Source organism: Haliotis rubra, unplaced genomic scaffold, assembly GCF_003918875.1.
Source record: "Haliotis rubra isolate DU_JTF1 unplaced genomic scaffold, ASM391887v1 Scf1348, whole genome shotgun sequence".
Lineage (NCBI taxonomy): Eukaryota > Metazoa > Mollusca > Gastropoda > Lepetellida > Haliotidae > Haliotis > Haliotis rubra.
In genome coordinates this window covers 126,715-198,803 of record NW_025765279.1, presented here as the reverse complement: position 1 = coordinate 198,803, position 72,089 = coordinate 126,715, and the positions used below count along the sequence as shown (strand labels likewise).

Here is a 72,089-nt window from a genome sequence, read left to right as displayed (position 1 = left end):
AGAGGACTAAACAACACATTTTGTTTAGGATATTGACCCGTGAAGATATTGACCCGAGAGAAGTAAACATTACTGAGTGCTAGCACGCTCTCCGAGAAAGCTGTTAGGTAATTTTTTATCATTTCTGTATTCTCGTTTTTCGAAACTGCGAGGTCATCTCAAGATTCAGAAGGTCAGTGCGATACATTAGCAGCACTCTACTCATTGTTTAAATGAGTGGCAATTGAACGTGCGACCTATCATGACCTCAAACAGCATTGGAGTATGGTAAAATGAATGAAGGGGGCGTTATGGTTGCTTAATCAAACCCGTATGAATTTTTATATTGGAAATTTGCCAGAAGTGGTTGGAGGAGCTGGACTACAGGGTGGTTTGGTTGGTATTTGTTTTGTTTGTTTTCATGTCAGTAGGGTAACATAAATAAGTATCCAAGCAGATGTGTGGCTGCATGACGTCATCGGTGTTCCTATTGTCCTTACGTCAACAGTGGGTTGAATAGGTATTGTGCTTAGGTCAACAGTGGGTTGAATAGGTATTGTCCTTAGGTCAACGGTGGGTTGAATAGGTATTGTCCTTATGTCAACAGTGGGTTGAATAGGTATTGTCCTTACGTCAACAATGGGTTGAATAGGTATTGTCCTTAGGTCAACAGTGGGTTCAATAGGTATTGTCCTTAGGTCAACAATGGTTGGGAAACAATACCTCTATTGCCTCTATGTCTACAGTGGTTTGAATAGGTATTGTCCTTATGTCAACAATGGGTGGGACACAGTACCTCTATTGTCTTTATGTCTACAGTGGTTTGAATAGGTATTGTCTTTAGGTCAACAGTGGGTTGAATAGGTATTGTCCTTAGGTCAACAGTGGGTTGAATAGGTATTGTCCTTACGTCAACAGTGGGTTGAATATGTATTGTCTTTAGGTCAACAGTGGGTTGAATAAGTATTGTCTTTAGGTCAACAGTGGGTTGAATAGGTATTGTCCTTATGTCAACAGTGGGTTGAATAGGTATTGTCCTTAGGTCAACAATGAGTGGGACACAGTACCTCTGTTGTCTTTATGTCAACAGTGGATTGAATAGCTATTGTTCTCAGGTCAACAGTAAGATGAATAGGCATTGACCTTAGATCAACCATGGTTCGCTTTGTGTCTACCTGCAGATGTATCCCTGTGCACACCTGTGTCCACAGTGGGTTGAACAGGTACCGTAGACTGCCTTGTACCAATGGTGATTTGAATGGTTATTGTATCCCAACGCACCTGTTTCAATAATGTACTGAAATGAATGCATGTGTTGTGTAGCCTAGACGGTGTCCCCCTGTGACAGATACCTATAGATTCACTGATCAAATACTATCCAGAAGCTATTATACCCAGATCCACTTGTGTCATCATGGCTGTGTCTCCGACGCCGCGATCGGATTGAATGCTCGACAGATGAATGCCTGTTGTAGGCACATAGGCGGATCCCGCTGGGGGTGGGGTGGGGGAAAGTGGTGCGCACCCCTCTTTTGTACTGAAAGGATATTAAATGACCATTGAAACTCTTTTGATCTCAGGTGTAAATGAACTCAACCCTCTCACTTAGCACGTACATTAAAAGTCATCGAATTTAGGATAAATACACGAAGTGAAATATACGTGTTTCACTCCTGGCGCTCCATGAAGTAGTAGTGAAGTACATGTAGCAGGTTTTAGAAATGGTAAACTTAGACCTCTAACCAACACAGTCATGATATTTTGGAGTATGTTGTCAATAACGAACAAGCATGACTCAGCAGAAATCTGACGTTGACCTATTTCATACGGACCTGTCGTATAAAATTATACGAATGCGGATAAATACTGCACGTGGCTACTGCCTTATACAACAGACAAACAGACAGACAGACAGACATACAATGATTTTATTACAGTCTCACTTGTGTACACACAGTTGATTGATACATAAAATTATGATGAAATATAATACACAGAGGCTAAAAGTAAACAACCAATCGTTTAGTGATTTATGAGAGACTAAAAACTAGTAAATACTAGTGTTGGGAATTGGTTGAAATCTCACAATTGATGATTGGTTCAATACCAACTACCAATCATTGAAAAGAAATTGGTTAGCGTCATTTTTAGATTTTCCTATTCAGGTTGTAGTTGCAGATAAGTATAAAGAAAAAAACATTTGGTTCTCTGTTGTGTAACATCCAGTGTAAAATGATTCAGTTCCAGTGTAACATTAACTTCCCAGATTCTTCAACAAATATTCAGTCATGACTTTTCAGAAAGTGAAGTGAGTTTCTTTAGAAATAAACACGTTTTCAGGCCCTGACAACGTCCTAGATATGTTCCATCATCAAGTATTTCAAACTCTATTACACCGGTTCCAAAATCGTTTGTGTTCGATTATGAGAAAATGTGATCGATTGCTTGGTCGTTTGGCCACTGCGACCAATCTTCGATTATTTCAATTAATCGGACCACCACTAGTAAATACATAGATAAATGTAGAAACATAAATATAAGTACATATGTAAACCCGTATAATGATGTTACCAGGCACGAAAGTAAAACAGTATAATAAGGAATATAAATGGTGACGTCGTTTAGATAAGATAAGATTGCAGGTTCTCGCAGAGTGTAAAACAATATTACAATCACTAAAATGTACGTAAAACTTTAGTGAGTGAGTTGGGTTTTACGCCGCTTTTAGCAATATTCCAGAAGTATCACGGCGGGGGACACCAGAAATGGGCTTCACACTTTGCGCTCAGGTGGGGAATCGAACCCGGGCCTTCGGCGTGACGAGCGAACGCTTTAACCACTAGGCTACCCCATCTCCCCACGTAAAATTTCAAAACATCAGTAAGGTTTATAAAAATAGAATATAACTGGGCACTTTTCCTAAAAAGTTGATCTCTCTCCTCTTCGTATATTGCGCATTTGAACAGCGTGTGAAATTCGTCCTCAATTTCATTGTAGTTAAAACGTAGTCTTTCTTCTGCTGGTAAGTTCTCATAGCGGCCTGTCTCAATCCTCAGAGGGGTGACACCAAAACGAAACTTCGTAAACGCGCTTCTGTGTCATAACTGGGACGTGTAAATATGCAGAAATCTTGCTTAAAATGCCTGTAGCCAAACCAGGTATAGTGGATTGAAGGCACAGGATTTACCTTGAATGGTTAACGTTTTCACAGGGGCGTGTCGCGCCTAGCTCTGTCTATCCAACGAAAACACAGTTTCTGGTAAAGTCAAATATGCACACTATCCTAAATGTATTGCACTGTTTTGGTAGCTGTTTAGTTCATTTAGAAAATATATTAAATTATTACCCATACGGGTGAGGAGATCCCGTATAATAACTCTTTGATATTTGCACAGTGTGCAATTTAGTGATTCTCGACGTTGATAGGTTGATCTAAAGCTCGGGACAATGAACATTAATTTCACTCGGGACATATTTCCCGTAATCACTCGTACCTCGTGGGTTATTCTCTAAATATCCTTCAATTGTGAAGATACGTTCTGATCTAAGATTAGGTCAGTTTGAGGAGGACTGTTTCCGAATCTAAAACTGAAAACATGTTTTTGTTGGGTTAAATATTAAAGTAAAAAGCATGATATGAAAAAGAAGTTCTGCCACTCTGATGAAATGTAGATTGAAAATACGGTTTAAATATAGACAAATTCTAAACTTCACATGTTTACTTTTCTCACGCTAAGTTCATAGTCACACATTTTGACCCAAACTCTAACACAAGCTTGCCGAGTTCAATATAGATGTATTGTTACGGCAGGGTAGAGAAAGGTTTTAGATGGTACGATGTACATACAATTTCATGTCTTGTATGAATACACACGTTATGTCAATAGCTTTTATAAATCATGATGATATATTAAAAGGCTAAAATGTCACGTGCGTGCGTGTGTGCGTGCGTGTGTGTTTTGAAAAGATGAGATGAATGCTTGGATAAGAGTAGGTAGAACGTTTGAGAAAAGTAAACATTTTTGGGGTTCAAAGATAGCATAACCGGCTGTTTGAACATCCTCTATGTGGTGAAATCGTGACATGATTTTATGAAATGTCAGTTAAGAAGATATCGCTTAAACTGCGCAACAATTCATTCATTCATTCATTCATTTGCGGGTAAAGTATGCTTTATTTGATGTTCTGGTGTATTTTTTGCGGCAGTCTCGTCTTCACAAATAATATTGTTGTGGTGCGACTTTGAATGAAACTAGATATCTCTTTGCATGCTTTCGTGAGGTGATGTCAGAGTTCAATAACTATTCATCTTTGTGACTGAGCAGAAATCTGATGTTGACCTATCTCATACCCGAGCTTTCCTTTAAACTGATATGCACCATTCCATTCGTCACTAATCGCCTGTTTCCGTAACCTCCAAGAAGCTATTCGGCTTGTCCCGGAATAACACGAGTTGGTCACGAATGAGACTGCACATGGCTACTGCCTGATGTTGTTGTTATTGTTGTGCATATATAATACTAAACATAATTTCATGTCAAGAATATGTCTTTTTATTCAATAAGAAAAAAGAAAAATGGGTAGACATTGCTTTACACTGACCATTTAAGAAGATTCCAATTTTCTAAAGTTACTTTGACCAGGCACACCAAATTGCTATTTGCGTTTCACATACAATCTTGTTTCACTCTTGCTTTTACCATAATGCTTCACAAGATGTTTCGGCACGTAACAATTTGCTAAACTCTGTTTGTCACGGAAGAGCGCAGAATAACGAAACGAATCAGTTTCACGGCTAACACTTTTCCGTTTGGCAACACGAGTTCTAAATTATCTCTCACTGTCAAGTAACCCGTGTCGATTTTATTCTTGAGAAATAGCCACAAAGCAATTAATTTCCCCATAGTTTTTTGTAGAAGTAATGTTCGTGAGTAGATGATCGGGAACTCGTAAGTCATTGTTGTTTACAGCAGAGACCATATAATGGTCTCTGTTTACAGGTGGTTGATTTTCATCGCGCACATGTTTTGCCGATGTGTTGTCGTCGTCCGATTCATTCGCTGTCTAAGGCGCTGTCTGAGATCGTAATTCACTTAGGAGATAAACGTACGGTGTTTGGAAATTAGATGAATGTAAGACCGAAATGATAGTCTCTAAATTTCATTTGAAGCCGAACGCGTAGTTACAAAGATGAAAAGTTTATCTCCATTCTACGTATACCACAACCGATTTATAATCGAACTTCGTCGTTCCGCGGAATACACTGCGTAATCCGGGATGGGACGAGAGGCGAATTGAACTCGATCGTCTATAATGGGAGTGGGAGGTGCCGTTCGTTTGTTTTTTTAACACTGCAACATAAAACATATTATGTCCAAAGAAAACAAACTAATGTTTATTCAATGCAATAAAGTACCACCTAAGAGCTTGTTTTTTATATGCCCACCTTCACACGACCGAATTAGCCTATTGTTTTGTGCGCCGTGGTATTGTACCCAGCTGGCAACACTATAATGGAATCGTCTGACCTACTTATTTTCTTGGAAGCTGACAGTTACGCAACAGTTTGAAATGGCGGACGAGCCGATATTTACATTTTGCGAAAGGTTGAAAAGAAGTGACAGTGGAGAAAGTACTTACCTGACTGTCGAATCTGAACCCTGCAGTATCGAAGAATAGATCCTTTTCTGATCGACCTACAAATCAGTGTTGCAGTGCCAATCACCAAGACTATACGAGCTCGAACGTCTTTTGTACCTCAAAGTATTGCAAATTTAAACAAATGTTGAATGTCCATTTATCATCTTATTCATTTAATTATACTTAAGCACATATTTATCTCTTTTTATGTTTTTAGTAATGTCATATTTTATGTTGTTATTCATTTGAATTTTTGTAAAGCTCTGTGATCCAAAACGAATTCCTTTTACGATAATAAAGTATTGTCTGTCTGTCTCATCAAAGACTGTTGATTTTTATGACGGGCGAGTTTCGATCATGATTTCACGTACGTGGCTCTACCACGACCTGCGAAGAAACAGTGACACTGCTGGCCTAACACAATGATTTGTGTTAATGCAACTAACTTGGGATTCCTTGGAAATTGTCTTCATCATTTGGGACAGGATTGTGGCCAAGCGTTTTTTAAAGTGTACGAACATGGATCACCAGCAGTGACAACTTTGCGGGGAAGCTTGTAGAAAGCAGAATTCTGGTGGTTGACATGTATTTTTTGAACGATGCAATGGGACATGATGGAGTTTGAGTGGCATAAATTTGGTTTTTCAGCTGACCGTTTTCTTGCGAATTTCTGCATAAATATGTCGAAGGTGTGACGCAAAGATACTGGATATCTCATGTTGTGTAAACCATTCTAACCGGAAACAAACATACCGGTTACCAGGTAGGCGAATATGATGGTGAGGTTCCCTAATAATTTTGAAGGAAAAATCATATAATTGTATTTATGAAGTTTTAATAAATGTTTTATTAGCATTTCCATCACGTCTGTTGAGTTGATAAATAAGCCATTATCCATGCTCTCTTCCAGTCGTTCCTTTCTACTTGACCGCCTCCGTGGCGTAGTGTTTAGAGCGTCCGCCCGGAGAGCGGAAGGTCGCGGGTTCGATCCCCGACCGCGTCATACCCAAAGACGTTAAAATATGGTACTTGTTGGTCCCTGCCTGACGCTCGGCATTAATGGGTACAACAAGGGCTGGTCGGCTCGGAGTCAGTATAATGTGTCTGAGTGGGGTATTCATGCTTCACTGCGGCATGGTATCTCAGTGGGCTAGCACTATAACACCAGCTTCAGTCTGGGCTAGTACAAGCAGCCGCACATACACATACACACGCATGCACGTCGTCATATGAGCGAAATATTCTCAAGCACGACGTTAAACCCAATTTCACCTCACCTCACCTTTCTACTTGAAGTAAAGAAATGAGTGTTCATGTAATCTTCATTTCCACAGCACTCAGTGTACATGTCTGGAAATAAAAGTACGGATGATGTTCGTTGTTCTCTAGCTTTTTCAAGGATGAGCCGATGAAACATTGCTGACACAAAATATTGATCAACGCGTTCATCATTTTCCATCATCAAACACTGAGGTTGGATTTAAGATGGGTGATCGATTTCACATCCACATAACAGTCTCTGTTGCACAACTGATGAACTTTGCCATCAAGTTCATCCACCTAAAGAGTTTCCAGAATAGATTCAAACTGTTTACGCAATAGACGTCATCGGGAATAATATATTCTCTGACAGGAACAGAAAAGTCACTCTCTGGTGGTGCAATTTGCTGACTTCTGAGTGCTCTTCTTACCCATCGAATACCACCAAGATGAGCTTGTGCTTCAGTTCTTCGTATTTGCCCTTTCTTAACCTATTGTCCGCTTCTTCCAAACATCTTGTAGCGATATCTGGTAACATTTCCACTTATTCGCTTAAAGGAACACACACAAAACAACAAAAATATAAGTGTGCTATTATTTTTCCTCTCTGTCATACAAGTGTGAGTTACTGTCAAATATTTTATGTTACTGTCAAAGAGGATGTGGGGGTTTTTTGTCTTACAAATGTTAGTTTTTGCCAAACACGTTTTGTTTTTTATCAAGCATGATAGAGGCTCATGCTGTTTATCACTGGATTGTCTGGTCCAGATTCGATTATTTACAGACCGCCGTCATATAGCTGGAATATTGCTGAGTGCGGCGTTAAACTAAACTAAACTAAACTCATTCACTCACCGTCTCACTCACTCACTCACCGTGACCGTGAAACACTATTTGATGGTCAGAGGCGGTGTAGACAGGCAGGCTTGGCTGGCACACAAATTACTCATTGATGACCCATGGAGATATGAACTTTTAATAAGCTGGTGGAGGTCACAAATCGGTCAGTTGCTGGTCACTACCCTCTGGCGATTACGACACGTACAGGGTGTTGACCAAACAAAGTTTTGGTGGCCACACTAATGACCATAATGAATTCATAAAAGTGGCCATCACTGTTTGTCCAATATGTCCGATCACCTATATATGGCCTGTGTCACCACAAGTTCATGGTCGGGGTCACAGCCCATTACTGTTGAGAAGCTCCTATATAAGCAGCACCGTCAACGACGTCAAAATTGGGACACAAGAGGGCTGTCGACACTGACCAGGCAGAGCAGTCCAGAAGAGAAGTTTGAAGAAAACCAAAGGTAACAGCCAACGTAACTCTGGAAATGAAAATTAATCGCTCCTTGCAAACCTTTAGCGTTGTCTTGTACGTTGTTACAAGTAAAGGCGATGCTAAGGTTCTTCAAATGGTGCCGTGACTAGGAACTCCATCGAAAAGGATTCTTGAAGAGGAAACTGCTGATAGGAGGAGACTGGCCCGACCAGAAACGCCAGAATGTTATTACGATCCTACCCGTGAAGGTCCAGGTTAGAATATTGATCTTCAGTAACTCACGCTTTTCGTAAGAGGCGACTAATGGGATCGGATGGTCAGGCTTGCTGACTTGGTTGACACATGTCATCGGTTCCCAACTGCGCAGATCGATGCCCATGCTGTTGATCACAGGATTGTCTGGTCCAGACTCGATTATTTACAGACCGCCACCATATAGCTGGAATATTGCTGAGTGCGGCGTAAAACTAACCTAACTCAATATTACGATCGTCTATAATATCAGTATTTACCTCATGTCTCTATCGACTGCCTCAATGGTGTAGTGGTTAGAGCGTCAGCCCGGAGAGCGGAAGATCGCGGGTTCGATCCCCAGCCGCGTCATACCAAAAGACGTTAAATATGGTACTTGTTGGTCCCTGTTTGGCGCTGGGCATTAATGGGTGAAACAAGGAATGGTCGGCTCGGAGTCAGTATAATGTGTCTTAGTGGGGTATTCATGCTTCACTGCGGCATGGTATCTCAGTGAGCTGACATTATAAAACCAGCTTACGTCTGGGCTAGTACAAGCAGCCACACATACACATACATACGCATGCACGTCTTCATATGAGCGGAATATTGTTAAGTGCGACGTTAAACCCCATTTCACCTCACTTCACCTAATGTCTCTGTCGCAATATTTCAGGTATCCACACAGACGAATGAAACCTTCAGATCGCTACTCTTCGAGACCACTTATCTGCTATCCCTATCACTGTTCCATCTTCGTAAATGGCTTTATTACCCACGTGGTCAACGTATGGGTAGTTGCATATTAATCTCGTACGTCACACGAGTGTCGTATCGCGTTGACCTGTGTCGTAACGACTTGACCTGAAATTCTAACGATTTGATTGGATAACCGATGACCTCTCAATTAGGTCACATTCTGACATAACTATTTTTTCATTCATAACAAACACGTGAATTCATTCATTCTACAACTTAAATGCATTGTGGGAATGTAAACATTGCGAACGTTGCCGTGTCGCTGTTTAATTGTGAGCTGAACTGAGACATTATATCCGTCGAAAAACATAAACGCAATGTTTCCACCAGTGATGTTAGCCGAATGAAGCAACTGGAAACCAAGAAACGAGGTGCAACGGAGTAGTTTACTGTAGGAGGCTGTACGAGGCGATTACAACTGACATGCATCGTGACGTCGGTTACCATGGCAGTGACGTCATTAGTGTGACGTCATGCAAATATTGTACTACAGTACAAAACTCTTCCGCAACCTCTTTATGAAACCGGTTTCGGTTTGAAACCAAAAACATAACAAAAATACGCTATTTTGTCAATTTAAATGCATGTAAGACGTGGGTAATAAATAAAATACCACACTAGGTCTCATTACATACGAATTATACGAAACTCGTGACCTTCCTATGTTATCTGACCTCGCTTTCGCTCGGTCAGATACCATAGGAAGGACACTCGTTTCGTATAATTCGTATGTAATGAGACCTCGTGTAGTATTCTCTATATATCACGCGAGGACGTCACAGAGGGTCATGGAGTCAGGTGACATGGAGTACCGAAATCAAGTCAATGTGACATTCACGCAGGAACAGTTTCTGGGTGCCGTTCCACTAACCGATCTTAGCCCTACGCCAATCGTAAACCCCTAAAATCCCAATCTTAGCGTGACGTTACGATCGGCATACCGTTCCACTAACCAATCTTACCTAAGTCAATCGTAAAGTTAAGATTCAAAGTCTAAGTTGCTCATGACCAACTTAGGATAGCTAAAATCAATCGTAGAGAAACCAAAATGGTGGCTTTCCTATTCTATGTGAAAAATAAGAGTGAGCATTTCACCGTGAGCGTCCCCTAAAGTCCCTCATGAAATGAATTTGTATATTTCTGTGATGTAAACAAACACTGCACTGAAGCCTTACAAATGTCAGGCCAGTCTGACCACTGTCGTCATGGGAACACAACCGAGCGAGTCGGTGTAACACATTTGTACAACAATATTGCAACGTCATGGTTAAGAATAGGGACAGCCGTGAAGTGAACAATGTTCTGAAGCAAAAGGATACAAATATGCTTGATTTCGCTGCGCATATTTGGTGGGGGATTCTAAAGGCAGGCCGCGTGTTATTCAAGACCACTGACAGATTCTACATACGTTATAGCCTCGTCACGCCTTGTATATTCTGATTGACAAGGTTCAGGCACATATTAAAAGCTCTGACACAATTGACATTTTTTAGGTCCAGACTTAAAACCTGTTCTCAGTATATTACTTATAATCTCGGCTGTAAATATTCTCGTGTAAATTATCGGTACACAGCGCTTTGAGCATGCCCAAGGATGTGGAATAGGCGCACTATAAATATGCATGTATTATTATTATTATATTATGCTTGATACCCAGCGTTCTCACGCACTTGCACCTGAAACCAAGGTGCCCACTACCCTACAAGTGAAAACATGCCCACTGAAACAGTCTCATCTAAAGTGGGGTGTTCCATTTGTTCCCGTGGGGGTGTAAGGTATATTATGTCTTGACTTGACATTACTATCGTCTTAGAGAGAGAGAGAGAGAGAGAGAGTTTTCTTTTCTCATGTAAATATTTATTTCAGTGTTAGGAATGCTGCCATACATGGAGTTCATGCAACGTGTTGATTTTGCTTGATATCTGTATATCATATGGCATACTGACCAGGTCTTTTGTCATTTAGGTTATAATTCTTTAGCAAAATGTTTGTCAAACACTTAGTCAAACCTGCCATGACAAACTTCGTAACCGTTTGCTACACTGAGTGTAATATCAATGACTACTTCAACATAACATTTCCTTCTGATTCATACAAATACAGGTAGAAGTCCTGTTGATCTAACAGTTACATGTGCAGACAAATATGGATTCAATAAAGCATGTCCATGATGCTTTACTAAAACCTCTGAGTCCAAGTTTACAGGTATGATTCTTGCTAACCTTGCTAAGATATGTGTAATGGGTCACCAAAACATAATGACTGAAGAACTATAACTTGTTCATGATATCAGTGTTAAAGCATGTCATAATCATAATGTACTTAAAACTTTGAAAAAATAACCCTAACACAGAATGATGCCTTGTTACACACAAATAACAGAAATTGCTTTGCAAATCTCACTGAACAATAATACGAACAGTCTTTGCCCATACACATTCTATTTTTTTAAACAGTGAAATAAGTTTAACAAAACACACCAGGCTCAGTAGCAAGGTTTGTTGAAACAATGTATAAACTGAAAATAGTTCCCCCCCAAAAGTTTTATCACATGTGATAAACTAGGGTTTAGTCCAATAACAGTAAATCAGGGTGTACCTACATTTGTTGCACCAAAAACAACTATCAGAAATATAATCACTCATCTTGTTTCAATCTGAACAATAACAAAGTCTTATAAACGTATTCATCATTCCTTCTGAACAAAGTATGTCCTCAACTCATAAGCAGATAGAAGAGGATGTGCATCAACACTCAAGGAAGCACTAGTGCTTAACTACCAAACTGCTTTAAACAGTTCCTGTTGTAGTGATCTACTACAAATATTACCCACATCATGTCTCAGTCATGGAGGTCACATGACCGCTTATTGTGACCACACCTGCCACATACTGAACATTTTGCTCTCAGCACAACTCTTTTACAACATTCAAAGGATTCAAGCCTGTTCTGTTTCAGAATGATTTGTTTGAGAGCTTCCCTGCCCTTATGAGATGTAGAATGAAAATACCATTTAGTTGTATTGTCATTTAACTTTTCAAATCCCTGTTGGCTGAATGTCACCAAATTACCATGCAATTTAAGCATATCTGTGATGTGATATGCCAAAATATGCATATAAGGTGTCACATCTTTGCTTTGGTAAACAAGTCCAAAAAGTGGCCACCCACCTTTTACATCTCTCATCAAGAGCTAAAATGTCACTGTGTTCAAATCTTTCTTGTTGAAGCTGAAGAAGAATATTTTTCAGTTCACTCCACAACAAAGATATCAACTGTAATTTGGGATGTTGGGGAATGAAATCAGCAAGAATTATGTTATCTGCAATTTTCCTGTGCTCAGGGCCAGTAAAATCTCTAAATGTAAACCTACCAGACTCCCTATCATTTCTGAATTGAAAATCAACTCCCAATCCTTGTACAAAATGTTCAAATTTTGCTACATTACAGCATTTGCCTCTGGTGTAAATACTGGTGCATCTGATAATGTTGTCCTTTAACCTGAGTTCTGATATCAAATGCTGCACCAATTGGTCCGAAATGCGAAGGTACAGGTGTAACGTGTCAGGTACTCTCCTCCAGAGAGGTATAAAATCAAAGAGGGGGGGTGTGGACACAGTTCAAATTTTGTGATTTCTTTCTGGCCAACTCAGTGATCTCCTGTATTGTTCTGGCCCCATGCTTCACATCAGTCACTGACCACTGCAAGGTAGTATCATGTCTGTCTGAAGCTGGACATTTACACCACAGACAACTGTGTTTACATGAACAGGATGCAATTCCAGAGATCATATTGAGAAATTTCAAATCCCCTCCCAGATAAAACCTGACTTGAAAACATATACCATCAAGATAAATATATTCTAAGTCCTTTGCTTCTTCAATAATTTGAAAAAGAGCAGCTGAAACACAATCATAAGTTTCCTTTGCAGAAAATACTGCTAACAAATGGTTCCCCTTTACTGAAGTACACAGCATATCATCCAGTATTGTGAACCCAAAATTGATAAGAGTTCTCCTTCTCCCAAACTGTGTTCCATCACCTGTAAGTTTCACACGAATAAGTTTTGTTTGTAAAATGGTGGTGGTGTCATGCTTCATTTCTAGAATGTGTGAAACACAGTTAATGAGTCTTTCTTTCAAAGACTGCTGAACCCCAAAACTTGGATATGGTGTGTCATGAATTAAAATATTTTCATTGCATTCCTTGATTTTATTAAGTACCTTGTGTGATCTAGGAAGGGAGGGTACTATCATAGATAGTTCATGGTATGCCTTGTTTGAAACACCTTCTGAATCTTTCACGTAAACAACTTTATTCAATTCCACATCAGGAGTAAATGTTTCTTTGACCATGTTCTCCTTCATTGATATCTGGATTTGCCTCCCTTCACTGTCAACAGCTTGAACTGAAGTAGGTTCTAGCTTATATCTGTCCAAAAATGCTAAAGACTGTTTACAGTCTCTTACAATCATATGCTTCCTTTTATACTGTTGGGACCTGGACACCTCCCCACAAGGAAAATGCAATTTCAATGAGCGTCTATTGGACATATCTGAAGGCAAATTTCCTTTTTGCATATTTAACAGTTTTGTGGATAGGAATTGAACCTTTTTTCTTAGATTGATATTTTGTAAAAGTAAGGATTTGGCCTTCCTTACAGAAGATTTGTACTTGTGTAAATATGACACCCTTTTCAACAATTTTGATTTTGATGTTTTTATGTTGTGTTCAGACACAAATACTGTGAAGGAATATTGTTCCTTCTCCCATGTACCTAACAGAGACTTGTACTGCTTCCCACCCTTACTTCTGGTTCTATCATGCCTTGAAACAAGGTGTTTCAAATATGAAGCCAATGTAGATGACATTTTGCCATATTCAACAATGCTGCAGTCAATTTGATTTTGTCTGCATAGAACAGTTATTATTTTGTTGCATATATCTGTGGAAAATGTGTTTTTCTTGGGCGTTAATCTCTTATATTCCCGAAAAAGTGAGAGTTTTGATACACTTATGTTAGTTGCTTTTGACGACAAAGTCATTCCTGATCTCCTAGTCACATTGCTAAGTGGCATGATTGAGCAGTATGCAATACAATAGAACAAAAACAAAATGCTTGGCCAATTCATACCTAAGCTAGGTAATACAGATACATTCCAAGACTATTTAAAACAACTGTTAACTGAAACAATCATCTTTCAATGGCAAGATGAGCCAATTATAGAAATACAAGAATTCAAACTTATTTTGCCAACTTATAGAATTTTGTTCCCCAAATCTGTCTCCTTGACAGCTGGAACATACATTTTGTTACATTACATATGGTCAGTTGCAAGTTTCAAGAAGTCACTGTGAAATGGTGAGTGAAGGGCAGGAAAACTGACATAAAAATGTTTAGTTGTTAAGTATGCACCTAAAGAGACACAGCTCACTTCTGTTTCCCTTTTCCTTCACAAATCTCAGGAAAAACATGAATCCTCTATGAACCAGCTTAAGGTCATTGTTCAAGGTGTACTCCTCACGCATCTTTCGCTCATAGTAGCCAAACAAAACTGTTTCCCTATTGACATAGGCAAAATCATTGGCTTTGTTCACAATTCTGTACCACCAATCGTTTCCAAACAAAATGTCTGGGCCATGGACATCGTTGAACCTGAACTCATGTCTCACATAACTGGACACTGATGACACTTTTTTGAGCAATATCAGTGAGTGAGGTGGTCACATCTGGCGAGGTTATTGGTATCCGTATTACAACACGAGAATCTATCCCTCTGGAAACAGTGAGATTGTCCCTCACGGAGGACAAGACATTGAACAGAAAAACATCCTTTGGGTCATTGCTCATAAGAGATGACCTAGTTACAGTGGCAGATGCCTTCACCCACTGGTCAAACTTACTGGAAAACCCTACATAGTGAACTTTGACCAGATCAGTTCCATCTGCATCTGTTTTAGACTGAACAATAATACGAACAGTCTTTGCCCATACACATTCTATTTTTTTAAACAGTGAAATAAGTTTAACAAAACACACCAGGCTCAGTAGCAAGGTTTGTTGAAACAATGTATAAACTGAAAATAGTTCCCCCCCCAAAAGTTTTATCACATGTGATAAACTAGGGTTTAGTCCAATAACAGTAAATCAGGGTGTACCTACATTTGTTGCACCAAAAAACAACTATCAGAAATATAATCACTCATCTTGTTTCAATCTGAACAATAACAAAGTCTTATAAACGTATTCATCATTCCTTCTGAACAAAGTATGTCCTCAACTCATAAGCAGATAGAAGAGGATGTGCATCAACACTCAAGGAAGCACTAGTGCTTAACTACCAAACTGCTTTAAACAGTTCCTGTTGTAGTGATCTACTACAAATATTACCCACATCATGTCTCAGTCATGGAGGTCACATGACCGCTTATTGTGACCACACCTGCCACATACTGAACATTTTGCTCTCAGCACAACTCTTTTACAACATTCAAAGGATTCAAGCCTGTTCTGTTTCAGAATGATTTGTTTGAGAGCTTCCCTGCCCTTATGAGATGTAGAATGAAAATACCATTTAGTTGTATTGTCATTTAACTTTTCAAATCCCTGTTGGCTGAATGTCACCAAATTACCATGCAATTTAAGCATATCTGTGATGTGATATGCCAAAATATGCATATAAGGTGTCACATCTTTGCTTTGGTAAACAAGTCCAAAAGTGGCCACCCACCTTTTACATCTCTCATCAAGAGCTAAAATGTCACTGTGTTCAAATCTTTCTTGTTGAAGCTGAAGAAGAATATTTTCCAGTTCACTCCACAACAAAGATATCAACTGTAATTTGGGATGTTGGGGAATGAAATCAGCAAGAATTATGTTATCTGCAATTTTCCTGTGCTCAGGGCCAGTAAAATCTCTAAATGTAAACCTACCAGACTCCCTATCATTTCTGAATTGAAAATCAACTCCCAATCCTTGTACAAAATGTTCAAATTTTGCTACATTACAGCATTTGCCTCTGGTGTAAATACTGGTGCATCTGATAATGTTGTCCTTTAACCTGAGTTCTGATATCAAATGCTGCACCAATTGGTCCGAAATGCGAAAGGTACAGGTGTAACGTGTCAGGTACTCTCCTCCAGAGAGGTATAAAATCAAAGAGGGGTGTGGACACAGTTCAAATTTTGTGATTTCTTTCTGGCCAACTCAGTGATCTCCTGTATTGTTCTGGCCCCATGCTTCACATCAGTCACTGACCACTGCAAGGTAGTATCATGTCTGTCTGAAGCTGGACATTTACACCACAGACAACTGTGTTTACATGAACAGGATGCAATTCCAGAGATCATATTGAGAAATTTCAAATCCCCCTCCCAGATAAAACCTGACTTGAAAACATATACCATCAAGATAAATATATTCTAAGTCCTTTGCTTCTTCAATAATTTGAAAAAGAGCAGCTGAAACACAATCATAAGTTTCCTTTGCAGAAAATACTGCTAACAAATGGTTCCCCTTTACTGAAGTACACAGCATATCATCCAGTATTGTGAACCCAAAATTGATAAGAGTTCTCCTTCTCCCAAACTGTGTTCCATCACCTGTAAGTTTCACACGAATAAGTTTTGTTTGTAAAATGGTGGTGGTGTCATGCTTCATTTCTAGAATGTGTGAAACACAGTTAATGAGTCTTTCTTTCAAAGACTGCTGAACCCCAAAACTTGGATATGGTGTGTCATGAATTAAAATATTTTCATTGCATTCCTTGATTTTATTAAGTACCTTGTGTGATCTAGGAAGGGAGGGTACTATCATAGATAGTTCATGGTATGCCTTGTTTGAAACACCTTCTGAATCTTTCACGTAAACAACTTTATTCAATTCCACATCAGGAGTAAATGTTTCTTTGACCATGTTCTCCTTCATTGATATCTGGATTTGCCTCCCTTCACTGTCAACAGCTTGAACTGAAGTAGGTTCTAGCTTATATCTGTCCAAAAATGCTAAAGACTGTTTACAGTCTCTTACAATCATATGCTTCCTTTTATACTGTTGGGACCTGGACACCTCCCCACAAGGAAAATGCAATTTCAATGAGCGTCTATTGGACATATCTGAAGGCAAATTTCCTTTTTGCATATTTAACAGTTTTGTGGATAGGAATTGAACCTTTTTTCTTAGATTGATATTTTGTAAAAGTAAGGATTTGGCCTTCCTTACAGAAGATTTGTACTTGTGTAAATATGACACCCTTTTCAACAATTTTGATTTTGATGTTTTATGTTGTGTTCAGACACAAATACTGTGAAGGAATATTGTTCCTTCTCCCATGTACCTAACAGAGACTTGTACTGCTTCCCACCCTTACTTCTGGTTCTATCATGCCTTGAAACAAGGTGTTTCAAATATGAAGCCAATGTAGATGACATTTTGCCATATTCAACAATGCTGCAGTCAATTTGATTTTGTCTGCATAGAACAGTTATTATTTTTGTTGCATATATCTGTGGAAAATGTGTTTTTCTTGGGCGTTAATCTCTTATATTACCGAAAAGTGAGAGTTTTGATACACTTATGTTAGTTGCTTTTGACGACAAAGTCATTCCTGATCTCCTAGTCACATTGCTAAGTGGCATGATTGAGCAGTATGCAATACAATAGAACAAAACAAAATGCTTGGCCAATTCATACCTAAGCTAGGTAATACAGATACATTCCAAGACTATTTAAAACAACTGTTAACTGAAACAATCATCTTTCAATGGCAAGATGAGCCAATTATAGAAATACAAGAATTCAAACTTATTTTGCCAACTTATAGAATTTTGTTCCCCAAATCTGTCTCCTTGACAGCTGGAACATACATTTTGTTACATTACATATGGTCAGTTGCAAGTTTCAAGAAGTCACTGTGAAATGGTGAGTGAAGGGCAGGAAAACTGACATAAAATGTTTAGTTGTTAAGTATGCACCTTAAGAGACACAGCTCACTTCTGTTTCCCTTTTCCTTCACAAATCTCAGGAAAACATGAATCCTCTATGAACCAGCTTAAGGTCATTGTTCAAGGTGTACTCCTCACGCATCTTTCGCTCATAGTAGCCAAACAAAACTGTTTCCCTATTGACATAGGCAAAATCATTGGCTTTGTTCACAATTCTGTACCACCAATCGTTTCCAAACAAAATGTCTGGGCCATGGACATCGTTGAACCTGAACTCATGTCTCACATAACTGGACACTGATGACACTTTTTGAGCAATATCAGTGAGTGAGGTGGTCACATCTGGTGAGGTTATTGGTATCCGTATTACAACACGAGAATCTATCCCTCTGGAAACAGTGAGATTGTCCCTCACGGAGGACAAGACATTGAACAGAAAAACATCCTTTGGGTCATTGCTCATAAGAGATGACCTAGTTACAGTGGCAGATGCCTTCACCCACTGGTCAAACTTACTGGAAAACCCTACATAGTGAACTTTGACCAGATCAGTTCCATCTGCATCTGTTTTAGACTGAACAATAATACGAACAGTCTTTGCCCATACACATTCTATTTTTTTAAACAGTGAAATAAGTTTAACAAAACACACCAGGCTCAGTAGCAAGGTTTGTTGAAACAATGTATAAACTGAAAATAGTTCCCCAAAAGTTTTATCACATGTGATAAACTAGGGTTTTAGTCCAATAACAGTAAATCAGGGTGTACCTACATTTGTTGCACCAAAACAACTATCAGAAATATAATCACTCATCTTGTTTCAATCTGAACAATAACAAAGTCTTATAAACGTATTCATCATTCCTTCTGAACAAAGTATGTCCTCAACTCATAAGCAGATAGAAGAGGATGTGCATCAACACTCAAGGAAGCACTAGTGCTTAACTACCAAACTGCTTTAAACAGTTCCTGTTGTAGTGATCTACTACAAATATTACCCACATCATGTCTCAGTCATGGAGGTCACATGACCGCTTATTGTGACCACACCTGCCACATACTGAACATTTTGCTCTCAGCACAACTCTTTTACAACATTCAAAGGATTCAAGCCTGTTCTGTTTCAGAATGATTTGTTTGAGAGCTTCCCTGCCCTTATCAGATGTAGAATGAAAATACCATTTAGTTGTATTGTCATTTAACTTTTCAAATCCCTGTTGGCTGAATGTCACCAAATTACCATGCAATTTAAGCATATCTGTGATGTGATATGCCAAAATATGCATATAAGGTGTCACATCTTTGCTTTGGTAAACAAGTCCAAAAGTGGCCACCCACCTTTTACATCTCTCATCAAGAGCTAAAATGTCACTGTGTTCAAATCTTTCTTGTTGAAGCTGAAGAAGAATATTTTTCAGTTCACTCCACAACAAAGATATCAACTGTAATTTGGGATGTTGGGGAATGAAATCAGCAAGAATTATGTTATCTGCAATTTTCCTGTGCTCAGGGCCAGTAAAATCTCTAAATGTAAACCTACCAGACTCCCTATCATTTCTGAATTGAAAATCAACTCCCAATCCTTGTACAAAATGTTCAAATTTTGCTACATTACAGCATTTGCCTCTGGTGTAAATACTGGTGCATCTGATAATGTTGTCCTTTAACCTGAGTTCTGATATCAAATGCTGCACCAATTGGTCCTAAAATCTTGAAGGTACAGGTGTAACGCGTCAGGTACTCTCCTCCAGAGAGGTATAAAATCAAAGAGGGGGGTGTGGACACAGTTCAAATTTTGTGATTTCTTTCTGGCCAACTCAGTGATCTCCTGTATTGTTCTGGCCCCATGCTTCACATCAGTCACTGACCACTGCAAGGTAGTATCATGTCTGTCTGAAGCTGGACATTTACACCACAGACAACTGTGTTTACATGAACAGGATGCAATTCCAGAGATCATATTGAGAAATTTCAAATCCCCTCCCAGATAAAACCTGACTTGAAAACATATACCATCAAGATAAATATATTCTAAGTCCTTTGCTTCTTCAATAATTTGAAAAAGAGCAGCTGAAACACAATCATAAGTTTCCTTTGCAGAAAATACTGCTAACAAATGGTTCCCCTTTACTGAAGTACACAGCATATCATCCAGTATTGTGAACCCAAAATTGATAAGAGTTCTCCTTCTCCCAAACTGTGTTCCATCACCTGTAAGTTTCACACGAATAAGTTTTGTTTGTAAAATGGTGGTGGTGTCATGCTTCATTTCTAGAATGTGTGAAACACAGTTAATGAGTCTTTCTTTCAAAGACTGCTGAACCCCAAAACTTGGATATGGTGTGTCATGAATTAAAATATTTTCATTGCATTCCTTGATTTTATTAAGTACCTTGTGTGATCTAGGAAGGGAGGGTACTATCATAGATAGTTCATGGTATGCCTTGTTTGAAACACCTTCTGAATCTTTCACGTAAACAACTTTATTCAATTCCACATCAGGAGTAAATGTTTCTTTGACCATGTTCTCCTTCATTGATATCTGGATTTGCCTCCTTCACTGTCAACAGCTTGAACTGAAGTAGGTTCTAGCTTATATCTGTCCAAAATGCTAAAGACTGTTTACAGTCTCTTACAATCATATGCTTCCTTTTATACTGTTGGGACCTGGACACCTCCCCACAAGGAAAATGCAATTTCAATGAGCCGCCTATTGGACATATCTGAAGGCAAATTTCCTTTTGCATATTTAACAGTTTTGTGGATAGGAATTGAACCTTTTTTCTTAGATTGATATTTTGTAAAAGTAAGGATTTGGCCTTCCTTACAGAAGATTTGTACTTGTGTAAATATGACACCCTTTTCAACAATTTTGATTTTGATGTTTTTATGTTGTGTTCAGACACAAATACTGTGAAGGAATATTGTTCCTTCTCCCATGTACCTAACAGAGACTTGTACTGCTTCCCACCCTTACTTCTGGTTCTATCATGCCTTGAAACAAGGTGTTTCAAATATGAAGCCAATGTAGATGACATTTTGCCATATTCAACAATGCTGCAGTCAATTTGATTTTGTCTGCATAGAACAGTTATTATTTTGTTGCATATATCTGTGGAAAATGTGTTTTTCTTGGGCGTTAATCTCTTATATTACCGAAAAAGTGAGAGTTTTGATACACTTATGTTAGTTGCTTTTGACGACAAAGTCATTCCTGATCTCCTAGTCACATTGCTAAGTGGCATGATTGAGCAGTATGCAATACAATAGAACAAAAACAAAATGCTTGGCCAATTCATACCTAAGCTAGGTAATACAGATACATTCCAAGACTATTTAAAACAACTGTTAACTGAAACAATCATCTTTCAATGGCAAGATGAGCCAATTATAGAAATACAAGAATTCAAACTTATTTTGCCAACTTATAGAATTTTGTTCCCCAAATCTGTCTCCTTGACAGCTGGAACATACATTTTGTTACATTACATATGGTCAGTTGCAAGTTTCAAGAAGTCACTGTGAAATGGTGAGTGAAGGGCAGGAAAACTGACATAAAATGTTTAGTTGTTAAGTATGCACCTTAAGAGACACAGCTCACTTCTGTTTCCCTTTTCCTTCACAAATCTCAGGAAAACATGAATCCTCTATGAACCAGCTTAAGGTCATTGTTCAAGGTGTACTCCTCACGCATCTTTGGCTCATAGTAGCCAAACAAAACTGTTTCCCTATTGACATAGGCAAAATCATTGGCTTTGTTCACAATTCTGTACCACCAATCGCTTCCAAACAAAATGTCTGGGCCATGGACATCGTTGAACCTGAACTCATGTCTCACATAACTGGACACTGATGACACTTTTGAGCAATATCAGTGAGTGAGGTGGTCACATCTGGTGAGGTTATTGGTATCCGTATTACAACACGAGAATCTATCCTCTGGAAACAGTGAGATTGTCCCTCACGGAGGACAAGACATTGAACAGAAAAAACATCCTTTGGGTCATTGCTCATAAGAGATGACCTAGTTACAGTGGCAGATGCCTTCACCCACTGGTCAAACTTACTGGAAAACCCTACATAGTGAACTTTGACCAGATCAGTTCCATCTGCATCTGTTTTAGACACAATAATCTTCACGCCAAAAGCTGTGAACTTCTCCAGCCTTTCTCCTTCGGTGTACTTGGGTTCGCAGCCTAAATGATGGTCCAGTGTTCAGTCTAGAGTAATCTAGAGCTTGTTTCAACCTCAACGTTGGTGGCATTCTGGCTGACAAAGGAAGATCATCATATAAATTATTTGAAAACCATTTGAATTTCATGAACAAGGGGATTAACTTACATTTTACTTTTGTTTTTCATATTGGAAGGTTTGTCTCTACTATTTTCGGAGAATAATATTGTTAAATATTAAACATAAAACATCATTCAATAACGTGGTAGGTACAAAACATGTGTCACTTTGGTCATTGCAAGAAACAGAGACATGCCTGTAAACACAGACCTTGTCATTGAGCTCGAAGAAGACGAGGTGCATGGGTTTCATTTAAGACTGAACATAATGTGTTCACAGCAATACAGTTTACTCCTCAAAATAGAGACGTTCCTTTCTTTTTGATCCCTTATTGTCATTTGTTCAAATTGTGTGTATATATAAAGTAACAGGAGCAAGCATTTTAGTATTCAATGTGTATTCACTACATGCAACACTACATGTAACAATTGGCTTCAGCCGATATAACTAGCACTAGGCTACAATTTTTCAATGTGCATATAAAGTGTGTACTGGTTTTGTTCTCTTCTTCCCCAACTTTTACCTTTTAACTCAAAAATAGGACTAAACAAAAGTAATTTGAATTTTCCAGAACATTTATTAGTAGTATCTTGTGTTCTTTGTTAAAATAAACATACAAAGTACATTTGTGTCAATGATATGAGATTTAAAAATTATTTTCTGAATATTTTACCTCAAAATAGACTTCACATAACATTATTGGACTTTTGTGTTGACCTTGTGTTCTCTTTGTGAAAATTACATAGAATGGTACATTTGTGTCTCAATATATGTGATTTTAAAAATTATTCACTGAAAATGTCAATTGTTCAACTTTTACCTGAAAAATAGGACATAGATTTATGTTACAGCAAACAGGTTAAAATATTTCAAGGGAGGACTTTTAGTACTCATTAGTTATAACTTACATATGTTGAAAACACTCAAATCATTTCTGTACCAATTTCTTTTGAGGTTTTGTCATATTTTGACTGGACTATATATGCCCAACACACCACTTGATTTCTAACAACAATGTAAACACATGAGAGTTATCGTCCCTGTCTAAACCTTCGTCACCCACGGCATTGTCACAGTGGAATAACCTGTTCGACTCGATACTTGTACTTGTCATATTTCTTCGCACAAGTCAGTCAGTAAATCACGCTTTTGCATATATGTAGTTGTACCTTGATATGTTATGTACAAGTATATACAGAAATGCGATCAAAATCAACTCACCAAATGTTGTGAAGGCAGATAATAAAACTCCGTCGCTCTTCCTTCCAACCTTGCTTCGGGTGCTGGATCCCAAAACGAGGCTCGTCCGAAATGTATGTTAACTGAATGTGGACTGGGTGGTATAATTCAAAATTGAAATACGGCGGGCATTTTACACCAATCGCAGTGATTTTTGCAAAGAGCTCTCAGTGTTGACAGGAAAAGATAACTACGGTTTAACCAGCTATCTGGCCGATAAAGAAACCCATTTTACGAGTGCTTCTTGAAACCCCTCCTTATAACGTACATGCAGAAATGTACCTTTGATTTATATCAAAGTACGGTGAAAATACAACTTTGATTTAACAAGTGCCCCAAGATATCATTTTAAACAACCCTGATTTATATAATTCAGTTTTAACCAAATCAACACAATCAGTACAGGGCAGCGTATGGTCGAGAAAAATAGTGATCTCTAAGAAAGTAGGTCAAACCATTACACATAGTACTGCGCTTAATGAGATTTATGTTTTGGTATGTATTTTGCTCTAGGTTTTTTCTCCACGTTTACACTTGGTTGGAAAAATACCCATGAAGGTCCGGGTTAGAATATTGAACTTCTATAACCCATGCCTGTCGTAAGAGGCCACTAACGGGATCGGGTGGTCAGCCTCGCTGACTTGGTTGACACACATGTCATCGGTTCCCAACTGCGCAGATCGATGCGCATGCTGTTGATCACTGGATTGTCTGGTCCAGACTCGATTATTTATAGCTAAGATACATAGCGTTCACTAACATGAACGCTCATGTTAGTGAACGCTATGCATCTTAGCTAGACTATTTACAGACCGCCGCCATATAGCTGGACTATTGCTGAGTGCGGCGTAAATCTAAACTCACTCACTCACTCACTCAGTTGGTTCGTAAACTACTTTCTATCATTTGCTAGACTATGCAAAGGGAGATAACGCGTGCCTCGCATTCCTCTATCTCTCGCATGAAAGAGTCTCGATCTAAGCTTGGATCGGATCGTAAGATCGGGACCGGCTACGATCGGCCTAAGATCGGTTAGTGGAACGGGTGTAACTTTTAGCTAAGACGATTGTAAAATTGGCGTAACTTGCTAAGATTGATCTTAGATAAGATCGGTTAGTGGAACAGCACCATGATCTTGAAAACGTCACCGATCTAGAACGAGAGGCAGAAATGGGACAGCATCGAAATAAAATTGTATCGTATCCGGGATCGCGATATGAAGAACTGTTTAGTGACGAACAATCATCGATGTATCGAATCAAACATAGATCAGCACAAGCGGCAATTCCGGTTCCTGAAAAACCGCTCCATCAGTATCCTTCACGCAGCGCTTGTAAAACCCATCAAACAGGCAGGATGGGGAATGGACAGGAATATATTCAGCACTTTGACCGATATCAACACTTGTCAATCCAACAGGTTTCAATCTGGGACACAGGACATTAGGCAATCGCAAGCTGGACCCAGCGACCCATCAAGAACCCTTTCATGTGGACCTAATGAAATGCTCAATAGTGATACTCCTAAACTTGGACAAACGAATACTGAGATCCAGCCCCTGGAAACGTGGACAATACAAAGAATAGAGCAAATCTGGGATCAGTTCAAATATGGAATGACAACGTCACGAGCATCTTCTGGGACAGACATGCTTACTGGCATGGTAATAGATGATTCGGGATGTTGCTAAGCAGCGGTCGGCGCCAAAACAAACAGCAACATTTCCATCAGCTGGCACTGCAGTGGGCGGACTGGGACTCCCCGAGACGATATTGTGCGGAGGACGGAAACTACCGAGGAAAGCCGGACATATCCTCGTACTCTGAACCAGACGGAGATTACTGCCCGATCCGCACGTTTCAGGACGGAGAGTAACTACACAGGGAGAGGAGTCTAGGGTTGAAGCAAATCTGTCTCCATCTGATAACAAGAGGAATCCCATTGATTTAATATCTGTTGCTAGGGAACAGGAGTCTAGGATCGGGAGCTAAACTGTCTCGATCTGATAAGAGGAATCCCAGGGACTTCACATCTGTTGCTAGGGAACAGGAATCTAGGATCGGAGCTAAACTGTCTCCATCTGATAACAAGAGGAATACCACTGACTTTATATCTGTTGCTAGGGAACAGGAGTCTAGGATCAGAGCTAAACTGTCCCCATCTGATAACAAGAGGAATCCCACTGACTTAACATCTGTTGCTAAGGAACAGGAGTCTAGGATCGGAACTAAACTGTCTCGATCTGATAAGAGGAATCCCACTGACTTAACATCTGTTGCTAGGGAACAGGAACCTAAGATCGGAGCTAAACTGTCTCGATCTGATAAGAGGAATCCCACTGACTTAATATCTGTTGCAAGGGAACAGGAACCTAAGATCGGAGCTAAACTGTCTCCATCTGATAACAAGAGGAATCCCACTGAGTTAATATCTGTTGCAAGGGAACAGGAGTCTAGGATCGGAGCTAAACTGTCTCGATCTGATAAGAGGAATCCCACTGACTTAATATCTGTTGCTAGGAAACACGAGTCTAGGGTTGAAACTAAACTGTCTCGATCTGATAAGAGGAATCCCACTGACTTAACATCTGTTGCTAGGGAACAGGAACCTAAGATCGGAGCTAAACTGTCTCGATCTGATAAGAGGAATCCCACTGACTTAATATCTGTTGCAAGGGAACAGGAACCTAAGATCGGAGCTAAACTGTCTCCATCTGATAACAAGAGGAATCCCACTGAGTTAATATCTGTTGCAAGGGAACAGGAGTCTAGGATCGGAGCTAAACTGTCTCGATCTGATAAGAGGAATCCCACTGACTTAATATCTGTTGCTAGGAAACACGAGTCTAGGGTTGAAACTAAACTGTCTCGATCTGATAACAAGAGGAAGCCCATTGACTTAATATCTGTTGCTAGAAAACAGGAGTCAAGGATCGGAGATAAACTGTCTCTGTCTGATATTAAGAGGAATCCCACTGACTTAATATCTGTTGCTGGGGAACAAGAGTCTGGGATAGGATCAACACCGTCTCCATCTGATACAGAAGAGAATCTATTTGACTTAATATCTGTTGCTAGGGAACAAGAGTCTAGGACCAGAGCTACACATCCTCGGTCTGATTTAGCCAATAATCCCACAGCAGTTGATGTGTCTACGCTCAGAGCTGAAAAATGGGAAGTTGGAAGTTGGAATATTGTATCTCAGGAATCCTTGAAAAAGAAACGGTTACGAGGAATCGAGCAGCATTATAATAATGAATTAAATATATACAAAACATCCATAAAGAGACATTGCACAGACCCTAATATACCTGGGTGGGGTATTCATGTAGATGAGCAATGGTCAGTATCGACGTTTAGCGGTGATGTTTTCAGACAAAACACAACGGACATAGGGCCTTGTGATAAACACGTTCACTCTTGTAATGGTATTATAAAGGATAGCCTGTGTGAATCGGTGAACGTTGAAATTTATGAAAAGGATTCCCGTAGCGGAGAACATATATCTTTCATATTCTGTCGTGGGCAACGTTATCAAATCGTCAGTTTGAAAGAATTTGAGACCTTACAATATAGTAAACAGTCCTCTACTGCTGTAAGTTGATCTGATGAAATAGAAAGGATTTTGAATAAATTAAATCAGTGGGAATGTTTTGTATGTACATGGTTCATTTTTCGTACTTTTAGAGAACAGATGTATAGTAGACTACACTTATAACGACATGAGGGATATGGCGAACTGTGTTTTGGGGTCACTTGCAGTACATTTATAGTCCGTTTGATTTCATTTGAGACCGATGAATTGCTCACTAACATAATATCTAATAAATGCAACAAAACCAAATTTTGCAGTCACATGAAATCAACAGACCAACTCTGATAATTTGTCTCAAAATTTTGGACACCCGAATAAATAGTTGTTTAACAAACGATCATTATTTTGTTGTCACTTTTCGCTATTTTGTACGAGGGGGGACCCCTTGCTGGTAGAACAGCCAGGTAATCAACAAGCGTGAAATTTCAATTTCACATTGTTGAACTCGCACACCTGGCTGTTCTACCAGGTGAGATCACCAAAAGTCTTTCACTCAGTACCCCTCAAACCACTGCTGAAGGTCCAGGTTAGAATCGGTCTTCAGCAAACCATCCTTGTCTTTAGGCGACTGACTGTACTGACTTATTCAGGTTCGATGACTTGCTCAGTGCATATCGCTGTATCAGTGTCAGTCAATTTCTAACTACTCAAAACAAAAACAACACATTTTTGTAACAGAATTTACTGTAACCATGGTAACATAAATTAATTCACATAATCCAGATTTCAAAGACAGATCAAGTTTCTAATTAATAAAGTTAAATGTAAAGTACATGAATGCATGGCTTCATGTCGTACATAAACAAACACCCCATCCATTCCCACTTCATTTCAGACTGAAAGTTTAAGTTTAGACCACCTGTCCTGTTACGATTCACTATCGATTCACTCTCGTATCAAACTGTATCCCTTCATCAATTAATTCATTTTTCATGCTCACTGGCAGTGATTGAAATAATTGTCAAACTCAACCAGACAGTCGAGCAGGTGACCAATAAATGTTGCCTGTCCGTCTTGAAAGTTGCCTGCCCGTCTTGAAAGTTGCCTGCCCGCAGTTTTGACTCATAAATTGCATTTTATTTACAAAAACAAACAAGTATCATTGTTTCAAATGTGAATTAATTCAGCAAATTAAAAACAACAAGCATGAAATGAAACACTCAGCCACATCCCCAGGCTGTGACATTAGTAAAGAGCCTGTTAAACTTGCAATTCCACTTATCGGTTTACATCATCAAAATGACATATTTTCTGAAACATTTGATACCAACCTCAAATATATCTTCTCGCATGTCATTCATACGAAGCTTCCAAAAGGGAGGCATTCAAAAATATCAGCCAGACAATTGGGATGGTGGAGATTTTTTCAGGCAGGACATCACAAAAGTTGCCAGTCTCGGGCAGGCGGGCAGGCCTTTAATTTGATCACTGCTCACTGGAATTGATTACTTACAAATATGTTTAAGAGATTGTTTTAACTTGGAACTAGTTTGTTGTTTATCTAAGTGAGATATGCAAAATGGAACATATCCATGCCACATAGCATTCTCTTCCCACAGAGGTTACTTGTCATATCTTCCTACGAACCTCTGTTCAAATACGGCCCTTTCATGGTGCGAGGGTTTAGGATTCATGATTGGTTGCAATCAGATTTAGTTGTGCAATCAGCGACGGTGTTTCACAAGTGATCATTCGCAAGGCCTCGGTAATAAACCTAGAACCTCTTCGACTGAGTGATGCTCAAACATTTCTTCTGGACAGAACTCAGTCATGTAACGGCAGATCAATGGTGTCTCCATCGCCCTCGTTGACAACGGACAAGCCAGCCATTAAATATCTTGTGTGTCACATCAACTCGTGTCCCCGACAGGAGAGAGATATTTGTGGCCCCATATTTGCTTGCATTAGTCAAGTTGGATCAAAGTCCATGTAACACATGTTCTGATTGGATAGAAAGAAGGGAGATAAGTTGTGTTGCGATTTTTTTGCCGCTAGGGGATTTTATGAGAACCGGGAAATATGGCCGTATTAGAACAGAGGTTGGTAGGAAGATATGACCAGTAACCTCTGTGGAAGAGAATGGCCATGTAGTAGCTTGTGGGTTTTTTAAATGGGCCCCTCACGGCAATGTTATTAGCCTAAATGCATCATTGTTCCCGTTGTATTGCTTTTTAAGCAATTACAGGACATGTTTGTTTTTTCATTCCTAGATATTAACCATAAAGAAGTTATGAAAAATTAATCACAGTCACTGCATTTATTATCATCACTTACAGTAACTATAGGGGCGGTGGGGTAGCCTAGTGGTTAAAGCGTGCGCTCATCTCGCAGAAATCCCGGGTTCGATTCCCCACATGGGTACAATGTGTGAAACCCATTTCTGGTGTCCCCTGCCGTGATATTGCTGGAATATTGCTAAAAGCGGCGTAAAACTACTCACTCACTCACTCACTACAGTAACTATATATTTGTAAAACATCATATTCCCCTCATAGTGTATTCATTGCAGTGTCCACAAAGATTCAAGTGAACCTGCACCAAGATTCAAGTTGGTGACCAGAATTAACTGTCCACCAAGATTCAAGTGAACCAGAATTAACTTATGGTCAAGTGAACCTGCTTCATTGAAATTAACTTATGTTCACCAAGATTCAAGTGAACCTGCTTCGATTGGTGACCAGAATTAACTTATGTTCACCAAGATTCAAGTGAACCAGAATTAACTGATTGGTGACCAGAATTAACTTATGTTCACCAAGATTCAAGTGAACCTGGGTTCGATTGGTGACCAGAATTAACTTATGTTCAAAGATTCACTGTTATCACCCCACTTAACTTCTGTTCCCAAGATTCAAGTGCACCTCAAATGGCCAGAATTAACTTATGTTCACCAAGATTCAAGTGAACCTGCTTCGATTGGTGACCAGAATTAACTTATGTTCACCAAGATTCAAGTGAACCTGCTTCGATTGGTGACCAGAATTAACTTATGTTCACCAAGATTCAAGTGAACCTGCTTCGATTGGTGACCAGAATGAACTTTATGTTCTGGAACCTGCTTGGTGGTGACCAGAATTTTATGTTCACCAAGATTCAAGTTGCTTCTGGTGACCAGAATTAACTTATGTTAAACACTGTTATCACCCTACTTCTTCTTCCCATCATGCACCTCAAATGGCCATCATTCCCCTTCCTCTCTTCCTGTCAGCCCCGGCTCGTCTGTTGTGATTCCCGCGGGCTGCCTTATTCTTTTCCTTGAACTTTCGGTTTTTTATCACATCTTTCTCTTGACCATGACCCTTCTGTTTGCCAACCACATCGTGCTGCTGTCGGATGCCACTGCCTCGATGAGTGCCACTTCGTTTCTGTTCTGCAATCTCGTGAATTTTGGCTGGGTCTTGAACAAACTCATCCCGGGCTGGTTTCTCATCATCGGACTCCTAATGAGAAGATAAGTATCTAATGAAAAGGTGGTAGTTACAAAGATTATATCACCAGTTACTGGGATATATACTACCCATCAAACGTTTAGACTCACTAGTGTAAATGTAGCTACTTACTTCAGTCAACTGTTCTAAACTAGATTTTGCAAAATATTCCATACTGTTTAAAGGTGCTGTTTACACATGAACTGATGTATTGTAAAACAAATTCGTAACATTGAACAGATTATTATCATGAGTTCAATAAATGATGAAACCTGGTGAAATTGCCACATTTTTAACAAAACCTTACATCAAAACGCAGCTGTTCACATGAACTATATTTGCATATGCTTTTCAGCATTTTGATGCAAGATCACCATGCAATTCATCTGCATAAAGTTTGCAGTTGGTTCCCCTAAGTCAGTGGAGAGATTCATCTTCGATGTAACCACATATATATACATAACATATGGTGAGTGCTTGAAGTGAGTCTAAACTTTTGATAGGTAGTATATAATCGTCTCAGACCACTTGGGTATTTTGAGACATTGTTAACATCTGTCTCATCATCAGTTCCAAATGACAGTATCAGCCAATTCAGTACCTCATTGCAGGGGGTAAAATCAGTATTTTTACAAGTCCACAGAAAGTAGTTCTTGTCTACAGAGAAGTTTGTCAACAGAGATATCATCTATGTAATGATAAAGGTGGTAGTTCAAGAGAAAATATCACCAGTTATTATGAAAATATATTAGTCTCAGACCACTTTGGTATTTTGAAACATTGTTTACATCTTCTGATGTTATATTCTAGTTATATCATGACATGTTAGCTTACTGAGGCAGGAAAGCCCAGGTGACGCAATTCTTAGACGTTTACAACTTAAAAGAAAACCTCAAGCCAAAAACTAGAAACACTAGGGGCAAACTGGGATGCAAACCCACTTTAAAAGGTTTCTGGTTTAAATAGTGACACAACTCATAAGAAGATGGAACCATCCATGCTCCTTTTAACTGAGAAGAGAGTGTGGGTTCGATTCCTGGATGGGACTCCACCAAAACAGATTAGAGATTCTGTACTTTACTTAGAATGTGTAATCACTAATATAACATAGCGTATTCAGCATTTTTAGCACCCAAGGCACTCAGGTAATTTAAACAGAAAGGGGCACTTATAAGAATACCCAAACAAGATGGGGACACTGATTAGGAACACTCACACAACAAGAGTCAATGAACGTGCATATCACCATGCATCACAAATGCTGATCTACTTCCGGGTTCATCAGGGTGGAAATAACTTTAAAATTGCTAGTGTACTCCGGTACAGTGGCACATGTAAAATCACTTGCACTAATAATTTTTCCAATATACCGTCCGTTTTTCTTGTTGATTTTTTAAATAAATAACATTATTAACATTGGAAAGTCAACTGGACACCAGGTACAGTGTGATATACAAATTTGCTTGCCCGACAGAAAAAAACACTGGACTTCGGACGTCGGGCAATGGGTTATTTCCACCCTGGTTCATGCTTCACCTCATTGTCCTGTACTGACTGTATTTTCTTATACAGTACAGTGCACATTTGTTTCACTTTATTTATTTATTTATTTATTTATTCAAAATTTATTTATTTATTTATTCAAAATGTATTTATTCATTATTTATTTATTTATTCAAAATTTATTTATTTATTCAAAATTTATTTATTTATTTATTTATTTATTTATTTATTCAAAATTTATTTATTCATTATTTATTTATTTATTCTTTATTTCTTTATTTCTTTATTTCTTTATTTATTTCTTTATTTCTTTATTTATTTATTTATTTATTTATTTATTTATTTATAGCTTCAATTTCCAGCTAGGCTGCTCACAGGCTGAATCCCTTAGTAGGAAGTGTGCATTACACATGGGAGTGAACTATACTCATAAAATATGGTACTTCTTTCATTTGTCCTTCATGATATTTAGCATAGCAAAATGAAAGTTAGAATGGGAATGACTGTCATGAAATGTGTGTGTGTGTGTGTGAAACATATTTCTAATAGGGATTACTTATTATGAAGGGGTGTTAATCTCGTTATAACATTAAATAGCATTTGACAACTTTCTAAATGGCAAGGTACCATGATTGGTTCCTATCTGATGGCGATCTACGTAATCTCGGAAACCATAGCTTACCTCAGATTCAACCTCTTCCCGTTTAGGTCCTCGGGCTGTCTGCAGTGCCCGTGGAACAACAAATGGCCTGAAAAAGGAAAAGTATATGTTTTACTCTGCAGCATATGACAATGAGATTCAGACCCATGAAGAACTGGTCTTCAGCTACCAATGCTTGTCTTCCCATTGACTGACTGACTGACTGAGTTTAGTTTTACGCCGCTTTTAGCAATATTCCAGCAATATCACGGCGGGGGACACCAGAAATGGGCTTAACACATTGTGCTCTTCCCAGTGAAGGTCCCGGTTAGAATTGGTCTTCAGCAAACCAATGCTAGTCATATGAGGTGACTAACAGCATCAGATGGTCAGTCTCACTGACTTGGTTGACACATGTCATTGTATCCCAGTTGCATGAATTAATGCTCATGCTGTTGATCACTGGATTGTCTGGTCCAGACTCGATTATTTACAGACCACCACCATATAGCTGGAATATTGCTGAGTGCAGCATTAAACAACTAAATATATCTATACCTAAAACTTCTACACTTTTAGGGGATGGGCCGGTTGGGGTAGCTTAGTGGTTAAAGTGTTCGCTTGTTACGCCAAAGACCTGGATTCGATTCCCCACAGGGGTACAATGTGTGAAGCCCATTTCTGGTGTCCCCCACAGTGATATTGCTGGAATATTGCTAAAAGTAGCATAAAACTAAACTCACTCACTCACTTTTAGGGGATTGATTTGTTTTCTTTCCGGAAACTGATTATAGGAATGTCAACATATACATTATTTACTGTAACAGAATGGCCTCAAATTGAACAGGTTAAAAGTCACATATCTAATATATACTATGAGACACTGGTGATAAATAATGATCGTTTAATAACGCACCCTTTGCATGGTAGTAGAATTTGGGATTTGGTGAGGTAGTGAGTTGACAACGTGACAGCGAGTCAGTTTTGGTTTTATGCCACTTGTGGCAATAATCCAGCAACATCACAGCCAGGGACATCAGAAATGGGCTTCACACATTGTACCCTTGGGGGGAATCAAACCCAGGCCCTCAGTGTGACAAGCAAACACTTTTACCAATAGGCTACCCCAACGCCCCCCCCAATGTGATAGAATTGATGCTGGGCCTCTAATACACACAAAATAGACACCTGGGCATCTAAATGAGGAATTACGATACATCTTAACAAGACTAATACATAAGTGAAGTTATTTTCAGACATTTTCATATGAGCATTGCACTTTTACATTCTTGCTGATGTCAGAGTATCATGTTAGGGGGTTGGCTTATCTATGAGATTGGCTTATATACGGTAAATGTCACAGTGTCCCAACAACAGATTAAAGGATTATATACGGTAAATGTCGAGGACTTAAAGGATTATATCGAGCAGACCAGTCCTTGTTGTACCCATTAATTCACAAAATACCATGTTCAGGGATAAACATACCTACAGCATATCAAGAGTAGTTATCTTTAGGTATGACGTGGTGGGAACCGAACCGACCTTCCGCTCCAGGCACTGACGCTACTACACAATTTCAATACTTTACAGGACCCCATATTACAAAAGCAGGACCATCTGAAAGTCAAAGTCAAAGTAAAACCCTGGGTAATAAAGAGGGCATGTACCTTCTGGCAGTGAGCTCTTCAGCAGAGTCTTCATCCTGGGCACCAATGTTGTTGGTGTCATACGTGTCATCATACTCGTCATCATACTCATAGTCTGGCAGGTTGTCATACATGCTGGCCTGGTCACGTGACCCGTAGGCATCGTACGTTGCCTTCAGCTGTTTCACAGTTGACTTGTCATCAAGGGAGGTATCATCAGCTCTGGGAAACAGACATCAGTTGCAATATACTGGACAAAAATAGTTAGGGATATATGTGAATTTTTAAATTATAATAATAATCTGTTTATTCATTGACACACTGATATAATATCAATCATAAACATACCAATATCCCTAACTTATTTTGTCCAGTATAGAAGCGGACCACAATACATGAAATATACTGAACTGAGGTTAATGTGACCACAAATTGGAACTGATCATTACGCTTCTTAAGCGATTATGTGTGTGGGTTCTAAACCATTCCCTGTCTGATTTTAACAGTCCCTAGCAGACTCCATCCACCTCATGGCCTTGTGGATCCAATTCCCAGACAGTTCCCACCCACCTCTTGCCCTGATGTTAACAGTCCCTAGACAGACCACACCCACCTCTTGCCCTGATGTTAACAGTCCCTAGACAGACCACACCCACCTCTTGCCCTGATGTTAACAGTCCCTAGACAGACCACACCCACCCCTTACCCTGATGTTAACAGTCCCTAGACAGACCACACCCACCTCTTACCCTGATGTTAACAGTCCCTAGACAGACCACACCCACCTCTTACCCTGATGTTAACAGTCCCTAGACAGACCACACCCACCTCTTGCCCTGATGTTAACAGTCCCTAGACAGACCACACCCACCTCTTGCCCTGATGTTAACAGTCCCTAGACAGACCACACCCACCTCTTGCCCTGATGTTAACAGTCCCTAGACAGACCACACCCACCCCTTACCCTGATGTTAACAGTCCCTAGACAGACCACACCCACCTCTTGCCCTGATGTTAACAGTCCCTAGACAGACCACACCCACCTCTTACCCTGATGTTAACAGTCCCTAGACAGACCACACCCACCTCTTACCCTGATGTTAACAGTCCCTAGACAGACCATGCCCACCTCTTACCCTGATGTTAACAGTCCCTAGACAGACCACACCCACCTCTTGCCCTGATGTTAACAGTCCCTAGACAGACCACACCCACCTCTTGCCCTGATGTTAACAGTCCCTAGACAGGCCCAACCCACCTCTTGCCCTGATGTTAACAGTCCCTAGACAGACCACACCCACCTCTTGCCCTGATGTTAACAGTCCCTAGACAGGCCCCTCCCACCTCTTGCCCTGATGTTAACAGTCCCCAGACAGACCACACCCACCTCTTGCCCTGATGTTAACAGTCCCCAGACAGACCACACCCACCTCTTGCCCTGATGTTAACAGTCCCCAGACAGACCACACCCACCTCTTGCCCTGATGTTAACAGTCCCCAGACAGACCACACCCACCTCTTGCCCTGATGTTAACAGTCCCTAGACAGACCCACACCCACCTCTTGCCCTGATGTTAACAGTCCCCAGACAGACCCAACCCACCTCTTGCCCTGATGTTAACAGTCCCTAGACAGACCCAACCCACCTCTTGCCCTGATGTTAACAGTCCCTAGACAGACCCAACCCACCTCTTGCCCTGATGTTAACAGTCCCTAGACAGACCCAACCCACCTCTTGCAGTGATGTCAACAGTCCCCAGACAGACCCAACCCACCTCTTGCCCTGATGTTAACAGTCCCTAGACAGACCCAACCCACCTCTTGCAGTGATGTCAACAGTCCCCAGACAGACCCAACCCACCTCTTTCCTTGGTGTATCCTGTTCATGTCCACATTTTCTTTGCGGAAGATGTCAAACTGGTCATTGTCAAAAACATTGGCTCTCTGGTCCACCAGACTCGATGATACATCCTCAAAGGTTTCTCTGGTAACAGAATAAAGATTATACCAGTGAATAGGTGACATATTCGCCCTTAACCCTGAAAAGCTGCAGGCCCTAAGGACCCAGAACCATAAAAAGTTGTAGGTCCTGATCAGAATGTGTAGGCCCTATATTATGATATGGAAATAATTCTCTTAGTTATTGGGAATGAAAAAACTGTCGGGCATAAGGACTTGCAGGAAACAAACGCTGTGGGTCCGTGTGGTTTTCAGTCAGCTTCCGGCCTAATGACCAACGTTAGTTTCAAACGCTGGCTCTGGATTCATATCATATGAATTCAAGGTTTGCAGTTTGCTTCAGTCAGCTACACCAACATCAACAGTTTTTGATTTGTTTTGTGCCTTAGATTAATCGTTGATAAGTTTTAGTTTTGGCATCTTTAAAGCGATACAGTTCGCTCTACCCCCATGTATAGTGTAGTTAAGTACAATTTTGCCTAACTATTATAGTTAAAATTGTATATCTGGTGAAAACCAGCTTTGAAAAACAGTGAATGAGTGAGTGAGTGAGTGAGTGAGTGAGTGAGTGAAGGTTTCTAGTCACATCTGCAGTATTTCAGCCATATAGTGGCTAAAAAATGTCACTGCATTAAAATCGACAATCTACATTAAGACATGGTATGTAACTCCCAAAAATTTCAGCCAGACCACAGGGCTGGTTAGATGTAAAACTTGCCAGCCCTGACCAAAACTTACCTGCCCACAAATAATTCATGGTATACAAGCGACATAGTTTATAATCCAATTGGAATTCATCATTTATTTTTTACGAGTGTATTAATAATGATTTATTATCCTGAAATATGATGACTATCGTCATATACTTGTCTAAATTTTAACCCGACCGTCGGGCCGGTGAATTTGAGAAGCTGGCAGTACGTGTGGAAAATAACCCGTCCCGGGCGGTCATGCAGGCAGGTATTTCGAACGCTGATTAAAAACAACCACAAAATCACAGATGTAAAACCAGCATGTAAATCTAAAACCACAGACAATATAACATGTAAAACAAGCTCCAGATCATCAACAACTGAAGGTAGATCTGAATAATAATAATAATAATAATAGTATATTTATATTGAGCATTTATCCATGCACATTGCATGCTCAAAGCGCTGACATATTACCCCTGGTCAACGAGTACAGAACACTCCATGTGGAGAATACAACCTGTCGCCTGTCAGGCACTCAAGGTTCAAATTCAGACTACCATCGTATCATACCAGGTACCCAGGTTTACTGCTGGGTGGACAGAGGCAATTTTGAACAAACTCACTTGCCTGAGGTGAGACCACATGTGTCACATATGCTTCGTTGTGGGGCAGGACTGAAGTCCTAGAAACTTTCAGGAGTCAAGCTGCCAAACACGGTCACCCATCCGAGGACTGTCCGCGACCAATGTTGCTTAACTTCAACTGATTGTGACCTGAGCTCTATGCACAGGACCACACACAACGTTTTTTTGAATAACAGAACCTAATCATTGATGTAATATAACATCAGCAGAGAGTTATGTCTTTCACTACCTTTCCATGAACTTGTCCATATCAAGGAGGGAGGGTGGGAGTTTATCTGTCAGCACAGCATTGATGGCCTGTTCCAGGTTGTAGCCGAACTCCTCCAACAAGACCTAAACACAGTGAGTGAGTGAGTGGCTGGGTGAGTGAGTGAGTTTTGCTTTACAGTGTGTAAGTAATATCACGGCAGTGAACACCAGAAATGGGCGTCACACAGTGTACCCATGTGGGGAATTGAACTCATGTCTTAGGCATGACTTTAACCAACAGACTACCCAACAATCTAAACTTTTGTGACAAATTTCATGCATAACAACTTTTCTACTCCAAAAGTGCGACATTTTGATTCTTGTACCATGGTTTGTTTTGAACAAAGTCACTTGTCAGTCCCTCCTGGATTCCGCGACAAATTTTTAAGAATTCCACAGCAATTTAAGTAAATTCTGCATCCCATTTTTCAAAATTCTGCAAAAACTTCTGCAATTAAAAACTTGAAAAAACACACAAAATAATGCAATTTCAATCTTCAAAAAGATCAATTTTGTGAACATAATTGTAGTGTCAAATTCAAATAATATTATTGTAAGGTGCTGAAGAGAATATTACCTTATGAATATATCATCTTTATTTGTGAATATTTTGAAAATATATCGTTATAACAAATGTCTCAGTTTGTTTTGTGTAACCAATCATGCTTTTGACATTTACTCCTACTTTTCGTTTCAGTTGATAGTCAATCTTGATTCAACTTTCAAAATGAGTAAATTCCACGGCAGAAAAATGGCAAATTCTGCAGGTATTCTGCATGAAAATGCGTTGTCCGTGGACCATACGTTTTTCTGCATCAAAAGGTAATTTCCGCGATTTATTCTGCAACTGCAGAATCGCTGAATCCAGGAAGGACTGACTTGTCGAAGCTGACGGAACATTTGTAGAATGCTTCTTAATTTACCTTACTTACGATGCATTCAAGTTTATAGCACCAATACAAAGAGTGAGCTGAGTCTTATGCCACAGCAATATTCCAGCATTATGGCAGCACCAGACAACCCAGCATGAACGTCGATCTATGCAACTGGGATAAGATGACATGTGTCAGCCAAGTCAGCGACCCTGACCACCTGATCCCGTTAGCCGCCTCTTACAACAAGCATGGGTTACTGATGTTTAATTCTAATCCAGTCACCAAAATAAAGAAGTTCTTGCACATGTGGATGCCTTGGGGGGCAGGTACTTGTACTAGTCCTGACTAACACTCATTTCCTAACTGTGCTAGCTCACTGGGAAACCTGCCCAAGTTTCACAGATACCCCCACTTCTTAACCAAGGGAGATAACTCTGTTCCGTGAATTGCAGCGCATAGGGCCCGTAAGTAGGTCACAGCACTTTGCGAGACCTTAGTACTTCCAGTGACAAACGTTTCATTCCTTTTCAAATGGTCAAATCGTCTCAGTTGACAGTAAGGAACCAATAGTCCTTGCAGGAATAACAAATTTCCGATCTAACCATCCCCAAATTAGCCAACTATTACGACTGTCAACAGCTGTGACAGCCAAGCATGGTTGTACACTTGGTCCGGTCTAGTACAGTCATATTTGGCGGTCGTGCAGTTTGGATTCAGAACCGTTTCTTGAATGTATAAACCTCCAGTGACGTCACTCTATTGTCTCGCCAGGTTCTTCTTTTTTTACCGAGTAAACCTCTGCAGGTAGTTTCGTGGGCATTCTCCAAGATATCCCGTGGATTTTCTGCAGAATTGCCCGCATCCCGGGGATTTTCTGAGGAATAGCCCTTGACGTTGAATTATTACTTGCTTTGAAGATTGATCTAACTTTGTCATGCTATCACTGAATTGATCAAAATATCACATGAAAACTTCCAATATGTAGTGCGCTGCCTGGTTTGAACCCTCTACCATTCACTTACAAGCTTGGCGGTTTTATCCCCTAGGCTATGATAAATCGCTATGAAGAATGAAATTGTCAGTATGAACCATGTGTTCCTCACAAGACAGGTAGTCCGGGCCACATTAGAACACAGTGAGTGAGTCAGTCAGTTTAGTTTTACACCACTTTTAGCAATATTCTAGCAATATCATGGCGAGGGACACACATTATACCCACGTGGGGAATCGAACCTGGGTCTTGGCGTGACGAGCCAACTCTTCAACCACAATCTACCTCACCGCCCAGACCACATTAGAACACAGCCAACAGTGACCTTGGAGACTCGTTTAGTTTAATTCCTACCTCAATAAAGCCCTCTCCAAGTTCCGGCAGCAGATCCTTCACAGATGAGATAAGCGAGTCTATCTCAATGATGGATGGACGCGGTGCACATGCTCCCTGAACATCCTGTAAGAAATACAAGTAGGACATAACTTTCATTACATAATACTGCACTGGCTTCTATACACTTGGTGAGTGCTCCAAGCACCATTACTATCATCAATGTCAAGGGACTGATTTACACTTTTGTGTCATTCTCAAAGTACTTGCAATACAAACCATACTAAATAATAATAATAATGGATATTTTAAGCATGCCATTTTCCACCCACTGATACATGCTCAAGGCGCTACATAAAAGCATTCATACAATGCATACAGAGGATAAAATAGTAAAATAAGTATACATTGAAACTGATGACAGAAAGATTGATTTTAGGGATAGGCTTTGGAAAAAAAGAAAGTCTTCAACTTAAGTTTTGAAAGTTTCCAATGTGGGAGACTGCTTTATGTGGAGAGGGAGAGAATTCCACAGAGTAGGACCAGCGTACTGGAAAGACCTCTTGCCAAAGGAAGAGAGGAGAACTTTGGGAATGGAGAGAAGACATTGGTCTTGAGATCTGACCTTTCCACATTATGAGTGAATGAGTATGATCTTACCACACATAAATGTCGTTTTCTGATTGGCTGAGCATTCTTCTATTATTTTAAATTTACCCTGCTTACAAGCCAGTAACATTTTCTATGTCATCCCCTTGAATGCCGAACTGTGTGAATTCATTTGTTTTTTTATCTCGAATAATTGAGTCACGTACGATTTACAGAAATTACCGATATTTTGTGAATGCAAATTGATGGAAGGGAGATAATTCTAAATTTGCTTTTCTTGTCGTCCTCTGTCGTCAGTATTAGCTAATTGCCTAACTCTGGTACTCTTTATTATGATCAGATACCCGTGCTTCAAACAGTTCAAGGGGCGGTGGGGTAGCCTAGTGGTTAAAGCGTTGGCCGGGTTCGATTCCCCACATGGGCACAATGTGTTAAGCCCATTTCTGGTGTCCCCCGCCGTGATATTGCTGGAATATTGCTAAAAGCGGCGTAAAACTAAACTCAGACAGTCAGTCAGTCAAACAGTTCAAAATTAACACTGAGGTGTTTGGTAAGTTAAAAGAGTTGTTCACTGGTCACGAGGGGGGCATAGGTTGATGTACCCTCTATGTTTGCTAATGTTCCCTGAGCCCGTAGTTTATATTGTTTTATGCTGTCTCAGCAATATTTCATGACTATCACACTGGGGGAAACAACTGGGCTCACACAGGGAATGGGAACAGAACCTTCAGCGGGAAGAGCAAACAACTTACCTGCCACTCTACCTCACCATCCATCTCGGTATTACAAGTCAAACTCATTGATAGGTACCAGTACCGTTAGAGAGTGAGTGAGTTTTACACCGATTTCAGCAATATTCCAGTAATATCATGGCAGGGGACACCAGAAATGGGCTTCACACATTGTGACCATGTGGGGAATCGAACCAAGGTCTTTGGCGTGACGAGCAAACACTTTAACCACTAGGCTACCGCACTGCTGTATATATTATCATTAAACAAACTGATCAAATTTGTAGAAATATTGAACCATGATACTTACATAATCCTCTGTCTGATAGACATCTCCACGATAGCCCTGGCCAGAGTAGTCATCCATTGACTCTCCATCAGCCTCACCCATAGCTCCGGCCCCTAGTGCACCAGCCCCGCCCCCCATTGCACCAGCCCCCCCCCATTGCACCAGCTCCGCCCCCTAAAGCACCTGCCCCGCCCATTGCTCCCTCCTCTAGTGGCCCTGGGGAGCCGTCAGGACTGGTCCTTCCGCCGGCAGACATGGCTCCCTTTGGTTTCTTCCTCTTGCCAAACGTAGCGAATGCGCTGTTGATAGCATCGTGGATGTATTGCACCTGGGTTTCATCACTGAACTTGTTAAAGAATCTTATTCTTTCAAAGTAGTTCATAATGAACAAAGCAACTTCCTAAAAGTAACATGTTACATTTGTGATTACAGTTCCTTATTAATTTATTCCATCTATATGCCGGCAGTCAGTAAACAATCAAATCTTGATCAGAGCAAAGGAACTGATCCAAACCTCAGTTAACAGTGAGTTTAGTTATACGCCACACTTAGCGATATTCCAGCTATATGGCAGCGGTCTGTAAATAATCGAGTCTGGACCAGACAATCCAGTGATTAACATCATGAGCATCAATCTATGCATCTGAGATACAATGACGTGTCACCCAAATCAGTGGGCCGATCCCATCAGTCGCCTTTTACAAGCATGGGTTGCTGAAGACCATTTCAAACCTGTCTCCTCTCTGGTTTAGCAATAAAAAGCTATTTAGATACATGTAAATATTCATCTTGGTCAAACTTTATGAGCTATCGTAACTCTCTGGTTCACGATTTCCTGACCACCAAAGCCTGTTAGTCGCCTTTGGGACAAGCATGGGTTGATGAAGACCCATTCTAACCCAGATCGTCACAGGGGAGACAAACATGGGCAGCTGAAGACCAATTCTAACCCGTATCTTCAAGGGTCTGAATGTCATTGTCCTAAGCTGAAGAGTAAGACATATTTTATTCCTTTTTCAGACCATTTGTTGTTCCACGGGCACTGGTGCAGACCAGTTTTAACGGGTTCTTCCCAGGTTGTTCAATGATGAGTAATGATAGTTCACCAGGAAGGATACATGTCACAAGATGTCTGACACATAATATCAGCATATTCCTGGAAGCTGTACCTGCTCTCGTAGTCAGCCAGGAACCTGCAACAAACACCATCCCATTATTAAATATATCCAAGGGACTGATGCATGTCAGTCGCTGTGGTTCTACAAAAATCTCACCACTGTGTTTTTTGTTTTGTTTGTTGTTTGAGTGAGTGAGTGAATTTAGTTTAACGCCGCACTCAGCAATATTCCAGCTATATGGCAAACGGTCTGTACATGATCAAGTCTGGACCAGACAATCCAGTGATCAACAGCATGAGCATCAATCTATGCAAGTGGGATACGATGACATGTGTCAATCAAGTCAGCGTGTCTGACCACCTGATCCTGTTAGTCGCTTTTTACGACTAGCACTCGCAGCTGTCCCATTAGTGAATCAGCGAGTTTAATTCTACAGCACACAGTGAGTGGTTTTACACCACTTTCGGCACTATTCCAGCAAGGTGAGGTCAAATTGGGTTTAACGTCGTTCTTGAGAATATTTCGCTCATATGACGACGTGCATGCGTGTGTATGTGTATGTGCGGCTGCTTGTACTAGCCCAGACTTAAGCTGGTTTCATAGTGCTAGACCACTGAGATACCATGCCGCAGTGAAGCATGAATACCCCACCCAGACACATTATACTGACTCCGAGCCGACCAGTCCTTGTTGTACCCATTAATGCCGAGCGCCAGGCAGGGACCAACAAGTACCACATTTTAACGTCTTTTGGTATGACGCTTTTACCACTACACCATGGAGGCGGTCTAAGAGTGAGTGAGTGAGTGTGGTTTTACGCAGCTTTTAGCAATATCACGGCAGGGGACACCAGGAATGTGCTTCACACATTGTACACATGTGGGGAGTTGAACTCGCGTGACGAGCAACAACTAGGCTGCTCAGCCGCCCATAGGGAAGCAGCCTCACACATTATAAGAAACAGCCTCACACATTACAAGAAACAGCCTCACATATTATACCATGTTGGGAATCAAACCCTGTCTTAGACGTGACAAGAACTGCTTTAACTACTACACTACACTACTGCCTGTTGGTGCTACTGAACATCAAACTTTAATTATGGTGAATATTGAGGTACGTATCGTATCGTGACGAAGTGTGAATTGTTTACCTGCGTTCTCCCAACACAGCAGACATGGTGTGAAGGAAGTCTTCTATGTTTTCTGCCACCTCTTCTCCCCTGAAAACCAACCACAGTTTTACATGGTGTCATAGACATGCCGATTCCAGTAATAGTGAGTGAGTGAGTTTAGTTTTACGCCGCTTTTAGCAATATTCCACCAAAATCACGGCGAGTGACACCAGAAATGGGCTTCACACATTGTACCCATGTGGGAAATCGAGCTTTATCCACTAGGCTACAGGTTCTTAATAGTGAGTGATGAGTTTAGTTTTACGCTTTTAGCATCCACTAGGCTACAGCACTTGCCCATGTGGGATTCTTCGGCGTGATGAGCTTAACAGTAATAGGCAACATTAAATAGGCAGTAACAGTTTCAATTATCCGATGTTAAAAGTAATAATGCTCTTACAGTTTCTGATGATTTGGAGGTTAACTGAACGTCAACGTTATTCCTTCTAAAAACACTGCCTACCTGTCCCCAAACACCACCTTCAACATACCAACAAATACTACTCCTCATCAAGCACCACCCATTCTCCCCAAAACACTGTCCAGATATTCCCTAACACCTTATAACTATCACTAAGCACTGCCTAGTTTTTCCCAAACAATGTCTAGACCCTCCAGATAGGGCCTAATTCTCCAAAAACCAGCAACACCCCCACCAAACATCACCTATTCATCCACAAGCACCACCAATCCCTTACCATCAGTGTGCGAAATAGCCACTGACCCGCTAGCCCGTGGCTTGTCAAAATCCAGTCGGGCCAGTAAATCTCCACAATCATTGGCCCCGACTGGCTAGTGAATTTTCATTGGGTCATTTTGTAAATATATCACTCTCTCCGACTTGTTAAATTATAATACTCTTTTACACGATGCAAGATTATGCCCTAATAAAAATGTTAATCATATTAGCAGCTTTTCTAGATTAATTTCTACATTGAAATTTCAGGCAAGTGAATTATTTTGTGGGCTAGCAACTTTCAGGCATAGCTAGCCCGACACGGTAGCGAAATTTGGAAAATATTTCGCACACTGCTTACCAAAACAATTTCTACTCTCCTATTAACAACCATCTACCCCTCCACAAATGCTAAGCCTGTCCAAGAACCTTAACCCTCCCCAAAAAGCTGCCTGTACCTCCCCAAGAAAGGCTACAGCTCCCCAAATGTTGCCTCCCCAAGAGGACACAACCCCCTTAAACTGTTGCCACACCCCATCCCCACAAAGAGAACACCCCCCTCTTCAGCGTGAGCCGAAGTGCATCTTACCCCTTCTCCAGCACTGGCTCGATACAGGTGTGCCCTAGGATGGTGTGGAATATCTTCTGTAACGACTTCCTGGACTGATGCAGTTTCTGCTTCAGCAACCTCTTGTGGCTGAAATATGACAAGCATCAACGAGTGAGTGAGTTAGTTTTATGCTGCTTTTAGCAATATTCCAGCAATATCATGGTTGGGACACCAGAAATGGGCTTCACACGTTGTACCCATGTGGAGAATCGAACCTGGGTCTTCGGCGTGACGAGCGAACACTTTAACCACAAGGCTTCCCCTACCAATGAGTGAACCCAACATCAAGAATGAGCTCAATGAGTCTATGGTTCATTTTTGACATTGCATCTCAGCTTAATGTTCCTTTGATCAGTATCTGGCTACTTAAGAGGATTTGAGAATTCATTGGTTTTACTCAGTAATAACCCAGCTATTTGACCACTACATGTAAATAATTGCGTGACTGAGTTTAGTTTTATCCTGCACTCAGCAATATTCCAGCTATATGGCGGCGGGCTGTAAATAATCGAGTCTGGACCAGACAATCCGGTGATCAACAGCATGGGCATCGTTATTCGCAATTGGGAACAGATGACATGTGTCAACCAAGTCAGCGAGCCTGACCACCCGACCCCGTTAGTCGCCTCTTACGACAAGCATTGGTTACTGAAGATCAATTCTAACCCGGATCTTCATGGGACGTAAATAATTGAGACTGCACCCAACAATCTAGTGATTGACATTATGAGTGACCATCCACAGCATCTGCATCATGCCGTCAATGAAGTCTGCACATCTGTCTGCCAATCTGCAAACACGCACAGTGTGTTTCTGTGCATTTATGGGCGGTGGGCTAGCCCTAATGGTTAAAGTGTTGGCTCGTCACGCCAAAGACCCGGGTTCGAATCCCCACATGGGTACAATGTGTGAAGCCCATTTCTGGTAGTGGTGTCCCCCGCCGTGATGTTGCTGGAATATTGCTAAAAGCGGCGTAAAACCAAACTCAGTCAGTCAGTTCTGTGCATTTATCTGTGTTTGTGTGTGTCTGTTTGTCTGTGTCCATGTTTTATCTTCTCCCATATTTTAGTGTGGCATGGCTGGTGATCAAAACACTGGAAGTCAATGTTATTTGTAACCATGGTAACATTCCTCACCTCATCGTCTCAAATTCTCGCACTTTCAGAGCAGCTTGTATCTCGGGAACAATCCCTTCATAAAAAGATGCTAATCTGAAAAACAAAGAAGAAACATGACTGAATGAATGAAAACGTTAGAAGGATTTATGTCAATTTTAGCAATAATCTAACAATATCCCGGAAGAGGACAAGAGAAATGGGCTAACAATAGTACCCGAAGAGAATAAAACCCAGGCCTACAAATGGGCAAACACTTCAACCACAGGCTACTGCATCACTATAACTTTCCCTGATTTGAGATGTTCAGCTAAAACCCAGGCCTACAGTATGACAAGCAAACACTTCAACCACTAGGCTGACTGCATCACTGAATTTTCCCTGATTTAATCTAATATGTTCAGCTAAAAAATGGGCTTCACATTGCTTTGTGGGATTGAACTTGTATTTCACGTGAAAAAGCTTTAACCATGAGACCAATAAAAAGGAAGAAACTTTAAAGCTTTGGTATATATTATTGTCTTGAATGATATATCAAAACACACTAAAATATATCTGAATTTAAGTAAATAAAACTGAAAAGGTATTTTTAGATTAAAAACATTGTTTTAACAAGCTTACATTCAGACGTACTTATGCTTATGCCTACCTGTTAAGCTTCCTACCGTAAGTCGAGTGGAAACGAGGTGTAATCACAACACAACCCCACCTGTGCAATTACCTCCCCTTCCCTGTCACCAATCTTTCCGGAGCCCAAGGCCAAAAGCCAGAGAAGAGCAACAAACAGGCCAAAGTCCAGAGGGGTGGATGGGTGGGACTAAACGGTACATCTGAATGTAAGCTTGTTAAAACAATGTTTTTCTTCAACGATATGTTCCATTGTCAAGTATTTCCAAGACTAAAACAGTTGTTCCAAAATCGTTTATGTTCGATTATGATAAAATGTGATCGATTGCTTGGTCGTTTGGTCACTGCAATCAATCTTCGATTATTTCAATTAATCGGAACACCACTAGTTCATAGGAACCGCTAGTAAGATCACACAGAACGATGTTAAGATCCCAAGCATGAGGACGGAATTTACAAACTTGATCCTCCAAAGAACAAGTCCAAAGGAGTTTTTGAAGGGCAGGAACTTTCGTGGGTTTGTCACCCGAGACAACTGAACTGATGGCAGCCAAATAAGTCGAGATGGTCGAACCCTTGAGACGCCATGAGGACCGAAGGTGAACTAAGAAATCAGCCACCTGTGGACGCGTAGCAGAAGATAGAACAAGCCCCTGTTTCCAAAGAGAAGGGAAACCCACTTATCATCATACAGAAATCGTGAACACGATGAGCTGATAAAAAAAGCGCGGCAGCCCAACCAAGTAACCCTTCTTGATCAAGGAAGCTGTGAGCAATTCCTCTTGAAGTTGGAAGGCGTTGCTGTTTGGATGCAACAGAAGATCCTCCCAGAATGAAACAGCGAGTGGAGGCCGATTAACAACCCGTAACAACTCCGGGAACCACGTCCTTGCCGGCCAATAAGGCGTGACCAAAAGCAGACAAAGTCGATTGGTCTGTCGAATCTTCTCCAAGATCAAATGTAACAGAATCGTGGGAGGGAACGTGTAAGCGTCGAGACCTTCCCACGATATCGCCAGGGCATCGTGGTCCCAAGTCAGCGGATCCGAGACAGGAGACACGAAGCGAGGGAGACGATTGTTGTGCCGTGTCGCAAACAGATCCACCTGTGGAGTCCAGAAAAACTCCGTCAGATGGGATTGAGCATCCACTCTGTGGGAGAGGGACGAGATGGATGCAAGAGAGCGTCGCAATCACGTTTCTGGCCCCGGGAATGTGACGCACCCGGGCCTCCATGTGTCAGGCATCAGCAAGGGCGAAGAACTCAAACGTGAGGTCGAGGAGAGCAGATGACTGGGTCGATCGCAGTCGGTTGATGTAGTAGACGACCGTCACATTGTCCGACTGTATCACCAACCACCTGCCGAAGAGGCGACGTTCCCAATTTCAAATGGCCCGAATGACTGCGTCGAATTCGAGACAACTGATGTGACAAACCTGTTCATCTGGTAACCACTGCCCGGGGACCTGATAGTCTTCGAAATGAGCCCCCCAACCTTCGACGTAGAGATGAGACTGAAACTGAGGCACACTCATAGAGACGCTTTCGCAAACGTTCAGCGGCAGGTGCCACCACTCCAGATGACGACGGAGATGAACTGGCAAGTAAAGCAGACCATCGTGAAACAGCAGATGGGGGTAAAGAAATCGCTGCAGGGGACGAAGGTGGAGTCGACCGCAAGAAGTGAGACGTCAACAGTCCCAAAACCTCCTGCCAACGATGCACCATCGCCGGCGCAGGCAGAAGGGTGGGAAGGCAGGCGACGATCTTGTCCCATCAATCTGGAGGAATCACAACCAGATTGAGCGCCGTCTTGAAACGAATGCCCACGCATGTCAAATCCTGGGTGGGGATAACTCGGACTTCTGGAGGTTGTAATCCACCCTAGCGAAAATCGAGGGTGGTAATCATCTCCAGACGTAAGTCCGACAGGATTTGATGCCCTTGCAGACCATTGTCTAGGTAGAAGGCAACCCTGATAGCTTGGCGATGAAGAAAATCCACGACCGGTTTCATAATGCGAGAGAAAATGAACGGGCCATGGAAATTCCAAATGGAAGGGCTGCCCATTGGTAATGAATGCCTTGATAAACAGAACGGAGATATTTCTGGAACCCCTGGTGAATCGGAACATGTAGATAGGCGTCCTGCAGGTCTATCAATATGACAAAATCGTTTGGCAGAACCATCCAACAAAGAGAACTGAGAGAGATCATGGTGAACTTGTCCGGTGGATGGAGATACGTGGCATTGAAATGCTTCAGATTCAAAATGAGGTGCATTTTGGACAAGTTCTTCTTCGGAACAAGGAAGATAGGGGCGACATCACCGAGGATCCGAGGCGTAACGGCCGCCTTCTCTACCAAAGTGATGATGGCCTCCGTCAGCCGGGCCATTGGTGGAATCTTGTTTGGTTGGGGGGCATAACCCCTTGTCAAAAGTCGTTGAACAAACGGGTCGTCTAAAACGGCCGATCTCTGAGAACAGAACCGAAGCCTCCCGCCAACCGGTGGCGTTTCTAATGGTTGCGCCACTGGAAGAGAAATCGGATCACTCCCGTGTGCCCTTACCTCCACGTTACGGCGTGGAAAATGACACCCATCTTCTATCTACAACAGATCGTCGGTCGCGACTGGTCAAACGGTTTGCTCGAAAAACCTTCTGAACATAACGTTGTCGGTATCGTTGTTCAGGAACATTGTGGACCGGCTGGCGACATACAGGTCGCTGGGTAGACGATATAATCAATTGTTTCTCGCTCTCCAGCTCGTACTTGTCCAAAACTGAAGAAATGGCTCCATTGAATAATTGAGAGGAAGTCCATTTTTCCTGTAAAAGCGGCATAGTGTGTCGGTCCGGGAGCTTAGACATTGTAAGAAAACCTTGTCGGTGAAGTTGAGTGACCTGCCCTGAAATATAACGAGTATGTGCTAGCGCGTCCGAAGTCCTCTTATGTACGCAAGACAGTGTAGCCATCACCATCAATCCATGGAATGCTCAAAACTGTCCCAACAATCCGATCGACCAGAAGGCTTCAACGAAGTATCCCCCTGACGTGATGAATGACTGCTCGCACGAGAACGATGCGCACGAGAGGGTGTGTCGACACGTGCCCTAGATTCCTTCTTAGCTGGAGTAGGTAACGACGAAACCACATTGCATGGAATCGCATCAACAGTAGATCGTAATTCCACCATATCAGTATTTTCAGTCGACACAGACACGGTCCGTTCCCTCTGCCTAACATCCTAACGATCAGCACATTCAATTGAGTCGCTATCGCTTGAGTCGGTAGTCGACAACCAACTTTTTTACCCCGATTCTGGTTGGTTGACAGACGATGTACCCGGATCGACACAAGATGGCAAAGTGACAGTGGGAGACGGCTCAGTCGAACTTTTATCTCTGGATGATAAATCATCGATGATGACAGGCTCCTCCGTCCGATCCCAAGATGAAGCACGCTTCTTCTTATAACACCGATCAGCCTCCTGCTTAACAACAGCTTTCAAATATGCAGTGAAATCCTCATCGGACAGTTTACCACACAAAATGCACTTCTAAGTCAACGGAACATGGGACATAGCCGTCCTTCGCAAGGCAAGACTGACAAAGTTTCTGTTGACATTGGGAACACCAAGAAGCCATGCTTCAGTCCAACCACATGTGTTCCAAAATATTGTGCAAAACAATGTGTTCAAATTGTTCAAATTCACGGGGGAAAAGTCACCAGAGCAACCAAGACGTTTACACCAAGGAAAAAAAGGTAAGTAAAACTTTACTACACAACTCAACAACACTTCCAACAAAGGAAAAATATAGAGCTCTATTCGACACGTCCTACAGGTAATGAGCGCAGGAAAGATTGGTGACAGGGAAGGGAGGTAATTGCACAGGTGGGGTTGTGTAAACACCTCGTTTCCAATCGACATACTGTAGGTAGCTTAACAGGTAGGTATAAGCATAAGTACGGCTGAATGTAACCTAACACAACAGATTTTTTTCAAATTTGCCTGCCAGAGGCACTTAGCTCAGAATCCTGGATGAATCCATGCACATACCTGCTAGAGATGAGTTAAATCTTCCCAAACATGTTCAATTTCTAAAAGTTTGACTCCATCCAAGATTTGATATTACTCATTTCAAGACTGGTCACAGTATTTTTGTTACAACAATATTGACATTGTTAAGAGATTCAGTTTCATGACAAAAATATCATTTTGATTGTCACCTATACTATCCTAACAAAATCACAAAATATATATATATAGACTGAAACAATCAAATATTTGCTGTAAACAAATACCCTACAAATGTTGGAACTACAGAGACAAACCATTGAACAGAGGCCCAGATAAGCTGGGTATCCGGCTAAAATACGCATAAAAATTTTCCAATTACGCATTGAAAAATAATTGTTGCATACCAATTACGCATTTAAATGTTAGTTACGCAAAAAGTTTAAAACAAATGCGTACAGAATATATTTATAAAAATCGCTTGCGTAATGAAAAAGACATCGATTGCTATCAAGTTGTACTGTTAGTATAGGACAAGTGTTGTACTGTCAGTATAGGATGAGTGATTTTTTATGAAATCATTTCCATTATATTTAAGTTGGTTTTGATTAGGTATGACATAAGGCAGAACATACCTGCTTAGTAAACTTACTCAATGACATAATACTCAGGTGAGTAAAGTGACTGAAATACGCACATATTTGAAAGCAGTGGGTAACGGAAAATGAAATACCCACTCAACATTCATAATACCCACTCCAAAAAAAAATACAGTGGGTACAGTACCCACATGAGCTAAATCTTATCTGGAGCTCTGCATTGAACACACTAATTCATGTATAATCTTGTGGTTTATAAATAAAGATAACATTCCCAAATCCACTTTTCTGACACACCTCTGTTCAAACTTGAACTCATGGAAGATGTGAGCAGCTGGAGGATACACGTCAAGGAAGTTGGATATCGTGATGGCCGTGTCCGCCAGGTAGAATATCACATCTTGGAACTCCTTAATCGTCATGGTGAAGAGGCGTGGATCCTTACTGCGGGCCTTTGCCAATTTTTCGGGTGCAAAGGAGGATGTGACACCGCACATGTCCTGAGTGTTCTCCAGCACCTGAAGGTCAAGGTCAAGAGGTCAGAAGGTCAAGGTCATACTTTCCGGGCAAAGTTCAGCACATTGACCTGGTTATGAACATTCAAAATTTGACCTCAGCATGCACCAAATTGTCATGACCTGCATTGAGCATCCCAAGTTCAAGGTTAGGTGCTTCTTTAGAAACAATGAAACCATTTGAGAAGGTAAAATAGTTGATATTAATCATCACATTGGCATTATTTCAGCCATATCATGATGATGGTTCAATTGAAATTTTAAAAAATTATAATGCAACTGAGCACTACTGAAAATATTTTCACCTGTTGCAAAATTTGACGAATATAAATGCTGGGAGATCAATGAAAGAGTCACAAGTAACATATTTTAACATGTGTAGAGCTTGTTTTTATACAGGACAAAAATACTGTGCATCATATCATTGAATGAAAACTCATGATGCACCTATATATCGGTTCACTATGTTCACCACTACCAAAATCCTCGATAATCTCCAGGGTATACGTTTCCATCACTCTCCACTATACCCAGGGATGAGAATGAAGTTTTGAGAAAAACTCTGAAACCTAGCCGGGGGGTTGGCATCTATCGCATTTAGACGATTCACAAAATGACCCTTGGCCTAATGAAATTCCCGGGAATTCCGCAGATCCGCCGAAAATTCTCATCCCTGTATACCCTGGATGCATCCACGGCTTGGCCCGATGATTTTATTACCTCCATTGGCTGGCTTTTTATCCAATCAGGTATCTATGCTGGGAAGTTGAGCGAACCTATCACAACACACTTTCGCTTCTTAAATTATCTAACCGTATAAACTTGGCAACACAATTGATGCAGAGGTACTCTGAAAGAGGTAGAAGGAGTTCTTTCTGTATTTTTTGAAAGTTTCAGATCTGTCAATTTGTCTGTATTGTTTCCTCAAAAATCTGAGTGGCACTGCGAACAAACCTGTGACCGCTATCTTTGTTGACACTGGCAAGCTTGGATGTAACGGCAGCTTAGCTGATTGGCTACTGTGAGAATGCGGAGCCAGCCAAGGGAGGTAATCAAATCATCGGGACAAGCCGTGGATGCATCCAGGGTATAGTGGAGAGTGATCGTAACGTATACCCTGGAGATTATCAAGGATGCACTACCAAATGTATTTTAGTTTCTTATAGTTTTACAAAATCTCTTCTCCTATACACTAGAACATACCTGTATGATAGTGGGGATGGTTGCCCTCAAGTCATCAGCATACTTCGGCTGCTGTGTGAAGATATTTGTGATCATTTTTGTCAGAAGAGCTCCATTCCCATTGCCGTACAGAACACACAAGTCAAGCAGCTTTGGCACATCGAAGATGAAGTTCTCGTACAGGATATCACCAAACACATTTGGAGTGATATGGTCATCCTACAAACAAGAGTGAGTGAGTTTAGATTACGCCGCTTTTAGGCGAGGGACACCAGAAATGGACTTCAAACATTGTACCTATGTGGGGAATCGAACTTGGGTCTTCGGAGTGATGAGCAAATGCTTTAACCACTAGGCCACCCCACCGCCCCCCAAAAACAAAAGGAGTATAAGTGAATCAGTATGGTTTTATGTCGCTTTTAGCAATATTCCAGCAATATCACAGCAGGGGAGGGGGAAAGGGCTTCACACATTGTACCCATGTGGGGAATCGAACCTGGGTCTTCAGTGTGATGGGCAAACGCTTTAACCACTAGGCCACCCCACCGCCCCCCAAAAACAAAAGGAGTATAAGTGAATCAGTATGGTTTTATGTCGCTTTTAGCAATATTCCAGCAATATCACAGCAGGGGACGGGGAATGGGCTTCACACATTGTACCCATGTGGGGAATCGAACCTGGGTCTTCAGTGTGATGGGCAAACGCTTTAACCACTAGGCTACCCCACCGCCCCCAACAAACAAGAGAAGGAGTATGAGTGAGTGAGGTTAGTTCTACGTCGCTTTTAGCTATATTCCAGCAATATCACAGCAGGAATGGGCTTCACACATTGTACCAATGTGCCCATGTAGGGAACCGAACCCGGGTTTTCGGCGTGACAAGTAAACGTTTTAACCACTAGGCTACCCCACCGCAACACTGAACACCAACAATCAAACAAACATTACTTGTGATACAATTCCTCTTCTGATAGGCCAAATAGATTTGTGAGTTGTCTTCATGATTTGTCATCACTCATTTACCAAGTTCATCCCCTGATCAAGTTAATACACAGAGTGTTTAACATATTGTGAGAAAGATGAAATAGGGTTTAAGTGAACGAGTTGGGTTTTACGTCATTTATGACTTTCAGCAATACCCCAGTGAGTGAGTGAGTGAGTTAGTTTTACGCCGCAATCAGCAATATTCCAGCTATATGGCGGCGGTCTGTAAATAATCGAGTCTGGACCAGACAATCCAGTGATCAACAGCATGAGCATCGATCTGTGCAATTGGGAACCGATGACATGTGTCAACCAAGACAGCGAGCCTGACCACCCGAACCCGTTAGTCGCCTTTTACGACAAGCATAGTCGCCTTTTGTGGCAAGCATGGGTTGCTGAAGAACTATTCTACCCCGGATCTTCACGGGTCGCAATACCCCAGGAATATCATGGATACCAGAAATGGGCCTCATATGTTGAAACCTTTTGGGAATCGAACCCCAGCCTCCAGTGTGACAAGCAAACACTTTAAGTTTAACCATTAGACTACCCCACCATCCGCCGTGATGTTGCTGGAATATTGCTAAAAGCGGCGTAAAATCTAACACAGTCAGTGAAATGGGGTTTAACAGTTCTGGTGTCCCCCGCCATGATGTTGCTGGAATATTGCTAAAAGCGGAGTAAAACCTAACTCAGTCAGTCAGTCAGTGAAATGGGGTTTAACATCAGGTTCAAGCTTATCTGACTTCTATAGTAATATAACAGTATGAGTATGAGCGGCGCGGTGGGCGAGCTGGCTAAGGCGCCAGGCTACTGATCCGGCGAGGTTGAGGTGTCGGGATCCAGCCAACCTGTGCCCGCATGTAAAAACCTTGGAGTCAACTTTGTGTGCAGACTCTTTCAGTGTTGTCACAACCCCTAGTGTACAGTACACAACCCCGTGCACTTAAAAGAACCCACGAATCCGTTGGTATATGACCAGATGGTTGACACATGAATACGTGCAAACACCCAGTTGCGGGTACAGCAACGTGCAGTGAAGTTGGACAAAGTACTGTGACTATGTGTCCCAGTCCACCCAGCTGTGAATGGGTACCTCGTTAGGATGAGAAAGCCACAATAACTCGGTGCGCCTTGTACATGTAGTGCTTATGAAATGTAAATTTAATGACAAAGACAAAACCAGCCTTGTGAAAAATATTGTTAATGAAAACAAGTGTTCCAAGATTGGTCGTGTTCGATTATGACAAAACATGTTCGATTGCTTGGTCGTTTAGTTACTGCGACCAATCTTCGATTATTTCAATTAGTGGTTGCTTTATTGTTAAACGCCACACTATGGCGACATTCTGTAAATAATCAAGTCTGGACCAGACAATCCAGTGATCAACATCATGAGCATCGATCTATGCAACTGGGAACCGATGACATGTGTCAACCAATTCAGCGAGCCAGACCACCCGATCCCATTAGTCGCCTCTTACAACAAGCATGGGTTATTGATCTTCACGGGTAGGTGTATAGAAGTGGTTTGTCATTCATTACATTGCTGCTATAATACGCTCTGACCAGACAATCCAGTGATCAACAGCTTGAGCATTGATCTATGCAATTGGGATACAATGACATGTGTCAACCAAGTCAGCAAGCTTGACGTAGTAGGATGTGGCCAGGGATCGAACCACACGTTCTGCTCCACAGGCAGACACCTAATCCACTTGACCATGAAGACGGTCATGACAGAAGAGAGAATAACAAGCTTAAAGGGGGATTTATGTCCACATTCAGCAGATCCCAGCACAGCTAAGGGACACAACTCTCCGTAAGGAATTGGTGTTCCTTATACCACTGGTCCACATAATGTTATTGATGAAGACAGATATATAGAACAGACAGATTTCCACCTTTGATTCCTTGTGAGTGGCCATTCTAACACAGGTCATGAAGACTAGACGATGTACTTCTAGGTGGCGCTCCCTCCCATCGTTTGGAAGATCGTAGATTACATCATACGACCTGGAAATAGGATGCAATTTACACATTTTCATAACAGTCCTTTACCATGTTTACAACAGACATGAAATGTCGAATGACAAAGTCAGATATTGTCAAATTTTGTTATGAAACCCATCAAAACTATGACTGACAAAAAGCCCATTTTCATTCTAAGTTACACTAGCCAGATTTTAAAGTATTTGCATATGACTACAGTGCACTCTGTCAAACTCGGACTCTGTCTTTCTCGGATTGCTGTATAAACAGGACTGAACTCACGGTCCCGACGTAATCCTTCTTTGTTGTCATAATAAAAAAGTTCTGTATCTCGGACTCTCATTATTTCGGATTTCGGACCAAAGTGTCGGCCCGATAAGGTAGTTACATGTAAAAACATTGCTATATAATTCGGACTGAGCAGGAAGTCCGCTTGGACACAGTGTGATATCAATCAGTTGTAAGAAGCGATTTTATTGGATAAAGATTGGTTTCTAATGACGCTTTTTCGCCACAGTCTGCTATCAGGGTCGTGATTGGTCAAAATCAGACACATGACCTAAGGCAGCCAATCATATTACGGCAATGGATACCGCCCTCAGAACGAAAACTTTTAGATTTAGACAAAAGTTCTGGGTAAAATAATGCTATTCTGAACATATTAAGTAAGGAATTGCTACCTATCACGTAAATGATGGAACGTATTCGACTTATCGTGCTAGGCTATGACCTGTGACAAAAATGCTTCATGTATATATTTTCGCATTGAACATCGTGTCCAAGCCTGAAGATTGAGGCAGCGAGAGCCGAGATGTCACTTGTCAGTGACTTGACTTACATTACATGATCGCACAAACAGATGGAAATAGTAATTTTATATGTACGTTTGACAACTTTTATGAATGTTGTTTGATTTCATTCATTAGTTTATTCAATTTATTTCATGAATTTTGCTCTTTGACAATGTTATTGTGGACCCGCTGCCGAAGCAGGTGTCCGAGAATCGTTGTTTTCAATAACATTGCGAAAAATAGTTTATAATTTTAATTCTGCTGATAATAGGGAGATAACTCCATTAAAATCTGTGTACTTTGGACTACTGTATAATTCGGACTTTTTAGTCGGTCCCAAGCTGGTCCGAATTAGACAGAGTGCACTGTATAAAAATGTGTGAAACAGCAGAAATATTTTGCATTTCCACACATTCAAGAGGAAATATAACAATGAGCGAATATGTGAAGAAGAATGTTTACCACATTCTTAAACTGTCTTTAAAGTATATTTTCTTAAAAATCAGCTTTAAAAAAAATTCACATTCAGATTTCAGCAGAATGTCTCCTGCAATATGTGTTCTGCTAACCTTTAAAACCACATTTGTTCACGTATTTTGAATCAACCTGAACATTAAAACACTGTTAAGAGTAAATATGCACAAGTTCAACAGAAAAGACCAATATCAACAAAACAATAATGCAAATCTGTTTAACTTTAGCTCTAACTTTCTTTCGACACTTAAACACACATGAATGGTTACCTTGGAGAGAAACGGAGATATGTGTCCAACAATGTCAGCAAACTCTCATTAAACACAGCCTGAAAAAACATAAATATTGTTACTGACATGTCTCAGACTTGGAGCCAAATACAAGTCTCTAAGCAGTGTTAGATTAATCCCAACAATTGTTCATTGTTTCACAATTACCTGACACCAGAACTTGTCGTGTGGAAGCTGAAGCAGCCAGTGAAGATCCTCAGCTATGAACTTTAATCTCTCCAGCCATTGTTCATACTGACCCCTGTCTGTTATGTCGGTTGGGGGCAGAGTGTAAGCAACAAACACCATCTTCTCAAGCCATTTGGGATGCTAAACAAAACAGAAAATATAAGTCTGAAAACATCTTTCCCAAAATTTGACCCTTTGTTGTTTTTACCTCCTCATATTTCACTTTACTTGGAAGCAAGATCAAGTCAAGGCAAGGATCTTGATACTTGACATTGTCTCAATTTATCACAAATTTTGCTCAACACTTTTATTCAAGTTGTTATTTTTGCAGTTTGTCTTTATTCAAGTTGTAATTTTTGCAGTTTGTCTAATAGAGTATGGCAAAGCAAGAAGACTTATATATTACTTTTTGCTTATATTCGGCCTACCTTTAGAATACAGCACCACAAACTTTAAAAATACGTCATAATACCCTTTTACGTAATTATAAGTGATTTTGTTCGAAAGCAGGTTCTCGAAACAATGCCCTATGACGTCTGCATAGCAACACGGTTGTCTAGCTCAGCGAGTGCAAATAAGCTCCGTTCACTGATGTTTCATCTCTACTAGCCTTGTCACTGCATAAGCCCAACGATGTTGAGAGCTTCCAGTAGTTGTATACCGGCGGATGCGCAATTTTTTGCAAGCACCAGTTTGAAATATTTTTCTTTTTTCACTAATACGCTCATATTTATTTGTATTATGGGGTGCTGAGGTGCATGTTTTGTGTATTATTGTATTTTGTATTTTTAAATTTAGTAAGAATGCGTTACACCAGTCACATTCTGCCATATTCTACTATTCACAATTTTGGTCAATTTAATTATTTAAATTATGGATAAATATACTTTATATTTCCGTTTCAACGTAACTATTAGGTCTAAATCATTTACAAATGCGAACTGACATACATATTTTCTTCATTCAGTAATCTGCACCATTACATAGAAATGTTTTTTATTAGTATTTTATTTTTCGAAGCGGTGAGAATGTGTTACACTGGACACATCAGCAATGTCCGTGTCGGTTCGGTCAATCTATTCTATTTATTAGGATTATTTCAAGGAGTTAGGGTTAGGGTTTAGGGTTTAGGGTTTGGGGTTTGGGGTTAGGGACCTAATCCAGTATAGTAGGTACATGTCCGGTACCATTTGCCGTTTTTCCTTTTGCATTTTATTTGCATACCTTATTCACACAAAAACGGGAAACCAAAAACGTCGAAAGTACACTATGAAACGGGTTGATGTAGAAATTTTGGGATAGTGGAAATTGGCCTGGAATTTGTACTCAAGCCTCTTTCACACGCAACATTTGTTCAGTAATGATTCGAAGGCTAACTCACCCTCGTGCCGTCACTAGACATGCTCAGCCCATGTCTCGCTCGTTCCTTAGCGCGATCCACATTATCCTTACAGTGTTCCCTACATCACTTTTCTGTCACAAAATCACCCTGTTTTTCATTCATGCATGCATGCATTGTGAAATCGACGTCAACAACCCTTTTCAGTTTGAGCCATATCAGCTCATTCCCAAACCACACGGTATCTTGTAGATTACGGAATTGGACCCATTTCATAGCGTAACAAATGGCATCGGGTCCATCCGGCAATTGTCCGTAGATTAAAATCACGAGACACCAAGTCTACCCGTAACCTTCGTAATTGTCCGTGACCTATTCGACTCTTTCCATTCATTTCTGTGAATTCACAGGAATGACTCGATAAATTTGCACATTGTGTAACAGTGTGGATGTATGTCAGTCGGTTAGCTGTCAAGCTAACAATCCGAAGGTCGTGTCCGATGGGCTCTCACAAACTGGTTGCTTGTCTTAAAGACACGTGATCGACGGCAGAGATCGTCCTCACGAGAAGTTGTGGTGCTGTATTCTACAGGTGCTCCCTATATTCTTATTGCACAGGGCAGTGGGGTAGCCTAGACTCTTAGCATTCGCTCGTCCGTCAAAGACCCTGGTTCGATTCCCCACATGGGCACAATATGTGAAGCCCATTTCTGGTGGGCTAGAATGCACTTTACCGGGCACAGCCCTCGCTGCTCCCTTTACGATCCTTAGGGTTAGGGTTTAGGGTTAGGGTATGCCACCCTTTACGATCCTTAGGGTTAGGGTTTAGGGTAAGGGTATGCCACCCTTTACGATCCTTAGGGTTAGGGTTTAGGGTTAGGCATCCTTTACGATCCTTAGGGTTAGGGAACCCCAGCAACGATAATTAATCTGAAAAAGTGCAGTACTCCCTTCTGGTGTCCACATTCGTGATATTGCTGGAATATTGCTAAAAGCGTCGTAAACTGAACTCACTCACTCACGCTTATTGCACAACGAAACATTCCGACATTTTGAGCATTCCATACAGTCGGGAAAACTTCAATTTCTAGACAAAATAGATTCATCTGTTTATGACAGTTAATTATTCAGTACCATCAGAAGATAATTATACCATACCAATGCTGGTAGATGATCCCTCTTGCCGCTACTATCATCAAAAGGAACTTGTTTCTTGTCAAGTGGAGTGGACATGTTGTCACTTTCGGTCTGCAAAAATGACCTCCACCTTGCTCAGGGACCATTTATTCACCATAATAAATAACCAGTATTTTGCTTTTATTTTTACGCATATCAAACTCAACGACTGGCATATATTTTAAAGAAACTAGTATAAAGGGATATGCACACTAAATCAGATGGTATATTGGGGTATCTGTAGCGTAAACAGTAACCCCCCACCTCGAGATGACTTACGGATGATCCCTCATTTACTGCTGTCCTGTTGTCATGGCGGTGAGTAAAGAAGAGTATTTGAAACGTTATATGTCGTCCGATGGAAGAACGGAAAAGAAAATACGGAAGAAGAAGAACAAGGCATCAGGCAAACATGGGTATATCAATGCTTATTTCTATTAGTCATCGTCGTGATTCAATGAAGCGGTTCCATCAAAGTAATGAACATTTCGCACAGCCACAAGTGCCCCAGTTTTCGTGCATTGTCAATGCACCATTTGTTATATGCAGATCGACGGGTATTATAGATCACAGGGGATATTTTACTTGACCGCGCGGGTGCAGCTTTATGTTAGTCTGCAGACTGTTGCGCTCGCTTCACAGATCTCTTCATTCTTTATGTTCAGTTGTGATCACCCAACGATAAGGACAACAATTGGCGAAAAATGTCTTATCCATGATGATTCACAAGATGCTTCTGTGATTTATCTGTGTTGTTTCAGTAGAGCAGTGGATTGTTTGGGCATAATTCTTTTTTTATGTGTTTCACGTAGCCACCAAATTCTGAACATGGGTCAGTCGGTCGGGAAAAAAAGCGAAAACGACTTAATAAACACAAAATTATCTGAATAATATTCTTAATTCTCATTTATTGTAATTCTTATTACAATTTCTCGCATTCTTTTGACTTAAGGCAGCGACTGATTAAAAGGAAAACATTTTATATGACAATGTGGTATGTTTTAGGGTCGAGTCAGTGGTATTGGAATGAAAAAAAAAGTCTTTTGGAGGGTCAGCAATAAAATTAGAAGGGTCAGTCAAACGATGAGAACACAGAAAATAAAAATGCTGCCCTTTCAAGTTTTATGTACTGTAAAAGAACAAGCAATAGAGGACAACTACAAGTTTTGTGATAATATCGCTGAAGATGCACAGCAGAACACAACAGATCCTAACAAGTGTAACAAAACACATTTTTTCACTTATGACTTTTGAAATTAACATTATCATATCTATTGTCATGTGCATGAGGGGCGGTGAGGTAGCCTAGTGGTTAAAGCGTTCACTTGTCATACCGAAGACCCAGGTTCGATTCCCCACATGGGTACAATGTGTGAAGCCCATTTCTGGTGTCCCCGGCCGTGATATTGCTGGAATATTGCTAAAAATGGCGTAAAACCATACTCAGTCAGTCATGTCATGATGCACGTTAGATGTGGTTTCAATTGTGGTTTGAGTTGTAGTGTGCCCTACTTGTCAGTTGGCTAATGTTTCATTCCAGTCCACAATTTGGAATGGAAATATTTGTGTAAGGTACTTAGTTGTAGTTTCATGAGCTACAAGATTGAACTTGTTTCAAGGGTGGGAAATCATGTACATACAGTCGAGCACCGTTGTCTCGATATTCATGGGACCAAGAAAAAATATCGAGTTATCCGAACTTCGAGACATCCGACCAGGGCATATCATCACATATCACTATTAAAGAAAACAAAACAATAAGTAGATTTCATGTATACTTCTTTGTCTACACATTTTTACCACACACGATACAGCACATGCTACAGTGTCCATCTTGAATCATACAACATTTAGAAACAACTCAACAATCACATGGTAGTCACGTGATTACACACAACCCTCATTGGATTCTCAGTATGTTTTGATTTGAAACTATAATCCGTTATCAGTCGTGTTTAGTCGTAACGGTGAGTACTGTCCAATTAATTCCTTCGTAATTAATCCTAATTAAATAACAAATAGGTGACACCTTCAACTCAATTAGCCCTAACTAGTGCACACTTCCGCATCCCTTTGATTCATGCTATACTGTGTGTAAACAACCTCAGTTAAGAGGGATACTTGCCCATAAAAGGTACGTGAATATCGAGTTTCTTTGCATGTATCGAGTTAAAAGGGTAATTTTGCTTGTTGGGACCATGAAATTATATCGAGATATCCGAAATCTCGAGACATCCGTATCGAGTTAAAAGAGCTTGAATAATGATAAATAATGAAGGATTTTGCCGGGACCGAGATGTTATATCGAGACAACCAAGATATCGAGTTATCAGAGGTCGACACAAAGGTCCTCGACTGTATATATCAATTATTATATCTGAGCGAATTGATCTTCCTGTATTATTGATCTTCCTCCATATTTCCCCTTTCAGGATGCAAATTATTGATGACGACATCACTGTTAACCACTTGTTGCCTAGCAACCTGCATAACACCCTGGAAGAGGATGTTGGTGACAACGAGCCCACAATTGCTGATGTCATTGACGAAAGGCCAGAGCACATCAAACGCATGGAGGAGTTCCAAGACAGTCAGCGATGGAAGGGAGTCAATCGTCAGAAAACAGGTCAGGGAGACACTATTAGCACTACCTGAGAACTTCTTCTTCTTCTTCTTAACCCGTGAAGGTCCGGGTTAGAATATTGATCTTCAGTAACCCATGCTTGTCGTAAGAGGCGACTAACGGGATCAGGTGGTCAGACTCGCTGACTTGGTTGACACATGTCCTCAGTTCCCAATAGCACAGATCGATGCTGTTGCTAATACAAACCAATAATAGCGATTTGAATCTATGATCGTTTGTTAAACAACTTTTACCCTAGGTTGAATAAAAATATGAGATTTAAATGTTCATTTGGCAAGGTAAACTTATGAGGATTCGCAATCTTAATTTCACTTAATTTGATTTACTTTTTTGTTTAAAGTGATATTCATCGGTACGTTTTCACTGCAAACAGACTATGATATATGTGCAATTAGTTATACAATTCTTATGATGATTCATTGTTTTGTTATCAGATGGAGATTCACCAGAGTATGGGGTGATCAAGAGAAGAAGTAGACATGATTCAAACTCTGACCAATCATCACCTAGAAGACAGAGGCATGATTCTGATTCTGACCAATCACTGCCAAGGAGAGGTAGACATGATTCTGACCAATCACTGCCAAGGAGAGGTAGACATGATTCTGATTCTGACCAATCACCACCCAGAAGAGGTAGACATGACCCTGATTCCGATCAATCACCTCCAAGAAGAGGTAGACATGACTCTGATTGCGACCAATCACCACCCAGAAGAGGTAGACAGGACTCTGATTCTGACCAATCACCTCCAAGAAGAGGTAGGCATGATTCAGATTCTGACCAATCACCACCAAGGAGGAAAAATACATCAAGCAATAACAGAAGAGTGAAACAAGAAGTGGATTCTGACCAATCACCACCAAGGAAAGGTAGACATAATTCTGATTCTGACCAATCACCACCAAGGAGACATAAACAATCTAACCAGTCGCCTCCAAGGAGGCATAAACAATTCAAAACAGATAAAGACTCTAAACAAAGAAGAAGGAAAAGTCGATTTAATGACCCCAATTCGGATAATTCTCCTCCACGCAAAAGGCGGCATGGTTCTGATAGTGACTCATCTCCACCTCGTAGAATAAAAAAAGAGGAGGATATGGAAAATACAAAGAAAGCCACAAAGACGTTGGGGGGAGCAAAGGCAGGTCTATCGAGTGCTAGGGAGATGAAACAAGAGGCAGACAAGATGAGGAACAAAGAAGATGACATGTTTAGAAAGGTGCCACAATTTTTGCATCTCAGCTTGAATGGGTACAATGTTTGAAGCCTATTTCTGGTGTCCCCAGCCGTAACATTGCTGGAATATTGCTTGAAGCGGCCTAAAACTTAACTCACTCACTCACTCATTCACCCATCCACCCACCCACACACTCACTCACTCGCTCATCTCATTTCAGCTTGAGCACTGATCACTGATGAATTGATGAAAGTTCTCAATGTATGGAATTATTATGCAAAATGGGATTCAGCTGCTCATTGTTTAGTTTGTTACTTGTGATGGGGGAGGAAGGTGTATAGATATTAGCTCACTACATAGAAACAGATGGGACATCTAGGATTATATTGTATATTTATATCATATTCAATAAATATTTTACGTTCACTGGCCAAAGAAAATGAAAGTAGCCATAGGCTACTGGGCAGGCACACACGATGGATACAATACATCTCTGCTTCCAGATCTGACAAGCTCTCCATAGGAAACAGGTTTGACTGATTAATCTAAATGAAGCCTGCGGATTCTGCTTCAGTTCTTTACAACCTCTTTTCTGAATTCAACACTAGAAACATTCTGTTGATAGTATTTCTTGTAGGGTGTAGATGATGATGCTCTCATAAAAAATATTAACTTCCAGACTAATATATATACCTTAATTATTTCCATTCAGAACTGCACATTTAATTTCAATTTCAGATATCAGATTTGTACAACCTCATTTCCGAAATTCAACCCTAGAAACATTCTGTTGATAGTATTTCTTGTTGGGTGTAGATGATGATGCTCTCATAAAAAATATTAACTTCCAGACAAATATATTATACCTTAATTATTTCCATTCAGAACTGCACATTTAATTTCAATTTCAGATATCAGATTTAGAATTTTGAAGCCTCATCACTGTCTGGGTGATCAGAAAGTTTACTAGATGTGATCTATTGAGGTTGTACTAACTTGTAGCAGATCTTGGAGCTTAGAAGATAAGATGTTAACTGAAAAATGGTCAAATACAATTGTACTTAGCTGGCAAAGGCAATCTGGCAACACGGACAACAAGGTCAAACGGCCATCTTTTATTACACCACCAATTTGAAATTGAAACTTTTTAACATTAACAATCTGTTGTGAGACACCCCACCTCCACCCCTCAATACAAGTTACAACAATATTTTAGCCTATGTAACTGTCTCATGTCAGCATATTCCTTAAAAAATAGAAATAACACTATAGTCCGTTTGGCTCAAAAGCACACCGATGAATTGCAATCTAACTCGAAAACTAATAAACATAAAATACTCAATGAAACACTGTTCATAATCAAAACATCATACCAACTCTGTGAGGTATTTGCAGAATTTTTGTCCTAAAATTAAAAAAGTTATTTAACAAACTATCATTAAAATATTGACACAGTTCACTGTTTGTTACGAGGGAGGAGTGCAGAGAAAGGGACAGCCAGGTGTTCGAGAAGCACGTTCACAGACAAAGTTATTTTTTCATTAACCTGTGCTGTGCCGTCTCCATCCGTTCTCGAACGGTGAACTGTGTCAATATTTTAATGATAGATTGTGAAACAACTTTTTTATTTTTGGGACAAAAATTCTGCAAAAACCTCACAGAGTTGGTATGATGTTTTGATTATGATCAGCGTTTCATTGAGTATTTTATGTTTATTAGTTTTCGAGTTAGATTGCAACTCATCGGTCTGCTTTTGAGCCAAACGGACATAGCTCTGTGGTATTTCTGGTGTCAGTTCTTTCACACTAAAATTTGTTTAGATTGATGGAGAGATGCTGGGCAAGAATGCCAAGACAGTATTCCGAGAAAAGGGGGGAAAGAAACGAAACTTTGCTGAAGAGAAAGAGAAAGAAGAGGAGGAGGAGAGAAGGAAAGCCGTGATGGAGAAGAAATATGAAGAATGGGGAAAAGGGTAAGATGAGAGTTGGAGCGAGAAGTGTGACATTATATAGAGGATATTATATGAGCACCCATGTCATACTATGTTTACGACACGAGTGCCTAAATGTTGGTATTTCCCGAGCGAGAGCGAGAGATACACCGATATTTAGACACGAGCACGAAATATTCTGTTATTACGGAAGTCGTCAAATTGAGGAAAATATCCCAAATGTACTTTCAAACATAGGCTGGCTACCTGCCGCCGCATGTAGAACGTAACATCAAAGAAGAAACGTGATGTCATAGCATTGTTCATGACGTCACGTCACCATGACAAAGTGATATTTTGCTCTAGGGCATCATATGAAAAATATGAATCCCAATATTTTCACCCTCGTGGGTAATAAATCGACCTATTTAACTATTGCAATTGTTTGCCCCATGATAGCACGATAACAATAGGAATTTGAAAATGCCATTAGTATTGTCAATAGCATGCATAACAATTGATAATTTCGATAGTTGCAATTAGTTACAAAGGAAATACAGTTAGGAAAATGGCTTAGATTATCCGTAATACTTAAATCATCTCTGTTAGAGTAAATAAATATAGTTATCAAGTCTTAAGGTTGGTTTGCTACAGCTGCAAATTGGATTACCACAGTTGTCAGTTGTCACACACTTCAACAGTTGTCGGTTAGAATATTGGCCTTCAGTAACCCATGCTTGTCGTAAGAGGCGACTAACGGGATCGGGTGGTCAGGCTCGCTGACTTGGTTGACACATGTCCTCGGTTCCCAAATGTGCAGATCGATGCTCATGATGTTGATCACTGGATTGTGTGGTCCAGACTCGATTATTTACAGACTGCAGCCATATAGCTGGAATATTGCTGAGAGTCGGGTAAAACTAAACTCACTTACTCACTTACATCTACAGGAAAGTTGAAAATCAGAAATCTGTGATAAATAGTTATAAGGAACTCAAAGGGACACTCGTTTTTAGTTCCTGTCTGTTTGTTTCCAAATTGGATTACCACAGTTGTCAGTTAGAATATTGGCCTTCAGTAACCCATGCTTGTCGTAAGAGGCGACTAACGGGATCGGGTGGTCAGGCTCGCTGACTTGGTTGACACATGTCCTCAGTTCCCAATTGTGCAGATCGATGCTCATGCTGTTGATCACTGGATTGTCTGGTCCAGATTCGATTATTTACAGACTGCTGCCATATAACTGGAATATTGCTGAGAGGCGGGTTAACCTAAACTAACTCACTCACTCACTCACTCACTCTCTCATTTCAACTAAAATATACGGCAAGAGACAGTGCTAAAGCAACCCAGTTAATTATGTCCATAAGTTATATATCAGCATGTTCATTATAAACATAATTCCTGTAAAAAAATTGTTTTGCCTAATTCTATAAATATAAAATACCACTTAACCACAGTAAACAATGCTTACCCAGAGAAGACTGAGGAACTGATTTAACACATAACCAACATTTACTGTTTTTTGTGTAGGTTTGAAACAGAAAGAAGCTCTAGAACAGCGACTGACTGACACACTCCATGAAGCAGCAAAACCCCTGGCCCGTTACCGTGACGATGACGACCTGGACGAGTTACTGAAGACAAGGGAGAGGGAAGGCGATCCAATGGCAGCTTTCTTGAAGAAGAAGAAAAAGAAGAATAAAGATCCAAATGTTAAAGGTTGGTTTGAATTCCTTGTGGTTGGTTTGCATTCCTGGTGATTGTGATCCTGGTGCATGAAAATAGAGAAAGTGCTGGCAGATTAAAAAAATTGTCGAGCTATTCCAAATGTTGCTGACAACCAGGGGAAGAGTTTTCTATAAAATGAACACAAGGGGAGACAACTCTCACATATAACTGATCACCAGGGTAGACAATTCTCAGAAATAAATGATCACTAGAAAAGACAACTCTCAGATATAACTGCTCACCAAGGGAGACAACTCTAGACGTAACTGATCACAAGGGAAGACAACTCTCTCAAATGAATGATCACCAGGGGAGACAAATGACAAATATAACCACAAGGGAAGACAACTCTCAGATATAACTGATCACAAGGGAAGACAACTCTCAGATATAGGCTCCTGACAGTGAGTGAGTGAGTAAAGTTTTACGCCGCACTCAGCAACATGACAGCTATATGGCGGTGGTCTGTAAATAATCAAGTCTGGACCAGACAATCCAGTTATCAACAGCATGAGCATCGATCTGCGCAATTGGGAACCGATGACATGTGTCAACCAAACCACCCGATCCGTTAGTTGCCTCTTACGACAAGCATGGGTTACTGAAGGTTCATTCTAACCCGGATCCTGACAGTGATAGCATGTTTACAGAGTCCAAGTCACAACAACGCATGGAGTTGAATTCGCAAATGTTCACAAAAAAGTGATGAATGTAGTTCTTTGTAAATTTAAAATTTCTTATTCATTTGGTCTTCAACAACACATGCTTGTCTCCCCTTGAAGATCATTGTCAGAATTGGTCTTAAGCAACACATGCATGTCATAAGAGGCTACTAACAGGGTTTAGCAGTCAGGCTTGCTGACTTGGTTGACACATGTCGTATCCCAGTTGCGTAGATCGATGCTCATGATATCAATCACTGGATTGTCTGGTCCAGACTCAGAAATGTACAGACCAATGTCGTGTAGCTGGAATATTGCTGAGTGCACCATTAAACAAAAAACAAACACAATATAAATGCACAATGTTACACACAACGTTAATCCCCCTTTCATGTCACCCTCTTCTGCCTCTATTTCCAGAGAAGCCCAAGTACAGCGGTCCAGCCCCTCCCCCCAACAGGTTCAAACTAATGCCAGGATACCGCTGGGACGGAGTCGATCGATCAAACGGATTTGAAAAACAAATATTTACCAAGATGTCGGAAAAACGTGCTACAGAAAAGCTTGCATATAAGTGGAGTGTAGAAGACATGTGATCACTGGGTGGATTGTGTGGACTATGTCATGCATATGTGTCTCTTAGCTGATGTGTGAAACCTCTTTAGGTGACATGTGAAACATCAATCTTGTGACCTCCGTGTGTAACATGTGAAACATCAGATGTGGCCTCTGGGTGTCAGATATGTGACCTCTGGGTGTCATGTGAAACATCAAACCTGTGACCTCTGGGTGTCATGTGAAACATCTGACATATGACCTCTGAGTGTGATGTGAAACATCAGATATGTGACCTCTCGAAGTAAAATATGAAAGTCTGACATGTGAACTCTCTTGGTAAAATGTGAAACATCTGATGTGTGCCCTCTCTGGATGTCATGTGAAACATCAGACAAGGGCAAAGGTTAGGTGAGATGAAATGGGGTTTAACGTCACACTTAAAAATATTTCGCTCATATGACGACGTGCATGCGTGTGTATGTGTGGCTGCTTGGACGACCCCAGACTTTTGCTGGTTTTATCATGTTTATAATGCTAGCCCACCGAGATACCATGCCGCAGTTAAGCATGAATACCCCACTCAGACACATTATACTGACTCCGAGCCAACCAGTCCTTGTTGTACCCATTAATGCCGAGTGCCAGGCAGTGACCTACAAGTACCATATTTTAATGTGAAAGGGCAAAGGAGGCTGGTCAATTTGATAAATGAGATATCTCATTTCAGACGCCGAGATCAGTTGATCGTCGATTCAAGTGTGATATTTACCCAGTTACGATCTAGTCTCTGGAGGGGCAAAGGCATAGCCTAGTGGTTAAAGCGTTTGCACATCATGCCGAAGACCCGGGTTCGATTCTCCACATGGGTACAATGTGTGAAGCCCATTTCTGGTGTCCACTGCTACAATATTGCTGGAATATTGCTAAAAGTGGCATAAAACTGTACTCTCTCTCTCTCGCGCTCACTCACTCACTCCAGTCCCTGGTCCCGCGTCAAAGTCAACAGCATTGGCTTCAAACACACTCATGCACAGGTGGCACAGTGGACACAGCACTTGTTGTATCCAAGGCACGACATGATTGGACTGAAGTACTGTTCAGTGCAGAATTTAACCCAACTCCATCACTTAAAGCAGAAATATGATTTGTAGATTTAATGATGTGACAAGTCCAAAATTATTTTACTGAATGGCTGGGTCTCAGCAGTGACATCATGGAAACGAGCTCCTGTTGGGATATGTCACACCATAAACAAACTGAATTCCCAAAACGTTTTGGGCAGCTTAACAAACGAAATTGTATTAATTAAAGTAGTAACATTAATAAAATTGTGCTGATCTGTATCCTGGTACAGCTTATTGCAAATTTCCTCTCTTCAGTCTCCAAAAAGAAAATCCCAAACATGCCTCTCTGCCAGGGGAAGTTGTCTTGAAGTTACCAGAGTTACCTTGAACCATCACTTTCAGAAAGCCATTAAAACCATACAATTGATATTAACAAGATGAGTGTAATAATGTAATAATAAATGTTCTAATTTATGTGATATTGTTGAGATACCCACCGCTTGTGTACTGCTTCTATGTGTGGTCACTCATTTGTAGTCATACAAATGTGTACATTTTGATTTTTATGCTTAAAAAAAATAAATTGAAAATTATTGAAATATTTTGATTGTCGTCTTCCTTTTGTATGCGTTTTCAGGTATCTGGTTCTGTTTCTAGGGCAGGTCTTCCAGAATGTATTTTAGTATCAATCGCAGAACAGACAAGCATTATCAACAGTTAAAAACTAATTTATGAACTTACTGACTTAAGATTTAAATCAGAAAAGAGAAAAATAACAAGCAGTAAGTGTTAGGGCTGTAAAGATGCATCGAACTATCGATGGATTGCAATTGTTGAGTCTCCGATAGCAATTAATCGATGGTAGAAATGAAAAACTACCGTACATCAATTGTATGTGTGACTATCGATAGTTTATTAATTGACTTCCGTTGATAAATGCACAGCACAAAATGCAGGATGTTTGGGTGTAGACTTGCAGCTTCTTTGACTTAATGTTTTAACTATTTACTTGATCTGGGTTTCAAGTTTCTTGTCACTGATAAAAAGAGACTGAAACTACTTCAACTTGTTTTTATTCCATATAAACTGTACATTTACTTGGGAAATGACTTCATATGAGACAATTCAAGGAGAAAAACACTATTTATAGTATTGCAATAGTTGGTCGCAATAGACTATCACTATCACAGTAGTAGTTTCCCACTCAATAGTCACCCCCAGTAAGTGTACAATCTTCTGATTTGAAGGAAGTAAAATGTTTAGAAATAAAACCCTTCTTTTGTTGTTATCAATAAAATTAACTTAAAATACTATTAGAAAATATATCTTAAAAATATTTTCATACTTACTTGAAAATTTGGATCATTGAAATTTAAAATATTTGAAACTGGTCGTATACATCTTTAAGTGGCATCTAGAGGTGAGGTGAGGTGAAATTGGGTTTAACGTCGTGCTTGAGAATATTTCGCTCCTATGACGACGTGCATGCGTGTGTATGTGTATGTGCGGCTGCTTGTACTAGCCCAGGCTGAAGCTGGTTTTATAGTGCTAGACCACTGAGATACCATGCCGCAGTGAAGCATGAATACCCCACTCAGACACATTATACTGATTCCGAGCCAACCAGACGTTGTTGTACCCATTAATGCCGAGTGC

The 72,089-nt window shown here is 40.6% G+C and overlaps 2 protein-coding genes and 1 long non-coding RNA gene across 4 annotated transcripts; 1 reads left to right on the top strand and 2 right to left on the bottom strand.

Moving 5' to 3' along the window:
* Positions 1-27,886: 27,886 nt before the first annotated feature.
* LOC124267916 lies at positions 27,887-29,718 on the bottom strand. Its single transcript, XR_006896154.1, has 2 exons — positions 29,676-29,718; positions 27,887-29,499 (listed from the first exon to the last, which is right to left on the bottom strand). It is a non-coding gene; the product is annotated as an uncharacterized LOC124267916 (long non-coding RNA).
* A 657-nt stretch (positions 29,719-30,375) lies between these two features.
* Positions 30,376-60,756, bottom strand: LOC124267915 (activating signal cointegrator 1 complex subunit 2-like). Its single transcript, XM_046702906.1, is given in 18 exon segments — positions 30,376-30,660; positions 32,834-32,900; positions 34,462-34,662; positions 36,302-36,424; positions 37,968-38,071; positions 40,208-40,312; positions 41,837-41,958; positions 41,960-42,156; positions 42,934-43,008; positions 44,087-44,155; positions 45,373-45,480; positions 46,530-46,604; positions 52,052-52,272; positions 53,473-53,670; positions 56,339-56,450; positions 57,961-58,019; positions 58,129-58,290; positions 60,647-60,756. Coding segments are annotated over 18 exon segments (2,343 nt in total). The 5' UTR covers positions 60,722-60,756; the 3' UTR covers positions 30,376-30,390.
* Positions 60,757-60,966: 210 nt separating this feature from the next.
* LOC124267914 (BUD13 homolog) lies at positions 60,967-70,250 on the top strand. 2 transcript variants are annotated; one of them, XM_046702905.1, is made up of 7 exons: positions 60,967-61,080; positions 63,097-63,290; positions 63,743-64,530; positions 66,309-66,461; positions 67,954-68,140; positions 69,232-69,410; positions 69,450-70,250. In XM_046702905.1, the coding sequence occupies exons 1-6, from the start codon at positions 60,977-60,979 to the stop codon at positions 69,405-69,407; spliced, it is 1,602 nt and encodes a 533-aa protein (XP_046558861.1). In that variant the 5' UTR covers positions 60,967-60,976; the 3' UTR covers positions 69,408-69,410; positions 69,450-70,250. The 2 variants fall into 2 exon arrangements, with proteins under 2 accessions (XP_046558861.1, XP_046558860.1); XM_046702904.1 differs by having other exon boundaries at positions 69,232-70,250.
* Positions 70,251-72,089: the final 1,839 nt, after the last annotated feature.

Bases quoted from the DNA above. Each gene is read 5' to 3' on its own strand.
- LOC124267914 (XM_046702905.1), top strand. From the start codon at position 60,977: ATGGCGGTGAGTAAAGAAGAGTATTTGAAACGTTATATGTCGTCCGAT. The intron at 63,291-63,742 runs GTCAGGGAGACA...TTTTGTTATCAG, and splicing joins AGTCAATCGTCAGAAAACAG to ATGGAGATTCACCAGAGTAT. The intron at 66,462-67,953 runs TAAGATGAGAGT...TTTTGTGTAGGT, and splicing joins ATGAAGAATGGGGAAAAGGG to TTGAAACAGAAAGAAGCTCT.